The 72,052-nt window shown below is 43.2% G+C and overlaps 1 protein-coding gene and 1 pseudogene across 2 annotated transcripts; one reads left to right on the top strand and one right to left on the bottom strand.

The window, feature by feature from the left end:
• Nucleotides 1–11,747: 11,747 nt before the first annotated feature.
• On the bottom strand, nt 11,748–59,913 carry Itgb1 (integrin subunit beta 1). 2 transcript variants are annotated; one of them, XM_028887862.2, is made up of 17 exons: nt 59,605–59,684; nt 38,959–39,025; nt 36,983–37,068; nt 34,377–34,599; nt 31,094–31,264; nt 30,296–30,534; nt 28,046–28,201; nt 27,039–27,134; nt 26,671–26,760; nt 24,718–24,858; nt 24,139–24,338; nt 22,395–22,633; nt 21,979–22,201; nt 20,040–20,272; nt 18,790–18,956; nt 17,868–17,948; nt 11,748–12,913 (listed from the first exon to the last, which is right to left on the bottom strand). In XM_028887862.2, exons 2-16 carry the CDS (start codon nt 39,023–39,025, stop codon nt 17,874–17,876), a joined length of 2,406 nt encoding a protein of 801 aa, XP_028743695.1. In that variant the 5' UTR covers nt 59,605–59,684; the 3' UTR covers nt 11,748–12,913; nt 17,868–17,873. The 2 variants fall into 2 exon arrangements, with proteins under 2 accessions (XP_028743695.1, XP_028743696.1); XM_028887863.2 differs by lacking the exon at nt 17,868–17,948 and having other exon boundaries at nt 59,605–59,913.
• An 8,073-nt stretch (nt 59,914–67,986) lies between these two features.
• On the top strand, nt 67,987–69,254 carry LOC114705761 (annotated as a pseudogene).
• Nucleotides 69,255–72,052: the final 2,798 nt, after the last annotated feature.

The following is a 72,052-nucleotide window of genomic DNA, read 5'->3' as shown; positions in this document are numbered from 1 at the left end:
TAGGCAAGTTGAACAATGAGCCTCAAGGATCTGCCTATTTCTGCCTCTCTGGTGCTGAAATTACAGAGTACAGGCACACGCCACCATATCCAGCTTTCTTTTCTATGTGAGTTCTGGGGAGCAAACACAAGGCAAGCATTTGACCAGGTGAGCTATCTCCCAGCCCCAAATAACTGATGTCTAGGTGAAGACCACAAGGCGTGCACATAAAGAGGGAGTTGGGGCGGGGGGGGGGGGGCAAATATTCCACTCAAACGAATGAAATTAATCCCTGGAACTCTTCCTCAAAAAAAAAACACAAAACATTGGCATCAACATCACTAGATACTTTAAAACTGCTGCTCAAGCTGGGCAGTGGTGGCACATGCCTTTAATCCCAGCACTTGGGAGGCAGAGGCAGGAGGATCTCCATGAGTTCGAGGCCAGCCTGGGCTACAGAGTGAGTTCCAGAGAAGGTGCAAAGCTACACAGAGAAACCTTGTCTTGAAACCGCCCTCCAAAACAAACAAACAGAACTGCTGCTCAAATATCATCAAAGGCTGGAGCCTAACAACCCATGAAAGCCAGGAAAATGGCCTGGGAGCCAAGTGAGACTAGCAAGGAGAAGAGACAAATTGTGAAAAGAGTGAGATTCTGGAAGATTGAGGAGCAGCAGGCACCACAAATCCTTCTCCCCACTAGAGGGCAGCCGTCCCAGGATGTAATGGAGAAAGCTTGTCACTTCCAGGGCGGCACCGGCAGGAGAAACAGTGACTTCAGCTCTCCCCAACCACCAACCCCCAGCCCAGGGGCAGGAAGCAGTACCTGTGCTTCTGTACAGCCGCACACAACTTAGGGGGCCCAGGAGGCCGGTACGGACCCTGTTCTCCGCTACTGGGGGGTCTATGCCAGGATGACTGCTCGCTGCTTCTGATCTTGTAGGTACGACCTGAAGTTCACCCCTCAGGCTATTTCCCACCACAGAAACAGTCTACACAATCAAAACACAAAACAACCCAAACCAACATCTGCAGCAGGAAGCAGCTGAGGTCACCACTAAGACATTATCAAGTTTCAATGCCATTCTCCAATTAAAAAAAAAATCTAAAGGTTAAAAAGAAATAGGAGGTGAGGAAGGCTTGGCAGATGACTTAGTGGGTAAGTCATAAGGATCTGAGTTCAGATCCTATGTTAAAAAGCTTGGGGTATGGTGGTAGAAGGATTTGCTGGGAGGCTGTACACCAGGCTATCTATAAAAACAATGACCTGTGGCAGACCTTGTCTCGAGGAAATAAGGCCAATATCATCCTCTAGCCTCCTCGTGAGTACCAGTGTGCACACCTGCACACATATGTTCAAAAGCACAACACACACACACAACACACACACACACACACACACACGAAAGGACACATGAGTATGTAGCCCAGTTAAGGGAACAAAGTTAAAAACACACAGCTGGTGAACCTGATAAACACAGAGGTTAGAACAACTGTCTTCAAGGAGTTCAAAAGACCAGAGGAAAATGTGGAGCAGGTCAAGGGAAATGGGAATGGGAAAAGGGGAAAGAGCTGTCAATGAAGGAAAAGAAAATACTTAAACGGAAGCAAAAGAACTAAGCCGGAAAGTGGGACAAGTGAACTGAAAATTCGCTAGACAGTCAGAAGCAGATCGGAACAAGAGAGGAATAAACGTCATCAATAAAGTGCTGAAATCAATCATTCAGGGGAGAAAGGGGCCGTATCAAGTGAGAGAAGATGGGCATTGCAGACATCCCAGGAAGAGATCAGAGGAGAAAGACCAAAGGAACGGTGACTGAAAACATCTCAGACTTCACGAAAGACATAAACTATAAGCCTCGTGAACTATATTCAGGACGAATTTAGAGAAACCCACATCGAAACATAAAAGGCAGACATATTGATGCAAGCCTACAAGGAGACTGAGACAGGAGAACTCCTGGGGCTCGCTGGTCTGCTTATCTATCCCAATTGGTGAGCTAAGATTCAGTGAGTATAATACTGTCTTAAAAAAAAAAAAATGTATAGTCTGGCAAGACAGCTCATTAAGTAAAGCTGCTTGCTTGCCTAGGTTTGATCCCTAGAATCCACATGGTGGAAAGGGAAAACCACCTCCTTCAAGTTGTTCTCTTCCTTCCATATGTGGGCTGTGGTACATGCATGTGTACACACACAATAAATAAATAAAATAAATAAATAAATAAATTCAATCAATAAATGGAGAAGTACTGAAGATTAGTAATGATAATACACATGCACACACAAACACATGTACATACAAAGTGGAAGGGGCAAGAGTTACACAGAGACAGCTAGAGATATCAATACTGCACAACAACGATAGGACTGTAAGGCTTGCAAGTAAGGAAATTCAAGACTGAAACACACACACACACACACACACACACACACACACACACACACACACCAGTGAGATCCAACAGGTAAACACCAGTCACTCCATTGCATTCTCCTTCTCCCTGGGTAGACATGGGAAATCTCAGGGATAGAACATACCTTAGTGTATAAGTTCAGAATCAGCAGATTTTGAAAGGCAGCTAGCATGCACAAATCTTTTCCTGGGATGGCAAGATGGCTTAGCAGATAAAGGCACTCACTATCAAACCCATCAATCTAAACTCAGCCCCCAAGATCTGTATCTTAAAGGAGAGAACCAGTCTCTTAAATACATTATATACATGGATGACAATATCATAATGAGACTTGTTATATATTATATAATTAACATATGACACTCCTAAAACTGAGGGTTCTTGGACAACGCTGACAAACCTTTAGATAGACTTGCAAATTCGTACACTCAGTGGGCATCACCACCAGTTCTACAGAAACAAAAGAGAGTCTTATGAACGTTGTATGTCAACAGATTGGAGAACTTCGATGAACCAATTGCTAGAAATGCAGTTACCAATACTGAATCACAAATACATACTCTTAACAGAACTACAGACCAATGAGGTTGGATCTGTTATCAGAAACCTCCCAACAATAAAAACGCTGATGACCTTATACAGAAATCACACATTCAAGGAAGAACTAACGCCAATCCTTTTCAAACTATTCCAAAAACTTGACTTTTCAAGGAGCATTCTCATGCACGTTCTTAAAGACTTCATTGTCTCAATAACTTGGAATAATGTGTGAGAATCCCAAGCAGTATTGCCGCGGAGTCAACCCAGCTCACACTATAGGTTTCTACATCACGACACAGTAGACTTATGACAAGTACACCTCCGGTATAGCATATTACAATCAATTGATACAGTAGACCACATTAACAGAACTAAGGAAATAAACAGCAGGATTCTCTCAATTGAGGTCAGAAAAGTTTGACAAAATTCAACACCTTCCTACGACGACCAAAACAGCAAAGTTGGAACAAGGGAAACCGCTACAGCATCAGGTCATGTATGAAAAGTCCACAGCTAACAAGCTCATTATGGAAAGAGGAACACTTTCCTCTCATACCAGGACAAGGGAAGGAAAGCCACTCTGTCACATCTACCATGTCTTGCCAGAAGTCCTGGCCACAGGAAGGGGGTTATAAAGAAAGGCCTTCAGTACACTGGGTGCGGCAATAAATAAAAGCACAAAAGGAAAGTCGTAAGTTGGCCTTCAACAAAACTGAAAGTGCCTGTGCATGGAAGAAGGCCAGCAGCACAGTGAGGAGGCAACCCACAGGAAGACCGTAGAAGGAACGGAAATACTCATGGTCCTGTACCTGACAGTACAGTGTAAACACGCCGAAGGCACAGTAACTCCACTTCCATGGGGATCTGGCGCCCTCTCCTGGCTTCTTTGGGTATCAGGCACACTTACATTCAGGGAAAACACTCATACACATAAAATAAAATCTTTTTATTTTTTTTAAGAAAAAAAAAGTTGGCAACAGACTTTAATAGACATTGCTTTGATCCAATGGGGGGATGGTTTAATGTGGCATACTAGACTGGAGAGATCCAATTTTATTTTTTGCATCCTGCTTTTCTCAGCCCCATCTACCGAACGAACATTGCTACCATCGTTTATTAACAGCGAACTTCCCGCGGGCCGTTCTGAGTCTCTGACTGGCTCCTACCTTGACGTCCCATTCCTTTGTTGCTGAGCTGGGAAAAGGCTCCTGAGCTCCACTCCCATTACTGGCCACGCACAAGATTATGCCTCCACCCCGGAAGAGCACCTCCTTATCGGGAGGACATCAGTGCCCACACAGCCTGTGCCTAAGACTCAATGTGTGTTCCTTTCCTGTGGATCCACTGTCCATCAGGAGCCCTAAAGCAAAGGCTCGGCTGCTGGAACCTCAGACTCCACAGCCCGCAGTGGCCTCCTTCCTCCTCCACACAGGTGCCTAGGCAAACTGCTCTGCATGAGCCGCTGGAGGCACAGGCTGACCTTGACGACTCTTGTGCCCTTGAAGCTGCCCTACTGTGTCCTTTCTCTAAGTGTTGTTCCATCCAGTGATCCACTGGCTACTTCAATATGGTGCCAATGTGTACCCCTGAAATCGGTCATCAGTTGGTGGTATTCTGCTCAATGTGTAATGGTACAGTTTGCATTGTGCCTTGTGCCCACGAGGGTGACCCATATCTTGCTTTATTTAAAAGTTAGTGTTAGTTATTTATTATTCTGATAAGAGAATTAATGAACTAAGAGTACTGAGCTGATGATCTAAAGGATCTAGAAATACTAAGTTACACAGAGTGGAACTGGGCCGAAGGAGTGCTGGAGACTGAGTAGTACACTAGCCAGACTTCTTACAAATCGTAAGGAAAGTTTGCTGCTCTAACATAGATTGAAGTTTATGTTTGCTGAGAATATGTTTCTGTAAAGATTCATTCATGTAGACTGTGCTAGTTAGGCCCCACCCCAACATCAAAGAATACCCCTCCATTAAGGGGGAAGAATGGGTAACGGCCACCGTTAAGTCCTGCTTCTCTATCAGGAAGAGCATAACTCTGCCAAGCAGAAAGGATGGCCCTGGGTAACAGCTGTCCCCAAATAACAACATTGCTGGACTTCAAAAGTAATTACGACAATCTCTTTGTGTTGTGAATCGTCCCACTTCTTCGGTCTATTTCAGAGAGAGCTGTGATTGCATCTCTACGGTGTAAATCTCTCATTTGTCCAAAACGACCCAGCTTGCAATTTCTGTCTCTGTAGAACATGCTTAATTGCTCAAGCGGTAGCCTGGGGCTGGGACCCAAAAGGGTTTACAAATGACAGCATACGTGAAATGTTACAGGCCAAGATCGAGATAAACTGCAGATAATTTCTGTGTGAGGACAGTTTCTCTTTGAGCATTAGGCAGAACCTGATGAGTTATTAAAGAGTTTTCCCAAGTGTTTATAGAGTATTCGCATGGGGGGAGAAGGGCTTTACCTACTTCCTCACTTCCACATGAAATCCTTACAGGGGTTACATTAAATTGCTTGACTAACTTGGGAGATAAATGTCACCTTCACTAGTCGTTGCTGTTAGGTTTGAAGGAAGGGGGAAAAGGTGTAAGAGGAAGATACTGAGTTCAACTGTCCTTCCAGCCACAGATGAGTAGCCACAGCCGGCAGTATGGTAGAGGTCTTAAGAAAAGGATTCAGCCCTTCAGATAAGGCAAGGTGTCAACTTGGAAGTTTCTAAGGGAAAGGGGAAGTCTTGCACCATGAGGAAGCAGCCTTGGTTAATAAGTAACTTGTGCTGTGTAACAGGTCAAGGAGAGACACATGTGACTCAGGCTATGTTACATGGTCACTCTTCGGGCATTGGAGTAGAGCTCTGATAGTGTGTTACCTGCAAGATGGAACCATAGGCTGCCTTAGATCCCAGGGGAAGCTGTATGTGTTCTCACGCTGCTTACGGTGGCTAAGGGTGAGGGGAGTGAGCGCTCTAACATCTCCAGCTCTCTTAGGTAAAGACAAGCAGGAATCATTTTATAGAAAGGAGATGGGCCAAGGGATTAGTGAGCATCAAACTCAGCCCCTAGCTGCTTCCTGCAGGGTTGACTGTTCCTGAGTCAGAGGCTCCCTTCCACCATCCACAGTGGGTAGTCTAGTGGTCTTCAAGGCAGAAGACCTGAATCCCTGCACCATTGCCCACTTGCAGAACCACTCTGATTCGGATTTATGGCATTTTGGAAGGATTTGGCTGCATGTGTTTATTGAAAAGAGGGTGTAGAGGGTACTCAGAAACATTAAAGACAGAATAGGTGTCATCAGGAGTGTCTGCAAGACTTTAATTTCATCAACTTCCTGGAGGATATGTTGGACATTAAAACAATTTCTGAGGTAGGCTCCAGGAGGCTGTGGGGAAAGCATCACAGACTTTGTCACAAGGGTGTCCTAAGTGTCATTAAGGCCGATCCCAACTCAGTGATTACGTAGGTTTGGAGTTCCTGCTAGGAAAGCAGACAGGCAGAAATCAGCAGCAGGTTGTTACTCCAGTGGTTTTTGTTGTTTTGACTCGGTACATAACCAGCCAGCCCAGCCTCCAACTCAGCTGTCACCCCCGTGCTGGGATTATAGGTGTGTGCCACCATGCCTAGCAAACAGGCAAGTTTTTAATCTGTGGACCACAGCCCCTTTTATTTTGTATACGAAAGGGAATTTATCTGTGTCCCAGATAAATACGACCTCATAAAATAAGTTCATTGTAGAGGGATAAGTCCTATTTGTAGTCAGTCAGTGAATGGACAATACTTTTTGATACTATCTCCTCTTTTTTTTTTCCAGGCCAATATTTATGGATTGACAGAGAACAACAACAACAACAACAAAACAAAACAAAAAAAAAACTAGCGTTTTGTTTTTCCATAAATAGGTGTTTCTTTTGAAGTTCATTTTTGGATTATGTCTGTCATACTTAGTAGTCCAGCTAAGTAGAAACAGATAACCAGGAAGTATGAGTGGGATTTAAATGAGAAACAGTTTGATTGTCTAGGGCATAATGAGTGGGATTTTTTAATAGCTGTAGTATGAAAAGTAATAGAAGAATTAAAGGAAGATTTTTTTTATTTTCTTCAAAAATTTTTATTTTGTTTTGCCTGCATGCATGTATATGCACTACATGTATGCCTGGTACCCACAGAGGTCAGAAGAGGGCATTGGATCCCCTGGAACTAGTTACTGGTGGTTTTTGTGAGGAACCATGTGGGTGCTGGAAACTGAACCTGGGTCCTCTGGTAGCCATCTCTTAAGCCCCTAAAGGAAGATATTTTAGGATATTTATGAGATTAAAACAGAGGAAGGCTCAGCTCAGGTGAGCACTGACATCCAGAAAATGACCTGAGTTGAAGGAAATCAGTGGGCTTTCATGCACATGCCCAGGAGAAGAAGCATTCTTAGGAAAAAGTATGACCCAAGAGAGCTAGTTGGTTAAGTGAGTAAAGGTGCTTGCCACATAAGCCTGGCACCCTGAGTTCAATCCTCGAACCCAAGAAAGGTAGGAGAGAAACAAGTCCATAAAGTTGTCCTCTGACCTCCACAGGTGTACCATGACACATGTGTGCATGCACACACAGGTCATTATCTACTCATGAACAATAATAAACAAACAAATTGTAAAGGTTTTTTAATATGACGAAGAACCAGAGTCTCAGAGCATCCTGATAAGTACAACCTAGTTTTAGTTTTTCCTTTTCATTTCATCTTTGGTGAGGTATGACTGATGCGGTAGTTTGAGTGGTAGCCAATTGGCTCCCATAAGCTCATAGGGAGTGGCACTATTAGGAGGTGCAGCTTTGTTGGAGTGGGTATGGCACTGTTGGAGGAAGTGTGTTACTATGGAGGTGGGCTTTGTCTCATATATGCTCAAGCCAAGCTCAATGTCTCAGACCATTTCCTGTTGCCTGCAGGATCAAGATGTAGCTCCTTCTCCACTCTCAGCTCCTTCTCCGGCACCGTATCTGCTTGCATGCCACCATGTCCCACCTTGATGATAACCGACTAAACTTCTGAAACTGTAAGGGAGCCACCCAATTAAATGTTTTCCTTTATGAGAGATACCATGGTCATGGTGTCGCTTCACAGCAATAGAAACCCTAACTACATCAATTGGAAAAGAAAAAGTGTACATGGTTAAGGTACGCTACAGGTAGATGATGTCCAGAGACACATTATCTACACACGACTACAATCAAGCTAACAGTCATCCCTCAGTTGACATTTCCTTTCTTGTTTCTAAGAACTGACTTCTGCTGCTGCTGACTAGAGCTGTAATCTAGTGAAGTGCCAGCGCTGCTTAGCCGTTTGCTCACCTGGGATGCTGTTCTGTTCGTTTCTAAGAGCTACGGCAGGCATTTCATCTCTCTTTTCAAGCCTGTCGACTGCTGACGCTTACGTCTGGGGGCTCTGCTGTTTGATGTACGTATTTACCATTGTTAAGTCCTCCTGATAAACTGGCCTATTTTCCCACTGTATGCTGTGCCTCTAGTTTGCCCTCAGAGCCCATTTTATCTAGTGTTAGCACAAGCTAGTCTTGTTTTCTATCCTTTTACTTTCACCTTTAGGTCTCAAGTGAACCTTGGAGAAGCACATACTGGTACAGACGGTGGTTTTAGTTTTATTCATCCTGACAACCTCTGCCTTTTAAGGAGTTACTGACAAAGTAACTACTGATTAGAAAACAATTCTGGCCAGGCGGTGGTGGTGGTGCATGCCTTTAATCCCAGCACTCAGGAGGCAGAGCCAGGCGGATCTCTGTGAGTTCAAAGCCAGCCTAGGCTACCAAGTGAGTTCCAGGACAGGCACAAAGCTACACAGAGAAAACCTGTCCTGAAAAAACAAAAAGAAAAAAGAAAAAGTAAAAGAAAAAGAATTCTGACATTTCCCTACTTTCTACATGCCCCCCCCCCCATGCTTCATCCATTTCTGCCTCTTTTGGTGTTCAGGTGACTTACATATGCTCATGGAAAAATGATGTATGGCTCATCTGCTGTGAACATGAAGGTGCTGACAGGAGTTAAGAGTAAGGCAGCCCTACTCTCTAGGCAGTTTCAGGGTTACAGGCCCAAGTAAAATCAAATGTCTGCCTATCCCGACAGAACCAGCAGGAACCAGCTCAGAGTGAGAAGGCTTTCCAGAAACTCTTAACAGTGAGCTCGGGGACTCTAAAACGCTACTAGAGAACACATTGAGTCCCCTCCTGGCCACAGGGAGCTGCTCCTCTACTTCTCAAGACACTGCACCTGGCTGCCCTTCTGTCCTCCCTCTTCATTCATCATGATCCCGAGACAGACACCTGGTCCAGCTCCAGACACAGGGCACCTGAAGCCTAACTGTGGACTGCCTCAGCCCTCTGCCATCATCACAACTTCTGCATCTGCAACAGCAGTTATTGTGCCAACATGTGAATGCCATTCTTCCAAGAAGAAAAGGCATCCAGCTCTTCACATGTGGAACTCACGGTCTTCTTTCACCTAGTAAAGTCATTTTTATTCCGGCTGCTTCTGTGTTATTGCCACGGATGCAAGCCTCTCCCCACACTTCCACTGGGAGAGCCACGGGGGTGGTGGTGGGGGTGGTGGTGATGCATAAACAGGATACTGCAAGTCACAATAGTGGAGCAGACTGAAGGGTGTCCGGGTAGCTGAGAAGTGATCCCAAGATGGAGCTCACTCCACATGCCACCTTGACATTGGAGGTACAAAGACGGACCAGTGGGTGACATTGGAGGTACAAAGACGGACCAGTGGGTCTGTGCAGTGAAGGAAAAGCAGGACTTGAGTTGAAATGTAACATAAAGGGCAGAGCTAACCAGATTAAACGCTAAGAGGTCAAATAAAGACATCTTCCCACCTGATTTAACACTGGAAAAAAATGAAGACCTTCACGGTGTTCTATTTATTTAATGTGAAGGATATGTGCATGCTGTGTAGAGGTCAGAGGAGAAGTTAAAGCAATCAGTTCTTTCTCCCCACCAAGTGAACCCTGAGGACCAAACTATGTCATCAGGCATGGCAACAAGTACTTTCACCCACTGACACATCTCACCAGCCCGACAAATTTGTGTGTGTACATACATGTTAATGTATGTACATGTGTACATGTGTGGATGTGCACACACATGCTAACAAGAGGTTGATGTCAGATGTCTTCCTGAATCATTCTCTGTAGTAGGACAGGCCCAGAGGGTGGAGGAAATTGGCTCAGAGCAGTAGCCAAGGCATGCACATAACACACTCCTTATGAGCCAATCTGGAGTCTGCCTGAGGGCCTAGCAACAGTTGATGTGATGTCAGAGTTCCTGATCGTGCCCAGTCAATGAGGAATGACCACACAGACTGGGCCCTGGGAGGAGGATACATAAGGCCTTTCCTGTAATTGAATAAATGAGTTTGTTATTTGCTTTCAACAGACTCCCAGTGTCTGAGTCGTTAACAACGCGCCTTCTTAGCCCCTCCCCCGGGGGAGCTGTTAGAATCCAAGCAATAATTTTCCACTTTTGTTTTGGTTCCAAACATCTCTACAGTCAGAAAAGTGGTTTTTGTTTTTCCTATTAGATGTAATACAAAATGTAAAAAGTCACCATCCCATCCTTAAAAAACAACATGTGTGTTGGGGAGGGGTGGGTGCTGTAGAAAACAAACTTCATTCTTATGGTATGAGATTAAGAGCTGCATTCTAGAAATGAAAATGTATAAACCATATACATATGTGCTTATTATATAAAAGTACAAGGAGATTTGCTAGACTAAGCAGGGGCATGAACAGCACAACACAGGATCCACTAAAGTAACACAGGGCAAAACATGAACAAGACCTTTCTCATGGATCTTACAAACTAGCAAGAATGTAAATCCTACCATCAAATTTGTTTTTAGTCAAAACTAGGAATCACATTTAAGAGAAATAAAGAAAAAGAATACCACTCAGCATAAACAGTTAGTGAGTTTGAAGCTTTTTAAAGTTACGTTTATTTATTTATTTGTTGTGTGCCTGGGGATGGGGTGGTGTGTGCATTCATGGATTCTCATGTGTGTGCTTGTGAGCACATACATGAGACAGGGGACAACTTCTAGAGTTCTACTCTCTGCTTCTACCATGTGGGTCCTGGGAATCAAGTTCAGGGCATCAGGCTGGGTAGCAGCATCTCTACCCTAACAACTCAGGGAGCCATGGTGGAAACTTCAAACCATTCCTTCCTCATATATCATCCTGTCAACTGTTGCATATCCAAGGAGGAAATAGATACTTCTATTTAAAGTTTTTAAAATATATTATTATTGTGTGTGCATCTGTGGTGGGAGGCACATGCCACAGCACATGTGTGGAGGTCAGATGGTCAGTCTGTGGGGTTGCTTCTCTGCTTCCCCCTTGCATGGGTTCTAAGGACTGACCTGCAATCACCAGCCTCCACAGCAAGAGCTCTTCCCCACCAAGCCATCTTGCCAACCCAAGTCCTTCTAAACCTTACACAAGTGTTTCTATGGAAATACAGTTTTACATTAAAATAAACTAAAACCAGATGGAAGTAAGACTGATTTCCCTAGTTCTTCCTAAGAACAAAAATCTCACCCCTCTCCTAAATATTAGTTCTCTAGCATCTAAGTTCTGCTTAATGTAAGAATGAAACAGCTCCCAACTCCGGGGGACACGAACTGCGATTTGTTCTACAGACTGCTCCCCATGTCTAAAATGAATCACTGTGCCTTAGTAAGCAGATTGAGATGTTTCCCCTTTTAACACATAAAAACTACACACACAAAACTAACAAAAATAGAGAGCCAAAACAAACCACTTAAGTATTTTAGGCCTTTTTATTTTAATAAATAACTTCAGTTAATAGCATTGTCAAAATTAAAAGGCACTTAAAACAAGATTGTGACTAGTGTGAAACAGAGCAAGCTCAGAAGGGAAGGCGCATTCAGAAGGCGCACAGTGGTTGAATCGCTGCTGAGGGGCCTGCCCAGGTCCTGTGGCCCTGCAAGCAGCAGGACAGCTTAGAGTGTTTGTGAAAAAGGCAAATGTACAGCCAAGTAAATGAAAAGGTAATGATACAAAGTCTTAACCCCAAACTGCAAACAGACACATTAAAAGATGAGAGGAGGTGATAAAGGAGCACCAGGAATTAAACAAAAACAGTGAAGTAAAATAAACTAATCCAAAAGGTTCCCGTTCAGCAAATGCTTTGAAAATTATGGCCTTTATGTGAATAGTGCTACGTCAGGGACTCCTTAGCAGAGAAGTTCCCAGGACTTCTATCCAAGCTTGGATTTATAGAGAAGGCATCAGAGTTACGGGATCAAGTACTCATAATGGCACACAGGTTTTAAAGCTAAGTTTTTCCTTCCACCTCTCTGAATTTTCCCAATGGCCTCTGTAGATCAACTGTGTCAAAATTATTTTAACTGGAAACTGTCAGCATACTTGTCTTTCCGATGCATCATTGGGCATGCCCAGCGGGCAGCCAGCAGGCTGAAGCAGGCCCAAGCTGCCAGCCGGACTGCACTTTGGACTCCGTGGAGCAGCCCTGGCTGAGCTCGGTGGCTGGGTGCAGACACTTGTGAGGCTGCTGCTCCAACTCTGCCCTGCCTTCTCCCCAGCAGTGTCACGGGATGCACTAAGAGCCTGATCCCAAGGATCCGGGAGGAAGGGTTAAAAAGGCACACTGTGACCTCAGCTGACAAGGATAAAGATCCTTTCTCAAGTCTTCTGTCAGTCCCTGGCAAGGATTATAACATTATTTTCAAAATAATAAAAAATTAAAAATTATACATATTGTACATTTTCCAAACCTGCACGTGAATGAGCCCCTGGCCACAGAGCCCCAAAGCTACCCTACGTGACTAAGACGACGCTGCTGTGAGCTCGGTGTGGCAAGCTCGGCCTGAGGAGGACTCATTTTCCCTCATACTTCGGATTCACCACAGTTGTCACGGCGCTCTTGTAAATAGGATTTTCACCCTAAAACAAACAAAAATCACCAGTTACTCTCTAAAAATCAGCGTCCCAAAACAATATTAAAAGCTGCAGTTTTCTTAAGAAGTCACTTCCAATGTCCAGTGTCACTGTGTTTAGGTGGCAGAGATCATGTCTGACAGAGAAGTGAACAGGACACCCTTGCCCCAGGAGTCCTGGGCTATTGGAACATTGTGCTCTGTCTCCAGTCCACTATCCCTGGAGAGCTGCATCACAAACGGCCTCCACAGCTGCCATCAGAGGCTCCTCGGAAGGTCTGGTACCCAACCTGAAGAAGCACTGAGGACCTGACTCCACACCCTAATGCAGAGGAGCACTTGATAATCAAACGGGGGCGGCTGGCTTTGTCCCCAGGGAAGGCGCTGTGCTCCTGGGATCGGCTCCAGACCTGACTGATTCCTGGGCATGTCTGTCATTGTCACCCACTGTGCAAACATATGCTAGAATGTTAACTAATTACCATTCTTCGGGAAATCACTAGTCTTCAACAGCCTAAGGATGCTGCGGATCACAGTTGTCTTGAGTGAGGACCACTACGAATTCAGCAAGTGACTCAAAGCCACAAACATTCCTTAAGATTGAACAACGTACTGACGGTGGTGTCTTAAGCAGAGCAATAGCAATCATAATTACACAATCACAACTCTACCCTGGATGAGAGTATAGTATATGGTGTGTGAAGATATGAAATAAGGTGATCTGACAGTTATGTTATATACATGAGAACAGTACTGGAAAGGGAGATTAACATGAGAAGTTTTGGAATACTTTCACAGAGAAACTGACTACAAATAAAGTATTGAAAAACAAATGGAAATATAAACAAAGCAAAGGTATAGAGCAAAGAATGTCATATCTAGGTAGAGATACATACAGTTCATACAACATACATACAATGTGTTCTGAGGTGCTGGGAATGGAACAGAGACAAGAGAGGAAGGCAGTGTGGACTCAGCCCTGAGGGCAAGGTGAGCACCTACAAGATGGCAGCAGCTCTGTGAATACAGTCAGAACAAGAGCACACAGCTGACACTCACTCCCACTCCTCAAAACCTAACTCTTCCGAGCATGGAGGATCTGCGCTGGGATGCGGGCTAGTTTTTGTCAACTTGGCACCAACTACGGTCTCCTTGGGAGAGGGAACCTTAATTAAGGAACTGTCTCCATCATACTGGCCTGTGGACGTCTTTGGGGCATTTTCTTGATTTCTAATTAGTGTAGGAGAGCCCAGCCCACAGACTGGGGGGTGAGGGTGGGTGTCGCCCCTGGGTAGGTAGGCCTGGGCTATATAAGAAAGATAGCTGAGCAAGCGAGGGAAAGTACGCCAGTGCACAGCAGTAAGAATTCCTCTGGTGGTCTCTGCTTCAGTTCCTGCCTCCAGGTTCCTGCCCTGAGTTCTGCTTTGGCTTCCCTGGATGATGGGCTATAACCGGTAAGCCAAGTAAACCCTGCCGTTTGCTTCTCCAGGGTGCCCAGGGTCACAGTGTTTATCACAGCAACACAACACAAACCAGAATAGATGGTTAATGTCAATGTCAATCTAGTGACATAGAAAATCATGTGGGAGATGGGCCGTGTCTGGGGGAGGATTATACTGATTCAGTTAATGAAGGTGGGATGCCCACTGTGGGTAGATTCATTTCCTGAGCTTGAATACTGTATAAAACAGAAAGTGAGCTGAGCCCCAGCCTTTGTCACTCTGTCTTGTGACTCAGATACAATGTGACCAGCTGCCCCAAGCTCCAACTGTGGCTTCTCCACTGTGCAGACTGCACCCTCTAACTGTGAGCCGGAGTACAGCTTTTCTCCGCTGAGCTGCTCATGGAGTGTATTTTATTAGAGCAACAAAAAGTAAGCAACACAAGACCCTGACACAAACACCCCACACTGACAACTAACGCTCAGACTCTCAGATCCTCAGCTCTCGGGCGGCCAGGCCAAGTGCAGCCCTTCACATAGTCACAGCACTCCCCCTTCAGGAAGAGGCTGCCTTCTTGGAAACCCATCTGGGTGGGATACTAGAACTGCTGTTTTCAAATACAGTAAGGCTTTAAAACTTCCATTTAACTGTCTTTAAGTTTATGCACTTAACATAATCTAATATTTAGTGCTTAAGAATTATAAAGGAACAAAACAAAGCAAAACATAAAAAAAGAGAAGTTCAATATTTATTGCCACAAAGTCTAAGGTAGAATTTATATGGAAAAAAAAACTTACCTTTGGAAAAGTTTGCTTTGCTATACACACAAACATATTTATTATTTCAAAGTCCAATCACACAAAAGTTTAACATGCAAGTTAGAGATAAAATTAAACTCACTATGTGTATTAGGCATCAGTTTAAATGGAGGTAAACTAAAGTAATTCAGATTAGTCGAGTCACTCAGGGCACAGCCCCTGCCCAGGAAGCCAAAGCACATTTGCATCTGAGGTGGAAGCTACCCTCGGCCGTGTGTCCGTTTGTCACTCCGAGCAGCTGACAGTGTGGCTGTAAAATGCTATGTACGTGGTGTTTGAGGTATACAATGCACCTGGGGATTTGTAATCCACAGCAGGGAAGGACAGGCCTGATCATCTTTTCAGTGTCCCCACATGGCAGTATTATATGCTCACATAATTACAGTGTCTCCTGATGGTATAATTAATTGGTGGGAAACCTTGGTCCCATATCACAAAAATGTTTTTGTATGATTTTTTTCTGACCTATTGACTCTCATTAATTTTTATTGTTAATTTCTACTATAATTTTTATTAAGAAAACATCTTAGGCTATATAATCTATAGCCATAAATTTTCCTACATTTCAATAATATGCAAATAAAATTTAAGAAACCCTTGCTTTTTTAATTGTTTGAAATCCTTATTTTAGCTGAAGAAGGTATACTATAGCTAAAAATTAAATCAAGAATATAAACATTAAGTATAAATAGTAACTACTGATTATTTACCCAAAGTGCCATTAAATGTACAGAAAGGGCAAATATTCACCTCAGTAAAACAAGTGCAAATTCTTCTGTGAGAAGTAACTATATGAAATTGTTAATACCTGACTGTTTCCACAAAGGAAAGAAATAAATAAAAACCCTAGTAATTTGACTAGCTAATCAGTTTTCCTACTTCTGTAAAGTGAGACTGAAAGAACCCATCAAGTTCTCAAATACATGTGAGCTTGACAATAACTTTCTACCAACAAGCTAAACCTTTAATAAAACTTTCTTAGCAATAAAAGAGATCCAGCAAGTCATGATTTCTAGTATTATTGCTACTTCCTGTGTCCCTTAAACATACAAAACATGCCCATAATTGGAGTTTCCTGCAAGTCCATTTTTATTAATTGATTGATTCATGACTGAGTAATTATAGGGCTGGGGATGGAACTGCAGGCCTCCCACAACACATCTGCACCCCTCAATTTTGCTTTCCAAGTTCACTAACAGGTAAGTAATCCTAACAGCAGTGCTAAGTTCTGTGTAGGAAAGTGATCCCCCAGGATGCTTGCCCAGCAGCATTGCCCCAAGTCACATCAGAGTCCAAGCGGGCAGCTCTGTGAAGTGCTCTATTCCTTCCTAACCAGGTAACCCTCTCCTAAAGAATGCAGCTGCTAACCTGCTAACAGGTGCAGAGCAGAGGACAGGGAATAAGTACTGGAATCCCACAGTCTGACTTGAATCTCATTTCACTAACCCTCTGTATGAACTTGGCTTCTCTGCCTTACTCTTCTGTTATATAAAATGGGAATAAAGATAGTTCCCACTATTTTATGATTAACAAAGAATACGGGGTACTGAGAAACATTCCTGAAACACAGGAAGACCCTGTAGCTATCACCAACACTATCACTGTCTACAGAAAGTGGAGATGAGAAAACATGAATCCTCCCAGGCTCTATCCAATCTGAGAAAAGAATTTGATACTAATGCAACCCTTTTTACGGGAGAGTTTTTTGTTTTTTAAGATTTATTTATTTATGTGTAAGAGTGCTCTATTTGCATGCATGACTTTATGCCAGAAGAGGGCATCAGACCACACTGTAGATGGCTGTGAGCCACCATGTGGGTGCTGGGAACTAAACTCAGGACCTCTGGAAGAGCAGACAGTGCTCTAACTGCTGAGCCATCTCTCCAGCCCAGGTAGAGTTTTAAGAGAGGCAAAAAGGGGTGTGTCTCTGTGAATTCAAGTCCTGCCTGGTCTACACAGCAAGTTCCAGGCTAACCAGGGCTACAAATAAGGCACTGTCAAGCAAAAATTAAATAAAAAATAAGCGACAAAAATTTTCAGTTTTAAACTTGGAAGTCAGAACCATTTAATAACTAGTAAGAAACATACAGCGGTATTTCGCTTCTCAGTGGAATTCCCACATAATCAAGAACTAAAAACTCTCAGAATCTTTCTAGAATGGGTAATATGAATTGTAACTGTGAACAATACAAACACTACACTATGGTTTTAGCCTTGGTTTTGCAATTTTGATTTCACATTCCATTTCACTATTCAAATCCAAGAGGTGATTCACTATGTAACGACCTTCTAAAATAGGACTGTATCGGAGATTGGGTGGACTGTACTCCAACTGCCTCATATAGCCACCCCATGTGACAGTTAACAGCATTAACCCCCCCCACTCCCCACCCCAAAGATAAGAAGGGCAGCCCCAGCAGGTGACAGAGCTCAGGGCTGCTCTGTTCACTAAGCAGAAGGCCTAGGGCTGAGCAGGCTGCCTGGCTGCAAACGTTCTCTTCTCTCCACCAACATGGAGGCTGCTTCTCTAGCTATATTTTGTAAAGTCCTTCCAAGCACTAAGTTAACACATGAGAGAAGCCACAGACAGCCATACACATGAAGGCAAACACGAGCAGCAGGAATGCTGAGACACACACAAGGTGCAGTAGTGAAGACACAAGTCCACATGCGAGGATAGAAAGTGGAAGGAAATACGAACGGCAACTCAGAGACCAGCTTTACGTCCATAGTTTGGATTCTTGAAATTATTAATAGGACTCTTGTAAATCGGATTTTCTTGCTAAAGTGAAAGAAATAGTTTCTAGTGATTTCATCAGAAAGAAAATTGGTATGTAGTGTGTATAAATACCATAAAATGAAACTCTATTTCTACACTTCTGAAATTTCTAAGTTTTAAAAAAACCTAACCTAACTGTAGTAAAAGGCACATGACTATTTGTACTTGCAATTTAAGAATACTGACTGAAGACATCAACTCTTTCTTGTGTCAAAATGTGAATAGATAAGGGCCAACATTTGGCCAACCACCTGACTCTATTCTGAAAGCACTGAATTAGCACACACCAGTCAAAGCCTGTGTTTCTATTAAGTAAGTTTTACAGACATACAATCGGAACAGAACAAAATATACCTTAAGTTCAGACCAAGTATTTCCAAATGCACAAACACACCTACTATAGAACTCATCCCAAGAAGGGCCCAAGAGGGCCTTCTGGTCACCCTCCCATCATTCTATCCCCAGAACCACTGATTGGTTGTGTTTCCCAGAAGTCATATGAAGAGAATCATGTTGGATGCATGTAGTGGGGATTGGGAGGTTCTTTCTTTAGTTGAGACACTGGTGAAGTCACTTGAGATTCTATTTTACAGTAGACAAATGAGCAGAGTGTATCAGACCTATTAAAGAACTAAAAACACTGGCCACTACATATGTAGAATATATATCCTCATAAATGTTTTACTGCAAGAAGAAGCTTCTAGTTTTCAGCAAATGCAAACTCTCTGAATAATGAACTTTGGGGAATGAAATATTAAAGAGGACTTTAAAGGTCAGTTTCACCGTTAAAGTTACATATACTTCATGAGCCAACCTACTTCTCAGTAGCTGTTTCATAACTTACCGTGTCCCATTTAGCATTCATTTTCTCCTTTTCAAATTTAGCAAATTCTCTTCTGTCATGGATTATCATTAAAAGCTTCCAAATAAGCAGCAAGGCAAGGCCAATGAGAACAATCCCAGCAACCACACCTGCTACAATTGGAATGATGTCAGGACCAGTAGGACAGTCTGCAAATGAAAAGGTTAAAGGTGAGCATACAAGGACTGAGTATACACAAAGTTCTCATGACCACAAAGAGCCTGCTGGGATCTTACAAAATTAATAGTACTAAAAACTCAAGAGACTGCACACTACCCCCAAAACCTATCTAAAAGCTACTAGGTTATAGGACCGGTGTGGTGGCATGTACCTTTAATCTCAAGACACAGGTGGATTTCTATGAGTTTGAGGCCAGCCTGAACTACATAGTGAGACCCTGTCTCAAACAAACAAACTACTAAGGTTCCAACAAGGGAACTTACAAGACAACAGGAAATACAATCATCAAGTCATTTATTTGGGGGTTATAGAATATATTTCCTTCCCTAAAGACTGAAATATTTAAGAATCCTAACAGCATCAAAAATGATGACAAGCTTATATGTAATTAAGAAGATTATGTTCTCTGGGCAGTGGTGGTGCTCACCTTTAATCCCAGCACTCGGGAAGCAGAGCCAGGCGGATCTCTGTGAGTTCGAGGCCAGCCTGATCTACAAAGTGAGTCGTCCCCCGCCCACCCCCCCCACAAGAAATATATTTCTTTTTTTTTTAAACTAAAAAGTTGGACAGTTTTTGTAACATTAAGCAGATGCTTATCATATGCTCTAAAATATGTTCACCCAAAAAAAAAAAAAAAAAAAAACAAAAAACAAAAAACAAAACTATGCACTAATAATAAAGAATGACAAAGAATCTACAAAGGCTACTAGGAAAAAAAAGGTAAAATGTGCTTAATTTGGGGGAAGTTGAACAAATTCAACATCAGTAACATCTTTAAGAAAACCTCTCCCAATACCTAAAGCTGAATTGAACTCAGATTTAAGTAAGTATCACAACATTGTTGTGTCTATGGACAGATTATTGCATTTAGTGTTTAAGTGCTCCACTCAGGAAACTTCAAACTTGATCTCTGTCCTCCTTGGTTGTTATATAATTAGCTAAACTCTACCTTAAGCTTTGAGAGAGAACTTAAATAGTAAGAACCCAGGCTGTCTGTGATGTCAGAGGCCAGCAATAAGCCAGCACAGAAGCAAGGCATCTCCCCACTTCACCTGGAGTCTCCACCACATGCACGATGGCTTCGTTGTTGCCATTCACCGAGTAGGTGAAGTAGAACCAGCAGTCATCCACGTCCTTCTCCTTGCAGTGGGTCACGGGGTAGACCTGCACCGGCTGGGGCAGCTTGTCTCTGCTTTCCACCTTCGTGAGGTTGAAGTGGGAGCACTCCTGCGCACACGTGTCTTTCTTTTCTCCTTTATTGAAGGCTCTGCACTGAACACATTCTCTAAGACAGAAATCGGTACACTTAGCATGTCGTAAGATGTGTTTAGAGTACTTCACAGGCTAAACTAATGGCCACACCGATCTGAGGGCAGCGTAAGCTCAGAGGGAATAGAGGCAATGGGTTCCACAAGAGAGCCCCATTTTCAGCAGCCTCAGCCAAGCTGAGGCCAGCACCATCCTGGGTGGCAAAGCTGCTGTCCAAAAGGAAGGGGCAAATAAGGTGTTCTCCAGACCCACCCTGGACCAAGTCCACTGGCGGCAAAGCACCCAAGAAGCTACAGAGCTGCCTGCAAGCACTTGTCCTCCACTGGCCGAATACAGAACTTCAGTAAAGGCCAGTGCCCATGGGGCCTGGTAACACCAGGCCTTATCAAGGGTTCACCCAACATCTGACCCACAAACCTTACTTCCTATTGGCTACAGACCTGACGTCCACAGCACAGCTGTGGGTGCTGTGCAGATGCCAGGGAGGCCTACACAGTGGATTCCTTTTGTAAAGACACCCACATGTCCATGACAAACCTGTAACAGGTATCCCCAAGACCACCAACTAGCATACTGCAGACCTGGGGGACAGATGTAAAAATCTATCTGAGCCCTTGGTGGTGTGAAGCATGGGTCCCAGCAGTCCAGCATGGGGAGCTGAGGCAGAGGCATCTCAAGTTCAAGGATAGCCCATGCTCAATAGCAAGGTCTCTCATTCTAAACTGTATGTAAATTTTATAAAAAGTATTAACGTGATTCAACACGTTTCAGTGAACAAACCAGCAGTTGAGCTTTATAACAATTATAAGTAAACCGAATCCATTTTCCAAGTCAATGCTAACACTTGGATTTTTCTTACAATAAATTTCCCATTAATAAGTTTAAAAAAAAAAAATGCTAGTCTCCAAAATGATAATTAAATCACAATAAAAAAATAAAGGTGGGGCTGGGAAGATGGTTTAGTTCGTAAGGTGTCTGCCTCACAAGCAGGAGGCCCTGAGTTCAGATCACTAGAACCCACATAAAAGGCCAGGCATGAGGGCACACGTTTGTAATTCCAGGGAGGGAAAAAGAGTAGGTGGATTCTTGTCCTAGCCTACTCGACAAAGCTCCAGGTAAATGAAAAACCCTGTGGTAAACAAAGGTAGAAGCTCCTGAGAAACAACTACCCAAGGTTGTCTGACCTCCATGCACACATACACATGTGTGTATACCCACCTCCATGACATAAAGTACAGGTAACAAAACTGGACCTATGTCATACATTAAATATGTAACATAAAACCACAATAACTTACGCAATATATTATTAGTGTAATAGTTTACTAAGGAGAAAAACCTTCCATTCTGAGACAAAGGTAGCAACTAGGCCAGAGAATGCCTCTGTGATAGAGCTCAGAGCTCTATCCCTGCCACTAAAGCTTAAAAATGAACAATAGTAGTGCCGATTACATAAAGTAACATCACAGACTCATCATATAGTGACTTCAGATTAAAATCAAAAACAAAAACCCAGCACACCTCACATGACACTTCAGTGTTACACAATCCACACTCACTATGAAGAAATTTTAGGACATAAAAACTGGGCTACAGGAAAAGCAGCAAATGTTCTCCTTGAAGTGTAGTGTGCTGGCACTCTCCTTTGGCTCTTGTGATACAACAACAGATGCGGGGTCAGCAAAATGACAGTAACTATGGCAACAGCTAGGCAGTACTTACTTGTGCTCTGCACAGACACCAAGGCACGTCTGACACGTCTCACAGGTTGGCCCTTGAAACTTGGGATCTGTGCACTTACAGGCACCACACTCACAGACGCCCCGGCCATTGCAGATCTGACCATTTGTTGCTACACATGGAGCAGTGTCCAAGGAACAGTCACATGCACTGCCAGTGTAATTGGGATAGCATTCACACACACGACACCTGCAAACACCATTTCCTGCAACAAAAATATCGTTTTTCAAAATTATGATAAAATGTACCATCGCAATTCTCATACCACAGAGAAAGCAAGTCTAATGGAAGGCCTGCCCTGACTGCTGCCCCTTTCTGTGTGTTCACCCGGTGTCTCTGGAGATAGCTGACCTCACCAGAGGACCTGCACTGTATAGCTACTACTGGTGCTTACTCACCCCCACAAATTAAGCCATTGGATCTATCACAGTTGAAGTTATCACACTCGCAGAATTTGCCAGAGTAAATTTCATTTGTATTATCTCTCTTCCTACACACACACTGTCCGCAGACACATTCTCCATTGTTGCTGCAGATTTCTGAGCTGTTCTCTTTCCTGCAGTAAGCATCCATGTCTTCACTGTTTACTTCATCTGTGCTACATTCACAGTGCCTCCCAACACGCCCCTCATTGCACCTGTGGAAAGATCCAAACACAGCCACATAAAGCAAAATGTAACAATCTCCTCACACTAGCAAAGTATCAGGTAAAGACGGCCACCCCACACATGCAGACATGAGAGAAGTGCACTGTGTTTACACACACATACACATGCATACACACAGCAGCAACTCAAGTTCTTATGGAACACAGCCTCGGGGAAATTCATCTTCAGCAAGGAACCATTCTAACCAAAATGAAAACACTCTAGCAACAAACAAGCAAGCAAAACATATGGAAAAGTAAAACAACTCATTTTTCAGGAAATAAGGTTCTTTGTAGACTAGCTGGCTTTGAAACCAAGAGATCTGCCTGCCTCTGCCTCCCCAGTGCTGGGATTAAAAGTGTAACATCACTACGCCCTGCCTAAAAAGACCTTAATTACTCAAATAAGATATATACAACACATAAAAATACAATATTTACATTATTAGTTAATGGGCAACTAAAAATTGATGGTAGCCAGACTATGGTTGCACACACCTTTAATTCCAGCACTGGGGGGGGGGGGGGGGGGAGCAGGCAGATCTCTGTGAATTCAAGGCCAGCCTGGTCTACAAAACAAGTTCCAGGATAGCCCAGGCTGTTACACAGAGAAACCCTATCTTGGGGGGGGGGGGCAACTTAAAACTGATAGCTGTTCATTTTTCTTGGGCCAATAATCAAAACCACAGTGATGTAGGACTGACATTTAGATTTAAATGTTCTATTATTTTAAAGAAAAGGCTGTATTATGAACACAATTTAATTTTTAATTTAAAAAGTAGCCAAGGGGGCTGGTGAGAAGGCTCAGGGGATAAAGGTACTTGCCACCAAATCTGACAACCTGAATTCAATCCCTGGGATTGACATGGTAGATGGACGACCAACTCCCAAAACTGTCTTCACCTCCACAAGCCTGCCATGACATGTGGGTGTGTACACACACACACACACACACACACACACACACACACACACACACACAGACAAATAAATAAATGTACACTTTTTAAATACTGTTTTCTCCTTATCCCAGCAATACAAAATTAATGCAGTACAAGGTAAGCATTGCTTTTCCTTGCTAACTAATTCATAGACAAAACTGTCAGTTACACTAGCAGTATTGGCTTCTGCCTATAACCTAAGTACTAAGACAGTGGAATCATAGGCTTGGGGTCATCCTAGGCTACAAAGCATGATCCTTTCTCAAAGTAAAATAGAATTTAAAAAGAAAGTCGCCCCTACCAGTTTCACCGTTTCTAGGAAACATATTCCTGTCTTTTTTTTTCCCCATGTGTGTTTTGCTGCAGAGAACTGGGGCTGCCATCAGGAAAGCAAAGCCCAAAGGCTGCCCTGAGAACCTGGGACACACGGCTTCCCTAGCTAAAGCTTCACTGTGGAGAACAGAGAGATCCTAGTTTTATGATCTGATTTTCTACAGGCTCCCCAGTCAGGCTGCCTAGAATGTGTGTGTCCTGCTGCAGCAAGGCTGCACTCACCTGCAGGCTCCACACTCAAATGTCCCGTTCCCCTCGTGGCACTTGGGACTTGCTGGGATGCCATGGCTTTGGCAATCGCACTTGCAGATGAACTGAAGAATAACCTCTACTTCTTCGGTGAAGCCCAGAGGCTTAATTTTAATGGTTTCAGACTCCTTATTTGGACATTTATTTGCAGTTATACTTATTTCAAACTGAACCTTAAAGGGGAAAAAATTAGATTAACAAACTTAACAATGAATATAAAAAATATTTCAAAAACTGTTTAATTTTTCTCATATAAAAATTAATTTTTTTAACTTTGTAAGATTAATTTATGTGTATGGTGTTTTGCCTGCATGCGTATCTGGCACCATGTACATACAGTGCCCACAGAGGTCAGAAGAGGGCATCAGATCCCCTGGAACTGGAGTTATAGGTGGCTGTGAGCCACCATGACCATATCGATGCTGGGGATCAAACCCTGGTTTTCTGCAAGAACAACCAATGTTCTTAACCACAGAGCCATCTCTCCAGCCCCAAAATTAAATCTTTTTACACATATCTTTTCTTTTCACAGAAAATGCTTACACAACATACCTCATCTCCAATGGAGATGTTGGAACACTTTCGTCCATTTTCTCCTGTCCCGTTCACCCCATTCTTGCAGTAGGATTTGTAATTTACTGTTACTCCTTCTGGCAACTTGCTGTTTTCCAGAATGACTTCTGAAGAAAGGGACTAAAAGAAAGACTAACCATGAACAGGGAGGTAAAATAAACTATGACTTGAACACACACGAAGAAACCAATGGATGGAATGAGATGTTATAAAAATATTATCGTTTCAATACAGTTCAATCTAACAGGGTGTTAAAAGATCTAAAGTAACTGACTCTTAAAAAGGGTCCAACCTCCAAAATAATGCAGACAATGTAAAAGTGTTTCTTTTTATTATTCAGCTAAAATTCGAATGATGTCAGAGCAAATGGCCTGATTATGAGGAATCCTAAGAACACAGAACACAAACTTGCTGTGTTCATAAGTCTCACACAGCTATCCACAGCTTTCCTCTGGCCTACCCCCTTCCAGCTAACTAGAGACCAGACAACAGAACACACAAGTTTACTCGGGACCACTCTTATCTTGTCACCTGGTACAGCCTCTAGAGCCTGAAGAATTGGAGATTAGCTCCATGCTCATCAATGCCCAGCAGCCCAGGCCCTGGGCTTGGTTCTCAGCACTACAAAGATAAAATCTGGCCACAGCCGACAAGCCAGAGTGCAGCCAGTGCTTCTTTACAAGAGCAGACATCTCAGGACAGTGAGCAGTGAGGAAAACAACCTCTCAAGACAGACAAAGGCTGGAACGGGAGGATGTGAAACAACTAAAATCTTCTGTCTTTGCCAACCCCCTCTGAGTCAAGTCTTTCCAAAATGTCTTGGCACGCTAGGCACGAAAGCCGGGAATGATGGAACACACCTGGGAGGTGGAGGCAGAAACATCACAAGTTCAGATCCTGAGGAGTCATAGCAGCCTGGGCCACATGATACTGTCTCAAAAAATTCTAGGGCTGGCAAGATGGATCAGAGTGTAAAAGGTGGCAAGCTTGCGACCTGAGTTTGATCCCAAATCCACATGGTAGCAGAGAACTAACTCGCACAAGTTATCCTGTGACCTACACACACACACACACACACACACACACACACACACACACACACACATGCATGCATCCTCTCCCCCCTCCCCCCTCCCTCCCTCTATCTATCTAGGTCAAAAAAATTTTTAATCTAAATTTAACCTACCAAAGACTGGAGACCTAGGAAATGTGCATATAGTGCATAACAGTCACCACAAAACTCCAGGTGCCCGTGGGTCATTTTAAATGACCGCTGCTGGTACTTACTGGGAATCATCACAGGCATTCTGACTTAAGCTCCCAAATGGAGAGAATTCTGCTAGTTTGAGTCCCCAAATGGTATGCCTACGTATGTACATACATATAAGAGTGTGTGACTACTACTGAAAAAAGAAAAGCATGTCCTTTAAGTTTGTCTTTTGAAAAAGAAGTAAAAAAAAATCCTTCTCAGGCATCATCCATCAAAAAGGAGAATTCAGCCAGGCACAATGGTACACGTCTTTCATCCCAGCACTTGGGAGGCAGAAGCAGGTGTATCGCTGTGAGTTCAAAATGTGAGTTCAAAGCCAGTTTGGGCTACATAGTGAGTTTCAAGTCAGCCAGGGCTATATACAAAGACCCTATGGGGGGGGGGGGGGGAAGCTGTGTACATCCAAATAGTTGTGTTTTACTCTTGTTCCAACTAGGAGATAAATGGCCTAAACAAGAACTTGGAAATTACCCATAGCCTTTACCTAAATATTAGTGTTTTGTTTAAATTACGCTTTCATAAGACTAAGACAATATCAAGTTTTTTCCTCGAGGCATGGGATTTAAACCATGTTTTGCCCTGCCCCTTCAGCTTGCTGCAGTGTGTATACAGGTGTTTCCTTAGGCACGGTGTGACGCTGCCAGCGTTTAGAGTACACTCACATTGTAGGCATCAATGATCAGCTGGATCACGTTACTGGAGTTTCCAGACAGTGTACCCACTGCTGACTTAGGAATCAAATTCTTCAATTCCTACAATTAAACATAAATATTATCTACTCAACCAAGTAGAATCCACTGAAAAGTAACAATTCTTTTGACACCTTGGGTCTCTATTCATTTCCTAAGCATCTTTCAAAGTCAAATCAAAAAAAGGTAACAATCGTAATAATATGAGATTAAAATGAACATAAACAATGTTTGTCAAATTTAGTCTGGCTACCTGGTAGCATTTTCCTACATTTCAAAGACATAATTCTGCTACTAATAACTAAACAATAGGGAAAATCTAGAACTTTCATTCTTTTTACCTTGTAAACAGGCTGAAACTCTTCAGTAACTGCAAAGATTGTCTGAATGTTATTTTCGCTTAGTTTCTGGACAAGGTGAGCAATTGAGGGGTAATCCTAAGGAATTAAGTAACATAATTTAGTATATAAATACACTGTATAATCAATGACAGCCCAGACTGGATTCCCAACTAAGATTACAGTATTTGAGTTGATATGCATTCATAACCAAATACAACTACTTTTAAGTAAGAATATCAAACATCAAATATCAAATAATTGCTGCGCTGGGTCGCGTGTATATTTAAATTCTTCTCTTTTATGTATGTTTGAGTACTTCCATGTTTTAAGAGATTTTATATAATTTATTTTTATGTTCATTGGTATTTTGCCTGCATGTATGTATGGGGTGGGGGGCAGTCAGAGCCTGCAACTGGAGTTACAGACAAGTGTGAGCTACCATGTAGGTACTAGTAATTGAACCAGGGTCCTCTAAAGAGCGGCCAGTGCACTTAACTGCTGAGCCATCTCTCCAGACCCATTTTAAGAGGTTTTAAATGTGAGACAATCTATGTACATTAAATGTGAGGACGGTGAAGTTAACGAATAAAAAATAAAGGATCCTGTTATCTAGCACTTAAGACCAAGATTCACCAATACTGGATTACTCCTAGACCATGGGTGATTTGTCTGTATTTACTTCCAATGAAAGCCAGAGTGCATATTTTTAAGTGATATCCATAAGATATAGAGGGTAAGCCTACTTAAAATGTACATTTAGAAACATGACCAGGAACTTGACAAATGATGTATGCAAACGAGGAACCAGATGGTTCTCAGCACCCCTGCCACCCAGACAGAACAGCACAATGCCAGAGTTTCACAAACAGCAATGCAGCTCTCCCGGCAGTCAGCAGGGCCCACACTTGCCAAAATAAGAAAGCTGCAAACCCACTGTCCCACACGCTCAGTATTACACACTAAAATCCACCAGAGCCCACTCACTAGGTGAGGGCTTCAGTACTTACATAGTAATGGCTCATTGTATATACGTTATTTTCCAGGTGACACTGGCCATCGTTTGGTAAAACAATACCACCAAGTTTCCCATCTCCAGCAAAGTGAAACCCGGCATCCGTGGAAAACACCAGCAGTCGTGTTACATTCCTCCAGCCAATCAGTGACTAAAACAAGAAGAGGTCAACCGTCAACACTGCTCATAGTAACTCAACCTAAATCCTTTCAGCTGCACTGCACTTTTAACCTAATTCTGTATCACTGTCTTTCTCGTCCATGCTAATGTTGCGATCAGAGCAGAGCCTACACGATCCTCCTCCAGCACTTCATAGCTGCCTCTTGCTGGTCATCCATCATGACATCTCAGTTCAGAGCCTGCCTTTAGGGGGACCTGAGTATGTGATGAATTTACATAGAGAGACAGAGTCCACACCTGCCGGTCCCGTCTCCGCCCACCCTGATGTGCACCCCTGCTGCCTACTACACCATATGATTCCTTTACCGGCCCTCTCCTCTATACTAGGCTTTACTGAAACATGCTTTCATGCAACCCACGCTAGCCTCAAACTTACTACTTAGCTGAGGATGGCCTTGAACTTTCAACCCCCCTACCCCTAACTCTCGAGTGCTGGGGCTGCAGACTTATGCAAACATGCCTACCTTCCTTTTCTTACTGCGGGAAAATCTGTTAAAGAACTTGACTTCATTCTAGCTCATGAAATCAGTTCATTTATGTAATTTCACTAGCTTATTCAACAAATAATGTAAGTAATATGAAAATCCTCTTCTATTATGGGAAAATACACTTTTTTCCTAAATTTAAACTGACTCAACATGTTTGTAAATTCTTTGAAGGTAGAAATTAAGTTTCTTTTTTCTTCCTTCTTTTTCTTAATTGTTGTTTTTTGTTTGTCTGTTCGTTTGTTTGAGACAGGGTTCTCTGTGTAGCCCTGGCTGTCCTGGTCTGTAGACCAGGCTGGCCTCTGACTCACAGAGATCCACCCGCCTCTGTCTCCTGAGTGCCGGGATTAAAGGCCGAAACTTTCCTGACTCTAATCACCTTCCAAAGGCAGGCTACCTGCTCTGTCCCTGAGGTACAACAACTGCAGCAAGAGCAGCAGCCGGAGTGGGAGTGGCGTGAGCATTAGTTTCATCCTGTTAGTTAAAGCAGAGGCAGCCCAGAAAATGTTACCAACAAAGAAAGCTTTTTAGAGAGGATATGTGGAATACTACTTCTTTAAACTACAAGCACTCCACAGACAAGTCCAAAGTAAAGACAGTGGTCAGTTACGTGCTGAGTGTCTCTGTGGACTTCACCCAGATCACTGCAATGGTATCTTACCACTGTCCTATGAGCTGTTGTGATCCTTTCCAGAAGACACAGCTCCAATGACACCAAGTCACTGTCTGGGAGCAGGAAGGACAGAAAAATCCTCCCTCCACACTCCCACAGTGCTTTACTTACTATCTGGGATACCCACACTCCCCCTTTACTACAGTAAGTACTCCAGACTAGCTTTCTTGACATAACAATGTTTCCTACTCTTGGTCTCAGTTCTCATTAAGAGATCACTGAGGGTCTGGGGTGGTAGAGCACACCTGTAATCCCAGGACTCAGGCAGCAGAGACAAATACATCTCTACAAGTTCAAGGGTAGCCTGGGTTACACAGCAAGACATGTCTCAAAAAAACAAAACAAAATCAATCAAAAATACCCATGGATGATAAATAGTGGTCCCTAGTCCAATAGAAAATAGGCTTACTAACCCTGAAAACCTTACAAGTAAACCACAAACATTTCATTTCTCCTTTTATTACAAGCATACGCTGTCATATAGCTCAATCAGGCCTTTGAAAGTTCTTTCCTTTTATTATTAAGACAAAAGAGGAAGATGTCTCAAAGGCAAAAGCAGAGCACAAAACTGCCCTGAGGAACATGGTGTGATGCACTATTCCACACAGCATGTTCAGTGCCTAGTGCCACCCCAGGCATATCAGTGACATCTCCAGTACGGAGCCACCAAGTTAGGACACCTCAGCCTCTTCCAAAAATCCAAATCAGCTAAAGTCTATGCTCCAGTTTTGAATGAATAAAACGGAGAAAGCAGCAGCGGAGGGGAACTTAAAAGACTGACAGCAGTACCCCAGAGCGATCGTGTAACAGCAGCTTAAGGTCGTTTTGTTCTAACTTTTTACCACTGGTGAAAACACACTTAAATCCCGGCAGAGAATGCCAACAGTCCCCTGTAGAAACCACTTACCCCACACACTGCAACCTGCATGATTGCATCAAAACCACCTTCTGGAGAGTCCAAGTTTCCAGATATGCGCTGCTGACCGACCAGTTTATTGAAATACTCTCCTCTGTCAGTAAGACTGAGCACATTCTTGTAGCTAAATGGGCTGGTGCAGTTCTGTTCACTCGTGCAAGGGTTTCTGAGCTTTGCTGGGGTTGTACTAATATACGGCATCACAGTTTTCTCCACAAATGAGCCAAAGCCTAGAGAAAAGAATGCACTTGGATAGGTGAAATGGGCAGATAAACTCACAACACTTTTAATTGATGTTTATTTATTTATTTAAGGGGAGGGCGCGCACACAAAGCCCACAATGCACGTCTGGAGGTTAGAGGACAACTTGCAGGTGTTAGTTTAGAGACTGAACTCAGTCACCAGGCTTGGAGGCAGGGCCTTTAACCACTGAGCCATTTCACCAAGTCTAAACACACATCTTTTTCTAAAGCCCGGGATGGAGGCTGCAAAGACTGCGCCGTGGGCAGGAGCTCGTGCTGAACCAGCACGAGGATGAAATCAGATCCAGCACCCAGCAAAATGCCAGGTGCAGTCACACACACCTGCACCCCAGCACTGCTGCAGAAGAGGTAGGAAGATTACAGGCCACCAACCTAACTTAGCAGTGATAAACCATGTCTCATAGACATGAGACAGACGGTGATAGAGCAAGATACTCAACATCCTGCTCCGTATACATGCAGAAGCCTACACACACACACACACACACACACACACACAGGCAAACTATGTTCCAAACATTCCTACCAATTCGGAAGTCTGAAGTAATCCTCCTCATTTCATTCATCAGATCTGTCCCAAGACTCTTTACATTCTCCAGATCATCTTTCATAGAGTAGGAGAGATCCATAAGGTAGTAGAGATCAATGGGGTAGTCTTCAGCCCTCTTGAATTTTAGTGTAAACTTCTGTGGTTCTCCTAATTAAACAGATTCAAAATTGAGATTAGGTAGCCAGTAATCAAAATCAATTAGAAAAATAGAAAGTCCAATTTACATGTTCAGAACTAGTCCCTAAGAATTCTGTTAGAGCCTCAACAGGCACACACTTGATTTCATTTAACAAACTACATAAAACACCAAGACTTGGGGGGAAAAATGAATGCAACACCCCCTACCAGTAACCCCTAAGACACTAATAATTCTGCTACAGTTTGGATCTGCCCATGTGTTGGCACCAACAGGAGGAGGTTCGAAGTTTGAGAGGTGGGGACCAGCAGGAAGTTTGGGTTACAGTGATGTGCGCTGGAGTCTATAAGACCTCCTCGCTGTAGTATCACCTGCCAGATGCCTCACCACAACATATCTATCACCTCAACACAAGCTTAGCACCAGGCCACTCCCCTAGATGGAAACTTCCAAAACTATGGGCCCAAACAAGCTTTTTCTTCTTACAAGTTATTTCAAGTAGTTGTTACTGTAATCACAAGCTGATCCAAACACAAATTTATGAGGAAAACAGAACACCATAAACATTGGCAGAATGAAAGCAAAGCACACTATAGAGTCCAATGGACAAATAGAAATTAAAATTAGGAGGGGGTGTTCTCTGTATAAAAAGACACTGCTAATGTTAGGTGAATAACAATCTAATTTTTAAAAAGACACTGCTAATGTTAGGTGAATAACAATTAGTTTTTTCTTTTCTTTTTTTTTGGGGGGGGGGCTTCAAGACAGGATTTCTCTGTGTAGTTTTGGTGCCTGTTCTGGATCATCACTCTGTGGACCAGGCCTGCCTCTGCCTCCCAAGTGCTGGGATTAAAGGCGTGCAGCCCCCGATGCTCAGCTCACAATCTAGTTTGACTTAAGAGTTATAAAAATAAGTTACAGGGGCCAGGTGGTAGTAGCCCATGCCTTTAGTCCCAGCACTCAGAAGGCAGAGCCAGGTGGATCTCTGTGAGTTCAAGGTCAGTCTAGTCTACAAAGCAAACCAAAACTACACAGAGAAACCCTGTCAGAAAGAAAGAGAGAAAGAGAGAGAGAGAAATAAGTGACGGTAAAGAGGTTAGTTAGAAACTACAGGAAGGTCAACTGCAGGAGACGAAGGATGAACTGAAAAGTAGGAAGGTGGGAGGTAAAAGACGTTCCATGTTCCTCACTCACAAGCACAGAGCTGAGGCAGTTAGTGGGGGAGCATCTGTCCAGCACCTGAGAGGCCCCAAGCTCTCTCTCCAGCACACAAACAAAACACAACCATGGGAGAAAATGAAGGCTTGGGTGCAGAGATCAGTCTGTCTGGGTGAAAATCTACTAGTCTTTTCTCCACGGTCTGCTGGCAGGCAGCTGGAGGGGGGTGCAGAGCTGAGCTGAAAAGTCTGTGTTGTTGCAGACTATGAATGAGTTTCAAGGACTTGAGAGGAAAACCAACTCTTAAGTGAAATGCAGAGGGATGAAGGGGAAAAAAACACAAAAAGGAATCTGGAAGCCATGGAAGGAACTGAGAAAAACAAGGAGCGACACCATGAGCTCCTGAGGTCCAAGCACAGAGCCTCTTTCAAGTACCCCATAGTGTAGAAAGGTTTGAAAGTAATAATGATGTGGGGGGAGCTGAAGAGATGGCTCAGAGGTTAAGAAGCACTGACTGTTCTTCCAGAGGTCCTGAGTTCAATTCCCAGCACCACATGATGGCTCACAATCATCTGTAGTGAGATGTGGTGCCTTCTTCTGGCCTGCAAAGATACTTGCAGGCAGAACACTGTATACATAATAAATAAATCTTAAAAAAAAAAAAAAAATGATGATGTGGGGCTGGAGATGGTTCAGAAGTTCAGAGTACTTGCTGCTCTTGCAGAGGACTCAGGTTTGTTCCCCAGCACCCATATGGTGGCTCACAACCACCCCTAACTCCAGTTCCAGGGGACCTGATGACTTCTTCCTACCTCCACAGGCACCAGGCACACACATGGTACACATATATATTTTCATATACAGGCAAAAACAAACATCTAAAAAACGTTTTAAAGTAATAACGATGGCCGGGCGGTGGTGGCGCACACCTTTAATCCCAGCACTCAGGAGGCTGAGGCAGGTGGGTCTCTGTGAGTTCGAGGCCAGCCTGGTCTACAGAGCGAGATCCAGGAAAGGCACCAAAACACACAAGAGAAACCCTGTCTCGAAAAACAAAAAAACAAAAAAACAAACAAAAAAAAGTAATAATGATGAAAATGAAATGGCAATTTAGGCAAGCACATAATGACTGTCCTAACAAGGGTCCTGCAGGTCTGCAGCTCCAAGGTGACGGGTGCTCCTTGCTATGACATAACGCTGACACAGCAACTGAAGAGGAGGATTTGTTGTTGCTCACTTTCAGGGAGGCCACAGGAGCTGGGACAGGTCTGTCAATAGCAGGACCAAGAGGAAGCAGCTCTCCTCAGCAAATCAGGAAGAAAAAAGCCCCACCCCCAGAGACCCGCTCTGCCATCCAAGACCCACCAACTGAAGGTTCCACAACCTTCCAAAACAGCACTGAGCCAGGAACTAATGTTCTCATACATTAGCCTGGATGGGACATTTCCCATTCAAACTATCAGAGTGTCTACTGCCTAGGCTGAAGTTTAGTCAGGCAGCAGTAACAGGATGGAAGGGCGACGGGCAGAAAGAGGGTTTGCTGCTGTCTATTTCAGACATGGGACAGCCATGGGTCTTATAAAGACGTTAGTATTTAAATAGTACTAAACATATGCATGCATTAAAACTTTGCTTTTACATTATGAAATCACAGTAACAAATGGATGCTAATATTTTTAAAACTCGGAGTTTGCCAGCAGTGGTGGCACATGTCTTTAATTCCAGCACTCAGAAGGCAGAGGCAGAGGGATCTCTGTGAGTCTGAGGCCAGCCTGGTCTACAGAACAAGTTCCAGGACAGCCAGGGTTACACAGAGAAACCCTGACTCAAAAATCAGAAACAAAAACAAACAAACAAGCAAACAAAAAGGGTATGTCTGCTAAAACTTTAACTTGTATCATCTCTTAGACTGGAGGAAAGGCTTGTATGAAGTTGCTATGGAGACTCAAGTGGGGATGGAGGTACCTGAGCGCAACTTCAGAAGTAGCTGCTGTGGTTGGATCTGAGTTATGTCCTCTGGCCGGAGCTTCTCTGCCATTCCTTTGCTGCGGTTGGTGACATTCTTATTTTTCTTTATCGTTTGGGAGCCTCTTGGGTTTTCTATGTCACTTGGCTGGCAGCCCTTCTTTTTTAAAGCTTCTAAATCATCACAACGTGCAGAAGTAGGCATCCCTTCTTGTAAAAATGTCTAAATGACATGTAAAATACCAACATCAGCAAAAAGTAACAACCATTTTGATATAATTATTATTGCATGTAAACAAATTACAAAAATTGTTCATTTCTAGCTTTTTAACAAGATTTTCCCTTTATCCACATCATAGTGCTTTTATACAAAACCAAGTAAAATCAACTCTGAGAAAGTACTATCTTTCCCCAGACTAAGTCCCCCCTTTCAAGTTCAGAGTGTGTCATCACTAACCAACTATACCCTTCAGTTCTCAGGCTCAGCTTCGCAGGCCCTCTTTTGGATGTGCCCAGACACGAGGCAGACTCTTTTCTAAAACTTTCTCTTAGAAAAGTCTTCAGAAGGTCTTTCGTATTATGCAATACCTTCTCAGTAGAGCATTAAACAACTAGATATTTAGGAAAAGCACATTAGCCTAAATATACCCCTATCAATAATGGGTGTGTGTGTGTGTGTGTGTGTGTGTGTGTGTGTGTGTGTGTAGAAAATATAGCACAAATTTTCCTGACTGAATTTTTTTTTTATTTTTTTATTTTTTTATTTATTTATTTATTTTTTTTTTAGGAGATGGGGTTTCTCCTGTAGTTTGTCCTAGAACTCACTCTATAGACCAGGCTGTCCTGGAACTCAGAGACCCGCCTCCCCCTGCCTCCCAAGTGCTAGTATTAAAGGTGTGCCACCACTGCCTGGCTGAACATTTTTTAACTGCTGGCTATTAAATGGGCTTTTTTATTGCTTTTCTTAACTTTTATTTTACTCGTAAAGGAGTTTTGCCTGCCTGTGCATCTCTGCATTGTAGTGCCCACATAGGCCAGAAGAAGGTGTCACATCTGCTGGTGCTGAAGTTACACATGGACTGTAAACCACCATGTGAATGCTGAGAATAGTCTGTCTTCTGGAAGAGCAGATAGCGCTCTTCTCCAGGGCTCTCTCCAGACTTTTATGTTTGACCTTGAACTCATTTAAATTAAAGGTCCTATACTCTATGACTGAATACACAAAACCTACGGTGGGGACTAGGGGGGTGGCTTAGTGGGAAAAGAGCTTGCTCTGCAAACATGAGGACCTGAGTTCTGACCCCAGCACCCACACAAGAGCTGCACAAGGCAGTGGACACCTGTGACCCCGGCTCCCAACAGTGGAGCACAGAACAGTGGGTTCTCTGACCCACTGTCTGGGACCCCGTGTTCAGCCAGTCTAGCTCCAACAGCAAGCTCCGGGTTCAGAAAGAGATCTCGTCACTAAAAAATAAGCTGGAAAGGGGAAGACACCCTGCTATGTGACACAAGACAAATGTAACATAGCAAGAGCATTTATACAAATATAGAGACACCTGGAAGGGCATGACCAGGGCCAAGGAGTCAAAACTGAAATACATTATTTACTATCAAACCTCAAAATCCAACACAGTACAAGCTCCTAGGGAATTCTTCATTTCCAAGTATTTAGCCAATCCAGGGAGCCTCATAAAACCCAAATAAAATTCCACTGAACACTTTCCACGGGAACCTTAATAATTGAGAAGTTATGCCCCAGATTTCAGAAACAAAAGTATGCAACTTTGGTTAGGTAAGTTTCAACTACAGATAAACTTGGGCCCATAAAATGGATGCTGATGGTGTCAGTAGCTGCCCAATCAAGAGAAACTTAACGTGAACCTGTCTCTTTTGATCCTCCATTTCTAACCACAACAATTGGTAAAGCATGAGTTATGTTCCTCATTTTCTGGAGAAGGAAGGCAAGAGCTTCCGTTAGCCTTTCCTAAATGTTCCCAACTTCACCCCCAGCATACCATTCTGAAATAAAACAAAAACTTCTCGTTTTATCTTTCACTTTGTCACATCATCATGTCATATCTGACATCTGATCAGTTAGGCCTTTTGGGTCCAAACACCGGCGTGAAGACATACACAATGACCCTAGCATAACCTAAAACTGACTCACTGTAGGTTTAGTAAGCTTTCTTTAAGGGATCACATCAAGCAAAGTACAAAAATCTTTAAAGGAAATAAATGCAAATCCGAAAATCCTGGACTCAGATTTGCATTTATTTCCTTTCACTGAGGCTACGTCATTCCCAGTCAGCTCTCTCTGCCTCATACTATGGATCAAGATGTGAACTCTCAGCCACCGCTCTAGTGCCTTCGAGCCCCAAGTTAAATGTTTGTTTTATAAGTTGCCTTGATCGTGGCGTTTTGTCACAGCAATAGACAATTAGCAGTGTCTAGTGCGTATTGTGTCAAACAGCACAGTTCTGACCACTACACACTACTCAATAAATGTTGTTTCAAATGTTTATCTTATCAGGTACTTCCCAAGGATAAGGCTCTGAATGTGAGACTCAAAAATCAGAGAAGAAATCAAACAGTATCAGAAACCTTACCGTATTTGTACACCACCCACAATTTGGCCCTGCTTGTATACATTCTCCACAAGATTTGGCATTTGCTTTTAAACATCTATTTTTATCTGTAAAAAAAAAAAAAGGCAACTTTAACATTTCAAATAAAAAAATGAATGAATAGATCACAATGAAAGACAGACAGACAGACAATATGCAGATAAATATATGTGTTAAATATGAACACTCCAGTCTAGTTACTAAGCTATAGTAGCCTAGTCCAAAGAAAACCTAATGGTCTGGGATTCCCTTGACACTGAAAGTCACAAAAAGGCTGTCACTTTGTCTTTTGTATGACAGACTAGGAATCATTAGCCTAGCTGTACACCAGTGGATCATTCCGTTGAATTTCAGCATCTATCATTCTGAATAGCTATAGATGTCCTGGTATTCTTATACCTAGGTCAGATTTCATCTATTCCTACTACTTACAATCCCACACCCTTAAGTATCTTCTGGGCTTCCACTCTACTTTTAGCATGTAAATAACTCAGAGTCCATATTTATCCAATACAAAACCTGCTGTGGGATATCTTTCTGTATGCTGTGAATATGTGTGGCTCCCATTGGATAATAAATAAAGCTATTTTGGCCTATGGCAAGAAAGTCTACAGCCAGGCAGGAAATCCAAGCAAAGACACAGAGAGAAGGGCGGAGCTGGGAGAGACTCGAGCCACCGCCCTAACTAAGAGATGCTAGCAGACTGGTACTGCCACGGCCACATGGCAAAACATAGATTAATAGGAATGGGTTGAATGAAGTTATAAGAGCTAATTAATAATAAGCCTAAGCCATAGGCCATACGATTTGTAATTAATATAAGCCTCTGACTGATTATTTTATAAGTGGCTGTGAGACCACGGGGCCAGGTGGGACTGGAGAAACTCCAGCTACAAATCTCCTTGAGTTTGCATTTCTTTGATTCAATCTAGACTGGCACACCTTTCTTGTAGTAAACACTAGTAGGACTGTCTCCAGTTTATCTTTTCTGATTAGAATACAAACTATGCTTGAATTAAAAACAAATTTAGAGATCTCCCACAATCAACTCACTAAAAGAAAATTCCTCTAATAATTTTGGGTGATTGTAGATTTTCTGTATCCAATGTATCAAGTTTCCTATTCAGTATCTTTCATCATTTTCACATGTCCATCCTGATGTCAGACCATTCTAATTATTCTATTTACTATGCTTTTTTGAGATTTAGACAGTAGAACCAAGCATCCATCATTCCAGATGTAGATGGTCATGATTGCCAGAGAAATGCAAAATGTCTTCAGCTTGCTCCCTGCTCTTATAGATATGCTAACACTATTCAAGACTTCTTGATCACAGAACAAGAGTATCTTCTAGAAAGTAAACTGCTCCTAGGTTTTCTTTTCTTTTTTTCTGCCTGCTCAGAACCTAGAGCTTTGACTGAACTATATCCCCAACCCTGTGAGGGGGAGTGGCTGTGTCTGGCCCAGGTTAGCCTAAAACTCATGATCCTCCTGACGGTCTCTGCTTCCCAAGTGCTGGGATTATAGGCATATGCCCCTATGCCCCATCTAGTTTCAGTGTTTAAGATGCCAATGGACACTCACTTCGTAATCTACCACTGTCCATGTTTATCTTATTTGCTAATGAATATATTACATGCCTCTGCCTTCATTCTGGCCCCCTCAGCACTCTCACGTTCTCCCAAGTGTTGTTGTGTGTATGACATGCTGTCATCTGGGATCTCACTATCCTCACAGTGAAGTGAGGGGTGATTAAGTGATGGTGAAAACCCCTTCAGGCCCCTTGGAAACCTCTGCCCCTCACTCACAGTGACACAGCCTGCTACACAACTTCAGGAGTAGTGTGATCTAATGGAGGGTTGTTTTCCCACCCCACTCCCCCAGGAATCTAACTGACCAAAGACTACTGATACAAGATGCTGAAATAAAAATATAAGAAGAAAAACAAAATTTTTTACCTGTTTGGCCAAATACAGAACAAATCAAGCTGATGAATCCAATCCAGAAGGCCAGTTGCAAATTCATCTATAACAGAAAAGTGTGCATCATACTGAGAGAAAATATCAGATCTATTACGTCAACCTTCCCTTCTTTCTCCTCTCCAAAGTTCTCTACACTGTCATCTGCCTTTCTTCCCTAAGTGCTTACCACACCTTTCACCCACATCATCCAACACTTCACACGCTTGCAGAATGCGTTCCTGTCTTCTCTAAGTGAAATATCTTAGCATTCAATTAAATATCACAAAATTATACATCAAGCCAGGCAGTGGTGGCGCACGCCTTTAATCTCAGCACTTGGGGAGCAGAGGCAGGTGGATCTCTGAGTTCGAGGCTAGTCTGGTCTACAGAGCTGGTTCCAGGACAGCCAAGGCTACAAAAAAGAAACCTTGTCTCAAAGGAAATAATAATGATAATGATAATAATAATAATAATAATAATAATAATAATAATAATAATGTGTATGTCCTAAAGGAACCAAGTTAGTATTCCTAAAAGCAGAAAGCTACAGCAGATTATCCTATAGATTGTCCATCCTCACACTCTCCTGGGGCTCTTAGCCCAACAGGCATATCCAGAGACCCAGTCACCTCAGAACTGATGTGATGGTACTTTCCAGAACTGAATTAGTCATCTCCATACTGACATATCCTCTATAGTTCTTATTTCTCCTCAAGCTAAAACACATCACATGCAAGACTCTGACTCAACTGTTTAGTTTGCTTTCTTGTTATTTTTTTCTTTTACAAGAAAATCAACTATGCATGGAATTGGTAAAATATTAAACTTGATCCCCTCAACTTTCCACAACAACGAAAGGCCTCATTATAGACCCAGAGTCTGTAGTGTCCTTCAGAATCTCTATGGGGGGCGGGGGGAATGACACAACACTCAGGTATTAGTCTGTATGCTAACCAGGCAACTTCTAATCATTACCTATACTTCTTTTGTTTAAGATTTATTTATTATATACAGTCCTCTGTCTGCATGTATGCCTGCAGGCCATAAGAGGGCACCAGATCTCATTACAAACGGCTGTGAGCCACCATGTGGTTGCTGGGAATTGAACTCAGGACCTCTGGAAGAACAGCCAGTGCTCTTAACTGCTGAGCTAACTCTCCAGCCCATTACCTATACTTCTATTCGACCAATGTTTTCAGTTCCAAGATTCATTCCTAATCAAATATACTCACAGATGGCTGAGATCAGAGACTAGTCAGCTAACACTTTAACTGTCTACACCTCATGGACACCTCTAGTTTAGTATACATGTATATGCATCTGCCTCACCCAAAGAATGAAAAGGGAGCAAGGAATGTTGGCATAGTCCCAAAATGTAAGAGGCAGAGACAGGAGGATTACATGAGTTCAAGGCCAGTATGGTCTACATGGCAAAATCACAGTCTTGAGAAACAGAAAAAGAGAGAACACCGGGAAGGTGGAGGTAGGAGGATCAGAAGTACAAGGTCATCATCCTTCCCTACATAGCAAGTTCAAGACCTTGTCTAAAAAAGAAAAGTTCTTTAAATTCCATGTTAATACTGAGTATTTCTTTTAAAAGCTCTTCACCTTTAAGCCCTTATATCTCGAACAGCTCTTCCCAAAGCACAGAAAACTTTCTGTTCTGGTCATAGGCCTCTTTCATGTGAAGAGTAAAGACAGGTATATTACTGTGCCATGAGACCTAGTCCTAATCCTGGGTTGAACACTTGTGCTCCTCTGCTCATGCAGACTTCCCAGAGACATGAGAGGGGTAGCTCTAGGAGCCATCCACCTGCAATCAGGCTTATTCCAAGAAATGAGTTCTTCTTGGAGCTGACAGGTTGCTGCAGATGGCTTGGGACTGCATCCAAGTGGTGACTAAAACCTGAGTGTCACAAAAGCATGATGTTCTAAGGTTTGTCTAAGATCAGTGTAATTCTCAACAGTTCAAATACTGCCACTAGAGACTAAGAAGAGAGAACATGCCACTCCTGCGGAAGCAGATGATCAGTATCTGCATGAGGATAAATACATTCCTTCAGGCTACTTTGATACTTGCTGACCAGCCTGGAGAAATCTTTCAAAATACCATACAAGGCAGAGAGACACACTATGATCCAATGAAAATGGTGCTTCCCAATATACTGCACTTTAAGCCATTACTGTGAGCTGATAGGTCAAAGAACCTACTAAGGCCCTCTGGAAGTGTGCCAAGCCCAGAGGCAGACAAAACCAAGTTCCAGTGCTCAAGAACAGCTGAGAGAACACGGGCAGCTCTGGACACAGCTTGGAGCCAGCCATCAACTCTCCTGTAAAGGTCTGTAAGCTGGCCGAGGCGCTGTTGGTGCTTGGCATCCGTGAATGCTGGGTTTTAGGGACAGGAAGTAGTTAAGACTCCAACAGGCTCTAAGGACAATGGCAGTAACTAGAATGAGCACATGCTAGGAGCACGAGGCTGGGACCACACTTGAGAGTGACCCTGAGGGAGGCAGCATGACTGGCTTCTGCATGAGGCGGAGTGGGGGAGGCTTGAGAAAGGCAGTCTCAGTTCACCTCGGTGTCCTTCCCAAGCCTAAAGCCATAACCGTGGGGTAGCAAGGCCTGTTCAGCAGGGGACCCTTATGCTGAGAAAAGGGGGGGGGGGATTAAAGGTACCCTATCAATGGCATCTCACTGAAGACAAATCATCATCAGAGGGGACAAGAGAAAATGCCATGAGACGTGGTCCTAATCCTTGGTCTGCTTTTCTTAGACAAAGGTTATTAAGTGGTCTGATCTGCATTTCATCTCCTGAAACTGCTACAGCTGACAGATACTCCTTACCACACATGAACTAATCCAGAAAAAGACATCTTCTCAGGCCTTATCTTAGAGTCTACAGCCGTTCACTTATAAACTTGACTATAAAGTACACCCTTCCCCAGACTGCTTTTAGTCAGTGTTTTAGCTCAACAACAGAAAAAGGTAAACAGGACAATCCTTTCCAGGCTTCCCTGCCAACACCTCTTCTCCCTGGACTCTACTGGCTCGTTCTCTTACTGTCTGAAGGTCCTTCTTCAGATGGTCACATCAGGCTTTGAGTCATCTCCAAAATACAAATCCTCAAGAACAACAGTTCACAGACAAAAATGCAAACAATTACAATACAGTACGATCACCTCTGTGAAGAGGATGAGTATGGATAAAGTCTCCAGACAGTGCTGCATTTCAAAATGAACCCTCTGCAATGCTGATTAGAACTTTAACAACTGTGGAGGGTTTGGAATGTTGCAAGTTCAGAGCCAAATTATCTTGAGCCAAGTTTTTTCCTCGTAATAGTCATTTATTGCCCGATATTCTACTTAGCTTTCTATTGCTGTGTAAAGACCATGACCAAAGCCGGGTGGTGATGGCTCACCCCTTTAATCCCAGCACTCCGGAGGCAGAGGCAGGTGGATCTCTGTGAGTTCAAGGCCAGTTTGGTCTACAGAGTGAGTTCCAGGACAGACTCCAGAGCTACACAGAGAAACCCTGTCTTGAAAAACCAAAATAAATAAATAAAAAGACCATGACCAAAAGCAACTTAAGAAGAAAAGGGTTTATTTAGCTTACAGGTTACAGTCCATCATCAAGAACTCGACAGGAACTGAAGCAGAAACCATGGAAGATTGCTGTTCACTGGCTTGCTCTTTGTAGCTTGCTCAGCCTGGTTTCTTATACACCCCATGACCACCTGCCCAGGGGTGGCACCCCACACACAGTGGACTATACCTACCCACATTAATCTCTAATCCAGGAAATGCCCGCAGGTGGGGCACCAATCTGATGGGAACATTCATTCCATTGAGATTCCTTCTTCCTAGGTATGTCTAGGTTTGTGTCAAACTGACAAAAAGCAACCAGAACACCTTCCTCTATCCATGACCTATCAGTTTTGTGACCATTAGGTAAATCCTTCCCAATGGAGAAAGAGGGCACTATTATCTCTTAGAATGTATTTACTTAGCAGACTACTTCAACAAGCCCCAAAACTAAGTGTCACCGTGTATCCGTTACTTTTCTACTGTTGTAATACAATACCATGACCAAGGCAACTTTATTTGGGGCTTAGGATTGCAGAGGGTTATAGTTCATGATGGCAAAGCAGAAGTTATAATTCTTCCTATCAGATAACTGTCCTCCTTTGCAATGCTCAACTCTTTACTCAAAGGATTAAGAGGGTGATTTATATTTATCTGTGTACTTTAGATTTAAAGTGTGTATGTGTATACACATAATATTGTAAGCATACACATACAAACATTAAGGGTATTTTTTACCAGCACTTCCTCTCAATAACAACAAAAAGGTTTTTCAAGGTCTCTATCATAGCCTATGTAAGATACAACTCTGAACCTTCAAAGAAAAAAAATGGTCATTTGCTAAGAGATGCTGGAGTACACCTTTAATCCCAGCACTTGGGAGACAGAAGCAGGAAGATCTCTACAGATCGAGTTCCAGGTCTACAGATCGAGTTCCAGGTCTACAGATCGAGTTCCAGGACGGCCAAGACTACACAGAGAAACACTGTCTTAAAGAAAGAAAAGTTTGAACTTTTGCTGGGTGTGGTGATGGTGCATACCTTTAATCCCAACACTTGGGAGGCAGAAGCAGGCAGACCTCTGAGTTCCAGGCCAACCTGGTGTACAGAGCAGGATCCAGGAAAGCCAGGGCTCACAGAAAAACCCTGTCTTTTGGCCTGGGGGGTGGGGGGGCTGTCAGATCTGGATCGTAATGGCTAGTAGATTTTGATGATATAATTAATCTAGATTTTTTTTTTCTTAATGGCTTTTACCAGGTGTCTGATTTGCTTTCTGTTGCTGTGATAAAACACTGACCAAAACCAACCTGGGGAGGAAAGGTTGGCTTACATTTCCAGGTCCAACACTGGAGGAAATCAGCACAGGAGCTCACTCATATGGGAACCTGGAGGTAGGAACTGAAGTAGAACCATAGCTGAGCTGCTTCCTCTGGCTTGCTCAGCTAACTTTCTTTTGTTGCCCAGGTTTACTAACCTAAGGATAGCACAGTAGACAGTGGGCTGGACCCAACTACATCAGTTAGCAATCAAGAAAATGCCCTGAAACACACCCAGAAGCTAATCCAATGGAGGATATTCCTCCATTGAAGTTCCCTCTTTCCAGATGACTCTAGGTTTATGTCAAGTTGGCAGCTGAAGCTATGACACCAACCATTTCTCTCCCCTGAAGAGTGCTCACCTGCCTACTAATCAACTTGATCTACATCAGATTCTATCAAGCCTTTCCTCAAGATGGAAAATGTGAATAATATCTAATAAATAAAATGTGGCTACCACATATACAAAATGTGATGCCTGCCCAAGAAGAGGAACTGTAAGTTAAAGTCTCCAAAAGAAACTGCATTTCAAACTGAATCATCTGTGAGGCTGATTAACTGATTAGAACTTCAGTGACTATGGAGAGTCTGGGATGCTTCAAGTTCAGAGCCAAATTATCTTGTACCATCTTTAGCCCTCTTAATAGCATCTATTGCCCTTATGGTGGTTTGCTTTAAAAATGCCCCCCCTCAAGCTCAGGACACTTGGTCCCCTATGGTGGTATTTTAATTGTATGTTAATAAATAAAGTTGCCCGGGGGTCAGAGCTATTAGAGCCATAGCAAGAGCATGGCGGTGGTGGCGCACGGCTTTAATCCCAGCGCTTGGTAGACAGAGCTAGGTAGATCTCTGTGTGTTCAGGGATACAGCCAGCATTGGAAACATACGCCTTTAAGACCTGGAGGGCTGTACTTACGACGCAGTCATGTGTTTAGGTTTACAACCAATGAGAAGGCAGAACAGAAAGACTATATTAAAGACAAACACACAGAAAGTAGCTCTTTTTCAGAGAAGTAGGAGCACCACAGGAGGAAGGGTAAGATTTTAGCTCGGAGCTCTGACCTCTTGGCCTTCTCTTTTACATTGGTTCTGTGTTTCTTATTTAATAAGACAGTTGGTTACATCTACAGTCCCCATATGGTGGAACTGTTAAGGAACTTTTAGTCTTGCTGGAGAAAATGCATCACTGAGGGAGGGCTTTGAGACTGAAAGACTTCCACCACTTCTGGTTCGCTCTCAACTTCGTGTTCGTGGTTGAGGATATAAGTCCTCAGCTTTTCTATTCAAACTACCATGCCTACTATTTACTGCCATGCACTCTGGCTTGGTGACTCTTACTCTCCTGAAACTATGAGCCAAAACAAACTCTTCCTTAACTTATATTGGTCATGGCATTTTATCACAGTAACAGCAAAGTAACCACTACAGTTCTCCAAAGTTATCTTTTAGAATGTATTGACTTAGCTGATGACTAGCTTCCACCAACTCAAAAGCTAGAAGAATCACCAGCTAGCATCTGAGGCCAGCTGAGATTCCCCTGCTTTGCTATAACCCATCTCTCTAATGTTTAAACCACTGTACTTTGAAACTACCTTGATTTACAGTTTTCTTTGTTCTGTTACATAAAACTATTATCACACTGGAACATGGAATCCAGAATAACCTAAAATCTGTGTTCCCAGGTCATGGTCACCTGTATTTGATTCTAGAATACACTATCCTTTTTGAGGTGAAAGTTGTGTTTTACATCAACATAGGACATGGTGCACAGAGCACAGGTAACTGTCTAACTACATGGAGATGGCAGGGTTTCAGCCAGAATGCAAGGCTAAGGGAGATGTGCAGAAGACGAATGGCGAGGAGACATTTCAGCAAGCCTGCACATGCAATGCTGGGAGGCCTGGGGAAAATCCATATAATCTCTTCCTAATCCTGGGTCTAAGCATGTATGTGGGGATGTCTCCCTTACACTGGAACTGTCACTTTTTCTCCAGTATTTATGGTTTTGTTGTTACATGTTGTTGGTGAAATTATTTTTTTATTTTTTTATTTTTTTTTTCCGGAGCTGAGGACCGAACTTGTGCTTGCTAGGCAAGCGCTCTACCACTGAGCTAAATCCCCAACCTCACAATTATTTTATTTTATTTTTAAAAGTTGTCTTAGGGTTTCTATTGCTGTGAAGAGACACTATGACCGCAGAAACTCCTATAAAAGAAGGAATTTAATTTGGACTTGCTTACAGGTTCAGGGGTTTAGTCCATTTTCATCATGGTGAGATTGGTGGTACACAGACAGACATGGCGCTGGAGAGGTAGCAGAGTTCCACATCTGGATCAGCAGGCAGCAGGAAGAGAGTGACACTGGGCCTGGCTTGAGCTCGAGCTCATGAAACCTCAAAGCCCACCCCCAATGACACACTTCCTCCAACAAGGCCACACCTACTGCAACAAGGCCACACCTCCTAACTGTGCCACTCCCTATAAGCCTATGAGGGGCCATTTTCATTCAAACCACCACAAGTCTTTACCATAAACATACATTGTATTTTAAAATCTTAAAGTACTTCTGAGAGTTGAATTATGAGCTAACAATAGCAGGAACTGAGTAAGAGCAACCATGCAGGCAGGAGCCAGATTACAAGAGGTTAAATTCTGTTTACTGTCATAGCAGACAAACAGAAAAACCTGGGATAAGATAGAACATGATTATATAAACACAGCAAGAAATTAGTCAGGACCAGGATGGGGGGCAATATAGATGCCTCACAGACAGGCAGAGTTGACTACACAGTACAGGTATGTGGTGACTCATGCCTATAATCCCAACACTCAGAAAAATTGAGGCAAGAAGAATGCAAATCAAAGGCCAGTGCATAATATATGGAAGTCTGTATGTTAAAAAGTACAATATGTCCAAATATACACAATAACAACAGAGGAAACACAAGCAAGTCTACAACTGAGTGGTTATTTACAGGCTCTGATATTTGCTTAGTTAAGGAAAGTGAGAGAAAGAAGAGTTCACTTCTGAAGCAACTGGGTCAACAATGGGAACAGAGCTGGGGGAGGAAGTGATACACTTGTTTTAGAAATGTAGAATGTAAAAGGTCTGGATGACCTAGGAAAGCCACCTCTAGGGAGGAAAGACACAGACACGGATCTCAGGAGATAAGTTGTGTTGTGGAATATTACTTTAACTAGGCAAAGATGTGTTACATTTGTTTATGCTGCATTTAATTATGTAAAGATGTTTTGCATTTGTTTATGCTGCATTTAATTATGTAAAGATGTGTTGTATTTGTTTATGCTGCATTTAATTATGTAAAGATGTGTTGCTGTTTCCCCTTGCCTGCCTAAGGCACCTGATGGTCTAATAAAAAGCTGAAGGGCCAATAGCTTGGCAGTAGAGGGATAGGCAGGGCTGGTGGGCAGAGAGAATAAGTAGGAGAAGAAATCTAGGCTGGAGACCAAGAGAGAATGAGGAAGAAAGAGAGGGAGAAGCCCGGGGTCAGACAGCCACCAGCCATACCCAAGAGGCAGTGAAAGTGGGGCACACAGAAAGAGAAGTAAAAGGTCCCAAGGCAAAACACAGATGAAGAGAAACAGGTTAATTTAAGTTACAGGAGCTAGTGGGACAAGTCTAAGTTAGGGCCGAGCATTCACAGTTAATAGTAAGTCTCCTTGTCATGATTTGGGAGCTGGTTGGAGGCCGAAAGAAAGCCTGCTACAAGGTTGGGGTTAGAGATAGTCACACTAGAGATCTTCATCCAGGTGGGAACTGAAATTATGATGAAATGAAACCCAGGAAAAATGGGGGGGGGGGCCTGAGGGCAGACTTAAAGGAGCAAAGACATGGAAAGGGAAGAGACAGAAGATAAAGCAGGCCTCCCTGCAGCAGAGCAGTCACCCAGACTATTACGAATGGACCACCCTGAATATGGGCACTAGTCTTTGCCACAGCAGAGCCACTGCTCCATCAATTCCTTCTCAAGTTGGAAACCAAGACAACCGAGGACACAGGAAATGGGCAATTGCATTATGGAGCAGAGCTGTGGGCCCAGCAGCCACTGTACACCCTAATTTATAAAGGCACATTCTAACATCTTGCTCATCTGTAACTACTTTAATCCCTGGATCTTCCCCGATGATCTGGGGCCCCAAGAGAACAAGAACTTAGGGTCTTATCCAGATACAACACCAGAAGTACTTGGCTCAAAGATAATGCTCAGCCTGAATGTCCCCACCCTGAGGACTACCTTTCATGGTACCAAAAGGCACCATGCAAGCTTCCAAAAGAGGGAGGCAACAAACAGTCCTACCCAGCTATGGTGCCTAAGAAACACAACAACAACAACCAGCATGGCACAGTAACTCCAGTGCAGTAGTGGCATGCATACCTTGGCAGTAACCAGCAGCTCTCTAGTTGAACTTAACACTTCAACAAGAGGGAAACCATGCCTAGTACTGGAAACCTAGCAAACTACTCAGTCCTAGTGAAGTAATTCACCAGCACAGAGTTATTGGAGGAGAACTTACAACTTCTAATTTACTAAACCTACATAACTCCTACGAACAATCTATAAACATCTGTTCTTACACCCACAGATAAGTGTAGTCTTCACCCCTCACCAAGGAAACTTCCCTTTGCAACAGAGACCACTACAGAAAACAAACCAAAATATAGAGTTGCAGAGCCCAGTCTAAATGGACACATCTACAAAACACTCACACGTCAAGTTCAAGGACCATGGAGGAAGAAGAGGCAGCAGAAAGAGAGTAAGAACCAGATTATCAGAGTTGCTGTCAGACTGTTTCCTAGTAACATCAGAAGCTACATACATGAAGCCTCTCCAACATGCATGCTCAAGCATGAGCTAAACAAGGATGACACCAATGGACATGCCAAACTGGATGGAGAAAATCCCAACTACAGGCAACTGGAAGCACGAGAGGTGGTCTTCCCCAGGGAAGGGCACATCCATTGGCTGTTCAGTGCCAAATAATCAGTCCTGAATATACATACATGTAACATTATACAGGTTGGACAGATTATAATTAGGAATACACATACACACATATGTATGTAATAATAATCAATAAAAAGAAGCTATGAATTGGAAGGAGAGCGAGAAGGGGTATATGGGAGGGTTTGAAGGGAGGAAAGGGAAGGGGGAAATGCTGTAATTATAATATTGAAAAAAAAGATAATGCTCAAAATGTTTTCTGGGACTATATCAAATTATATGACCTTGTTCTCTGACATTACTCATGAACTCAGAAGGAAATGAGACCATCTCCGTTTTACAGCTGAGGAATCCAAACCCCAGAGAGGTTAAGTAACTGCACAGATGGAACTGTCACCTGGACTTGGAAGCTATGACCTGACTCTGTGCTTCATGAAGTATAATCTTTGAAGACCTACTTAGCTACTATTTTAAAAGAATGAACATCCATCTAGAGTTAGAACTGATTCAGAGCACACAAATGGAAAAAGCTTATGATGTTGTTCTATGAGTTTATTTATTAAACATTAAAAGTGGATGGAGGCCAACATGTTATTTTCATCTCCAAACAGATAGCAGGTTTTGTATCCTGTTCCCACAAAAACATCTCAAGCTTAGATTTTTTTAACCATATTCAATTTTATCTAAGGTGGCATAATTCATTCCTGAGCAAAACATTAAGGATAGCTTACAAATAATCCATTTAGTAAGAATCAGCCCACATTTATGCAACTGTTTTATTCTTCGGAGTACACTTCTCTTTATTCAAAATTAAACCTTTCTGAACCTTTAAACACTATTTACTAAATTTTTAATAAAATGTAAATAACTCAGTTGGTTATTACTTTTTTTTAAAGACAGGGTCTCACTATGCAGCCTGGAATTCTCTGTGTAGATCAGGCTGGCCTCAGACTCATAGAGATCTGCTTTCTTCTGCCTCCCAAGGTCTGGGGTTAAAGATGTACACTCCTTTTATATTTACAAATGAAATCTGTTTAAGCTTGACATATACAGATTGAGTACCCCTTATTCAAACTGCATGGGGTCCAAAAGTGTTAGCCTTTTTTCAGACGGTGAAATAGCTGCATAGTGAAATATCTTAGAAAGATCCTGTAGCTTGCTTTGTAGGGGCTAAACATAAAACCCCTTATGATTAACATGTGCCTTACACACATGCCTGACAGTAGTTCTGTTGAGTAGTAAGTGTACCTGCATACCACTGACCCCTTAAGGGACACTAGGTGCAGAACTTTCCATTTGTGCCATGTTGACATTCAGAGATTTACATCTTGGACCATTAAAGATGTTCAGATAAAGGATGCTCAACCTATACTACCTTTGTAGAAATTCATTATTCTTTTGGGAGAAATTATTTTAAAAATAAGGAAATATCTCAGTCAGCAAAGTTACTTGCTGTGTGTATGAGGACCTCAATTCAAATTCCTGGAGCCCATGTAAAAAGCTGCCTATCAAGTGTGTGCCCATAATCCTAACATGGGGAGTGGGCAGGCAGAGACAAGGGGATCCCAGAGGGTTGCTGTTTAGGCAACACAGCCAAACCTGAGCTCCAAGTTCAGTGAGAGATCCTGTCTCTACAGAATAAGGTAGAGAACAATTGAGGAAAATACCCTCTGTCAACCTGTGGCCTCCACAGGTATGGGTAAACCAAGTCAAACAAAATGAAGTTCCCAACAGCTAGAGATGAAATTCAGTGATAAAGCACTAGCTTGGCATGCACAAGACCTTGTGTTCAATCCCCACTATAACAAACAAGTATCCACCAGATTATTTCTTACAAGAATATATTTGTGTAATATGGACACATCTGCACTGTTTCCAATGAATTAACCAAGTGAGAAAATAGTGCATACCTAGTATATGCTAGGCTCATAAATAAAAAGGCCCAAATAAGAAAACCTCAGGCCAAATCCCAAAGCCCAAGCAAGGTCTTAACAAAATTAGATTTCCAATTTGAAAGGCTAAAGATTTACATCATTCTAATACTTCCTTTGTTATATCATAGCACTTTTAAACATTTTTACCTTAATAGTAGAAAATATGCTACTTATATTTAGGTATATCATAAATATGTCCTAAATGCTTTATCACCATTCCCTGTATCTGCTTTTTCTTTTTTTTTTTTTTTTTTGGGGGGGGGGGGCGTTCAAGACAGGGTTTCTCTGTAGCTTTGGAGCCTGTCCTGGACTAGCTCTGTAGACCAGGCTGACCTCGAACTCACAGAGATCCACCTGCCTCTGCCTCCCGAGTGCTGGGATTACAGGCGTACGCCACCACCGCCCAGCTGTATCTGCTTTTTAAAGAGGGCAAAAGAGCTGGGCATCTTTAACCCCAGTGTCGGAAGGCAGAGGCACATGAATCTCTGAGTTTGAGGGCAACCTGGACTACATAAGGAGTTCCAGACCGGCTAGAGCTACATAGTGAGGCACTCTCTCTCCAAAATAAACAAATAAATGATGGATGGATGGATGGATGGATGGATGGATGGATGGATGGATGGATGGATGGATAAATGGGGAGGGAAATAAATAGGTCAATAAGAGATTTTAATACATAAAAATCAGCATTCAAGAAAAATAACACAGGAACCTAAAAGACTCTAGGAATTAATAAATGACTCCTTCTACTGTCACTCATGAGCAATAATAAAACAGAAAGACCTTGAAAAGAAGAAACTAGCCTTTTGAGCTCTGCATCATCTGAGGGTGAGATATGGAGATGAAGTCAGATCCTGGCAAGATCACCTTTCTCTTACAGGAAGAACAATTAATACTCAACTTTTTCTGTCTAACAGGAAGAGGTGTGGTGATGACTAGGGAGTCAGTCATTGGCCCAAACATTAATAACAAGAACAAATTAAATATTAACAAAATTTAGCAAAAAGAGCCAGGTGTGGTGGCACACACCTTTAATGCCAGCACTCAGGAGGCCGAGGCAAGTGGATCTCTGTGAGTTTGAGACCAGCCTGTTCTACAAAACAAGCGCCAAGACAGCCAGAACTAAGAGAGAAACCCATTCCCAAACAAGCAAACAAAAAAATTATCAAAAAGCACACAGAAGAAGAAAACAAGAATAGAAAAGGGGGGCTAAGTAATCCAAAATGGGAATATTGGTAGCACCTCACTGCAGCCTACTGCCCTACAAGTACACAATAGTCTCATTAGACAGCCTCCTAAAAACCAGCCACAACTCTAGCCTGACTGCAGAAAAAAGACTTCTGAAGAACTCAATGAAAACCCTTTCTAACCAATAAAACATTTGTCTGGGCCTAATAAACTCTAACAATGAAGGCTGCTGTTTGCGGCTGAGCACAGTGGTTCACGCTTGTAATCCCAGTTCTGTGAGGCTGAGGTAAGGGGATTTCTGTAGTTTGAGGCTAGTTTGTTCTATACAGTGGTTCCAGGTTGGTTACACTACAATATAATAATAATAATGAGAATAGTAATAATGATAATAGTAAGTGTTTGATCCAAAGCTCACAAAGGAATCTGAAAACAGTTCACTCACAACACAAACAGATGCCTTAAGAACAAGTACAAGCTGACACAGCAAGTCTGTAATACACAGCTAGTGATGATTCCACCAACCCAAGGAAAATCAGAGTATGGACGTCCACTTCTGAAACCATCAATTCCAGGAATATGATCAACACAACAAGATCAAATCTGAGATGTCACACCAAACACAAGCCAGCAAAGGAAAGGAAGAGCAAACGCGACCGTGTGCTGACTCAACAGACAATTGACACCTCCCCACCACCCTCACCCAAAAGGGCAGCCCCATGTTGGAAAGCTCAGTTCAAATCAGACACTAAAAAGTAAACCCACTGACTGCCAAAGGATGGATTTTGAAAATAAAACATTTTAAGCAGAGCTATTAAGCCAAAATATGAACAGCCAGTCCACAGGAAGAGAAAGACTGCCTTCCTTCCCAGCACCATCTGCCATCAAGACTATTACCTAGCAAATGAGACTTTCCAAACTAACCTAGTAAGCTGTCCTTTATACTTTCTATATATGCACATTTTCCTTCTTTCTGCTTTGTTGTTGTTTTGTTTTTCCCTATGAATTAGGAAAACATGAATTATCAAATGTTTCAGTTGGCAAAATTTATTTTTGTTCCCAAACATAAGTGTGAAGAGATCTTGGCAAAAGTTAACTACCTGAGGGTTGGAGAGAAAGGCTCAGTGCTTAAGAGCACTTGTTGCTCTTGCAGAGAACTCAGGTCCTGTTCCCAGCATCCCAGCATCCACACCTGGTAGCTTAAGACCATTTATAATTCCAGGACCAGATCGCAACACCCTCTTCTAGCCTCTGCTGGCAGCAACATACACGTGGTACACATGCATACATGCAGGCCCATACACATAAAAATAAATAAAGTTAACTACCTGTTAGTGGTAACAACAGCATTTTCATTCTATATGTAATTCAATTAGAAGGAATTTCAATTCAATACATTTCTACATTGTATAATCTATCTACTGGTTTAAACAGATTATTCCAAAATGTTTTCTTGATCAAATTCATTCTGACCACCACCTTTTATCCTATCTTCTTTCTCTCTCCCTGCAGTGGATGGAGCAAGCACAACTGAGGTATATTCTATGCAGCAAGTGTTCAAAACCAAATTACAGAAATCACTTCATTTCTCACATTACTCAAGAGCAGGCTGGGAATGAGTAACGCCTATTTCAGAATTTTGGAAAGGATAAAACATGACCCTGAAGGAAAAGTTTTAGCAACAAGTATCTTTGTACTGATTTTCTTACTGCTGGCAAGTATTTAGTGATCACAGGAGAAAAAAAAAAACTGAAGCTGGGTGGTAGTGGACACGCCTTTAATCCCAGCACTTGGAAGGCAGAGCCAGGTTGATCTCTGTGAGTTCGAGGCCAGCCTGGGCTACAGAGTGAGTTCCAGGCTCCAAAGCTACACAGAGAAACCCTGTCTCTAAAAACTAAAAAAAGATTGGAAAAAAAAAAAAAACATTTTCACCCCTCCACTGAAACTACATTCCTTAAGCAAATGCAATGCGAATTTTCTTCTACCATTATGACTTTTACTTATTTTTTGTTTTGTTTTATTTTATTTGGGCCATTAATCTTCAACAGCCACAATAAACAGAATGTATTCTTTAAAAAACTTAATCTTAATGTTGCCTAGCACAGAAAAAAAAATGGACAACTTCCAGTGACACTCAATAATGTGTTGTTACTTTTACTATATTTTAACTGATTGCATTCATGCATGTGTCATACCTTGAAAAGAACTCAGGCCTTTGTTTTACGTTTCCATGATATACAGTCACATACAAGTAACATTTGTCAAATTAGACAGGACTCTGCCTCCCAGCTACACTGTCTTTTGGTCTCTTTTAAACACATCATTCATGTCATCCATACCTTAGCTCAGCCCATTCCTCATTTAAACCTCATCTTCTCCACCAAACCTTCCAAAACCACCCAAGCCACGGCTGACCTTTTAGTCAAAAACCCGGAGTATCATCTGGCATGGTACACTGACTGCATAAACAACTCTTCAGTTTTGTCATATTTTCCTTAGTGGAACAGAATTGTCCCAACTATGGAATTCACTCAAAGTCAAAGACATGCGGACCTCTTGGTTTTCACTCACTGAGTACAATGCTCTCAGTCTCAGGACCCTAACATGCACAAGTAGAGGCGCCCAGACAAACGGCTGCTCGCAACAGGTTTGACCACTCAGCCCTGGCAGATCCCCCAGGGTCACCTGCACCACAGTCACACCACTTATGGTTGCCCAGGGCTGGAGATGGCTCAACAGTCGAGATCACTGCTGCTCTTCCAGACAACCCAAGTTCAGTTCCCAGTTCGTATCAGATGGCTCACAACCACCTGTAACTCCAGCTCCAGGGAATCTAAAGCCTCTGGCCTCTGAAGGAGCTCACACTCATGTGTACAAATTCATATGCAGACACACACATCTACATATAATTAAAAACAATTTTTAAAAAATTTAAAGGAAATGGTTTCTCATGAAAGAACAAAAAACTGTATCCTGCAGTGCTTAGATCAGGCAGCCACTATCTCTCATCTCAGAGTGAGAGCAGAGTGCAGATGTGAAACCAAAGCCTCGGGAGTGCTGCACCAACGTCACAGAAATCCAGGGCAGAGACTTCTCTGACACCACGTTTCCCAGGGAGAAGCCTCTCCTAAGTCAAACTGGGGCTCTGACCACTGCTCTGGGGAAGGAATGTAAAAATAGGATAGTCTTTCATTTAAACACACTAATTGTTGGAACACCCCACAAATCCCTACATACTCTCTAAAATGGCTGGCAAAGGAAGCAAATGTTCAGAGAAGAAACTGGGAGAGTGAACTGCTTTCCCTATTCCTCTTCCCCCAGCCACCCCGGAAGAGTCCCCTGATTCTCCCTCAGGGGCCCCCTTCCTACTCTACACTCGGGTGCTTTTATCTGCAGCCTACACTGTCAACCAGTATTGGCGATGAACAGTTCCCAATCCCACACTACACACCTCTACCTATGCCCTGGGGTCACCTTTAAAAAGCTCAGCATTGCAGAGCCTACCCTCTTGTGGTCCACTGCCTCCCTGGGTAAATGCACCCCTAGCTGTCAACATGAACCCATCTCACCAATTCTCCTTCCTAAACAGTGTCATTCTTGTTTCCCCACCCGCTACCACTTGGGATCTCTTAAGTTTTTCAATCTTACCTTTGTCACCAAAAAATTTAGGAGTATCCACATGCCCGTTATTTTTTTATAAATTAAAATACACCTATTTCTATAGCAATACAATAATACAATCATAATGAACACTTTGAACTTTTAGAAGCTTTAAACAGATTGTCTAAAATGTTCTTCCTTACAGTCCAATGAGTCATTTTGCATATCCCTGGGGTTAAAAAACCTGTATTTTGAAGCGTTGGTATATGAGACTGCTCCTGTAAGTAAGAAATGTATGTATACATATCCATATATTCTTATATTTATAAAAATTCTTACAATATATAATATGTACATGCATGTATATCATACAGATATGCATGCGTGTATGTCTGTGTACTGGCTGGTTTTGTGTCAAGTTGACACAAGCTAGAGTCAGAGACGAAGGGAGCCTCAGTTGAGCAAAGGCCTCCAAGAGATCTAGCTGTAAGGCATTTTCTCAATTAGTGATCAATGAGGGAGGCCCCAGCCCATGGTGGGTGGTATCATCCCTGGGCTGATGGTCCTGGGTTCTGTAAGAAAGCAGGCTGAGTAAGCCATGGGAAGCAAGCTAGTAAGCAGCACCCCTTCATGGTTTCTCTATCAGCTCCAGCCTCCAGCTTCCTGCCCTGTTTGAGTTCCTGTCCTGACTTCCATAATGAGCAGCAATATGGAAGTGTAAGCCAAATAAACCCTTTCCTCCCCACTTGCTTTTTGGTCATGGTGTTTAGTCACAGCAACTGAAACTCCATCAAAGACAGTCTGCTGACGTGTAAATGTAAATTTCAAAGAGCCTCTTTTCTCATGTACACATTTCATGATGATATGCATTGGTAAAGATAATTATTATCTTCTAAAGCCACACACAAAAGTAAAGTTTTCGAACTGTGAGAAATTTACAAAGTACTACAGCTTTGTTCTTTTTCATGCAGCTCCTGAAAGTGAGGTACACTGCTCTCACCTCCCTACTGCAGTCTCTAACCTGTCAGTATTCTGTGGACTGTCCCTTAACCTCCGCGCTTTCTGAGACTGGATATTGCTACCACTCCAGAGCTGATCCAGAAAACTCACTTATTCTTTCCTCCCCTTACCCTCACATCCTTGACTATCACCTAATTGACACACGATAAACAAACTCTGAAAACATATAACTAACATCAGGATAAACAGTAATATAACAGAAAACACGAATATAATCATTCTTAAACTCACTAATGTGCAGATAAATGGTAAAAGCTTATTTTTAACATATTCACAGAATACAATCGTGGGTCCCACCCACAACGAATATCCAAATGAGCCGGGCTTCTTACACATTAAGAATTTTACATTTAAATCATGAGGGGAAAAAAATCCTCTGAAACTCACACCAGTCACAACATGTTTATCTCATCACTCTGGCAGCGCAGTTAAGAGCAGGACATTCACAGAACACTAGTCAAAGTATTTTCTTAAGACAACATGCTGTGTTATACACCTCCCTCTCCGCCCGTAAGCCAGGGCTGGTTTTATTAGCAAAAAGCCAAATAGTAAAGGAATTACATTAGGCAGCAAGCATTCTGGACAAACTTATTAATTTTCAAGATAATCTGTCAAACCAATTAATTTTCCTTATAATAAATAGTGATGAGAGGTGATCAGCTTAATCAACACAGAACTACATTTTCATTTCAGTGATGTTGATTAAGGACAGATTCAAATTAGGCTGCTCAGAAAATTAAAAAGACAGTTGGCAGTTGGTGTTAAAAGCACTAAATCGGGGGCCCAGTGGTGGTGGTGAATGCCTCTGATCCCAGCACTAGGGAGGCAGAGGCAGGTGGATCTCTTGAGACTTGTTCAAGGCCAGCCTGGTCTACAGAGCAAGTTCCAGGATAGCCAAGTCTACACAAAGAAACCTTCTTGAAAACCAAAAAGAAAAAAGAAAAAAAAAAGTCCTAAATCTGTGCTTTTTCAACTTTGTTAATTCTGTACTTGTACTCTGCATGTACAGAATTCTGAAGATTAAAGTGGAGGGGGCTGGAAAAATATGCTCAGTGGTTAAGAGCACTCACTAGCTGCTCTTCCAGAGGACCTGGTTCTGTTCCTAGTGCCCACATGGTGACTGGGAACCATCTGTGGTCCGGGTCCAGGGGATCTGACTCCCTCTCCTGTCTTCCACAGGTGCTGCAACGCCCACCCGCAGAAAAATGAAAACTTTTAAAAAGGTAACAACCCGGGCCAATGAGATGGCTCAGGACATGAAACGTTTTCCGGAGCCAGGCAACCTGAATTCAATCCCTGGAATCCATGTTTGGTGGACAAGAACAAATCTCACAAATGTATCCTCTGACCTCCACGCGTGAGTGTCCCTACACCCACACACAAAAATAATTATAAATTAAAGAAACCATCTCAGTGCACAACTTCACATCCTTTTAAAAAGACTTCCACAATGCAGATTCTTCTACGGCAGTCCTGTGAACTCAACACAGATAAGCTAGAATTTGCTTTCTACTCACATAAGAAACTATCGTTCCAGTGTGTTCTACTCTCCCCAAGTGCTTACATACCAGTGTTTCATCTGTTTTATATTTGTCATTCTATCACCTTCAGTCATTCATCCTTGATGAATCACAATCACTCATAAACATGAATATCATACTGAGATTAAGTCATATAATCACTCATGAATATAAATATATGTTCTATATAAATATGAATATATAATATATAAATACGAATAACATAATCGCTCATAAATATGAATATCATACTGAAATTCTTCCCCTCTGGTCTTAATGTACACAGATGTGTCATAGTTAACTTTCAACTCAAAGTTAGCCTTTTCTACAGGTTATCTAGGATATGACCTATTGCAATGGCTGTGAGTTAAAAAAGAACTCTAGCCGAAATTCATCTAACATTTATTTCTGTGCTATGCGAGCACCAACAACAAAAATAAAAAAATAAAAATAAACTTAGTCATACTACCCTCTTCATATCCACGTGGAATAGCAGAGCCAGGAAACCTTCCTAGTTACCAAAACATTCTAAGAGGTTTGTAGACCTTTTCAATGTACCCAGGAACAACGAAAAGGTACCAATACACACGGAGCATTATTGTCTAAGCTTGAGGCTTTACATTTTACTTACTGTGTCTTATATTTTTTTTTTTTTAAGTCCACCCTGGGACTGCGCTGGAATCCTTTTGTCCTATGCCATGCCTAGTTTATTTTACATTAGGTGAGGTTACTTCAAGTTCAAGCATGGGCTCTGGAGGTGAGCCCATGAACTCGCCAAACTACTTAAAACTCCTGCACGCACCTCAGTGTCTGCATTTGCAAAAGGAGATAAGCAGCCCGGATACCACCACGGATCGGGGTCCCTGCAGTGAGGTCAGTACATGGAAGCTGGCTCTGACCCTGTCACTCGTATCACCATTATTACTATCATTAGTGCAGGAGCTCCTTCTCTTTTTCACAGATGAGGAAACGGAAACAGTACAATTTATTACTCATTTTTACCACCGAGTGCTAGGTTTCAAATTAAAAGTTCAAATTCACGGTGGCGTTCGGGATCAGGGCGGTCATGAGCCCAGCCTGTCACTAGGAGGCATGAGAAAGGGTAGGCAGCCACACGACACGAGGCTCCGGGCGGGCACCGCCTCGCGGACCTCGGACGCCGCGGCCTGGTTCCCGGGGTCCCGCGCCGCGCTCGCTCGGGAAAGGCGCCCGCTGGGGGACCGGCGGGCAGAGCCCCGCAGGGGGTCCCTGGGCACCGCCACCCCGGTCCTAGCCCCCCGTGTCCCGCCACGCCCCGGGGTGACAGGCGGGGCTCGCGACCCTCCCTGCGAGAGACCCTCCCTTAGGCAAGGCCGGGCGGGGGCGGAGAGCTGCAGCCGGACGTGGCGGCCTCGGCCGAGTCCCCGGGACCGGACTCCGCCCGGCCCAGGCCGCGATGAGACACGCCGGGCCAGCCCTGGCTGCCCGGAGCCCACGCCCGCACGTCCGTCCGCCTGCCCGCCCGCCCGCCCGCCCGCGGCCTTACCTTTCCGCAGCGTCCGCCCGGCACGCGCGCGGCCGGGGCTCCGCCGCGTTCCGCCTCTCGGGAGGGTCTCGGGCGGGTGTCGGCGGGCCTCGGCCCTTCGGAGGGTCTCGGGCCGGTGTCGGAGGGGCTCGGCTTCTCGGCTGGTCTCGGGCGGTGTCGGCGGGGCTCGGCCGCTCCGGCGGGGCTCCGCGGCTCTTCAGCGCGTGGGCGGAGACTCGGGCCGCCGACTCCCTCAGGAAGCCGGGCCGGCCCCGCCCCCGCCGCGGAGATCCTTCTCCCAGGCCGGCCGCCAGGCCTTTCTCTCCCTCCGGAAACGCATTCCTCCGCGCCGCGTCAGCCGCGCCCGAAGGAGGGGGAGGCGGCAGGAAGAAGGGAGGTGGGGCTGGGTGCAGACAAAGGAGCCCCGGCCGTCGGGCCCTCTCTGCAGAGGGCTTGGCGATGCCGCAGCGAAGGCGCCGGCTGCCCGGCGGGATGGGCCAGCCGAAGCCGGTGTCCCGTCGCCAGGGACCCCGGGCCTGACCTGTCCGTGGGCTGAGGGCCGAGGAGGATGGAGTGGTAGCGCTCTGCAGGCAGCAGCTCTCGAGCCTCCCGGGCACCCTGCGGGTGCAGCCTCCCTCCCGCTCCACCCCTGCTCCGCCACCCTGCCCGCCTGGGAGCTGCTTGTGCATTTGTATGAAAAAGGAAAAATGTTTGTGTTTACGGATTTATTTTCCCTTCTCTGGGGAAAAAAAAAAAATAGAATTGAGAAGGAGCCGGCCAGTCTCAGAATCTAAATGAGAAGCTTGAAATTTGGGTCTTGCCACATCATACCGAAAGCCGTGTGGCAGGCAGGCAGGTGCCAGCAGCTTACCCGAACAGCGTGAGCTGCCAGGAGCAGGGCGCCCTGCCGCAGACACAGCTCTCCTTGCCAGGTTTATGAACCGGAGAAGTAGTGTTTCTGTTCTGGAAGAGTAAAAAAAAAATGAGCTGCCCAAATAAATACAATAGAAAATGATCACTATGAAAAAGTTACATATTGCCCACCAGCCAATCAAATGTCTTGTTGAACTAAACTCTCAAGAAATGAGCATCATTTTTCCTAATTAGTAAATGACGGAGCTTAGAGGCTACTTCTGCATCATCAGCCCAGTGGTAAAGCTCCATGCCCTTGCCTTTAAAGGTATTGATTTTAACCACTTCAGAGTTAAACCATTCGCCCGGTCTCTGCACAGGAAACTACTATATAAACATATTTCATCCATGCTTGGCCTGCACTGCGTGGGTGTTTGATTTGGGGAGGCGGTAACAATCTACCACAAGATCCTAAGCAGGCTTCACAGGCAGCTCTAAAACTCAGTTCCTCAAGAACAGCTATCAACAGCTACTTAGGAGACACCAAAGTAAATGGTGCGCTTGTTCTGCTCCCCCGGGGGTCAGCCTAAGCTGAAGGAGTCCAATTTCCATTGCCGAAGTCGTGAGCTTTGAAGAAGGGAGAAACTGATCAATGCAACAATTGCTCAGAAATGTCGCTGTGCTTGAATTCATACAGATGTTAAGAAGCGGACAGTTACTTAGCTATCGAAAACGCACGAGCATTGTTCTAGTTTCTTGTCTTTTATTGGGACAATACCTGACAAAAGCTATTCAGTGGAAGAGTATTTTAGCTCACAGTTCCAGGGCACAGTCCACCTTTGGCAAGGAAACTGTGGGTTGTAGTGGCAGAAGCTTGAGGTCATATTACACCCACAGCCATTTACCCTGTGCCTGGGGGGGTTGAAGCTACCTGGGCAGGGATACAAACGGCCTCTGGCCTTCTCAAGGCCTTTCCCCCACTAGAGCATTACTGCGGTGTTGGTTATTCTCAGCAATAGCTGTACAAGAAACAGCCATCAAAAGTTCATGTCCTACAATTTCAAAATATATTGTATTATTATTATTATTATTTAAAGAACAATCCCAGCCAGGCATTGGTGGCACCCGCCTTTAATCCCAGCACTCAGGAGGCAGAGTCAGGGGGATCTCTGTGAGTTCAAGGCCAGCCTGGTCTACAGAGAGAGATCCAGGACAGGCACCAAAACAACACGGAGAAATCCTGTCTTGAAAAAAACCTAAATAAATAAAAGAACAGTCCCTGCCCTGCCCAGCATCCTTCATTGGTTGCATTTCTCTCGGTGCTAGAGTCCTCTCTTCCAAGTCATCAGGATTTCTACTGGCAGGCACAGGCCCAGCCTTGGGCTAGGAGCGAGGTGAGCGAGTCCAAGCTTGGACACGTTCTCACCCTGCAAAGGTTTGAAGTCATCGCTCAGTCGTGTTTTGCTGCCCCTGAACATCTTTGCCGTCCTTCTATCTAGCTCATGGACTGTGGTGTCTGAGCAGTGGTGGGATTTGGAATTATCAGACAGTTTCTATTTGAGGTGGTCGCAGATGAGACGTGCCAGTATTTTCCAAACCACAGGTTCCCTTTCTTGTTGAATTCCAGTCAGAAACAATCCACATTTTTCAGATAAGGGATAGTCCTTCTTTAGTCACTGTACCCACCATTCCTGTACTGGGGCCCAGTGTGATCTCTGGCACCAGAATCTCCCATGCAAGCAGCATGGTAGACTAATGTCTACCATGTCCCGAAAACCAGGGTACAGGGGAACTGCAAAAGTCATCTTGCTTGTATGCACAGGGTGTCTCCATGTCTCCATCTCTATTAAGATGAAGAACACTCTTTATTTTCTTGTAAAGAAGACAAAATTACTCTTTGGTCACCTCTGGATGTGCGTACAAATTTGCAAAATGAAAACAGGTTGCTCTGTCCTAAATATGGCACTTTTTTCTTTATTAAAAAAATTGTACGTGCATGGCTCTTTTGCCTGCATGTGTGTCTGTGTACCACATGCATGCCTGGTGCCTGGGGTCTCCACAAGGTATCAGATCTTCTGGAAACTGGAGTTATAGTGAGTGCCACTGGGTGCTGGGACTCAAACCCAGGTCCTCTGGAAGAGCAACAAGTGCTCTTAACCGCTGGACCATCTCTCCAGCCCCCGCCACCACTTTCTTGTTTTTGAGTCAAGGTCTCATGTAGTCCAGGTTGGCCCTGAACTCATTATGCAGGCATGGCTGGCCTTAAACTCCTAATCTTCCTGTCTCCAGAGTACAATCCCTTTTTTAAAACTGTGAGAGTCGAGCATAGCTCTATAGAATACCACCATGGGATCCATTTCCAGCACTGAGGGGGAAAAAATGAAAACACAACTATGAAGCCACGCACACTGTGAAAAAAAACAGCCCTGGGAATTACTGACATTTCACAAAACTAAAAAAGGTGAAACAGTCCTCTCAGTTCCTGCTTTTTCTGTCTCCAAATAAGTAAATAACATACAAAAAGTCCTATAATGCACAGAAACTGGAAGTTTCTTGATTTGGCAAGTTTTTGACTTGGGCTTGAAGGTCTCCTCCATTGAGTGATGGAGACAGTCAACAAGAGAAACTGTGGATCGTCTGCGGTACAACCACCTGTGGGGCATACATCCTATGTGTCAGGGTACTTGGCTAACTTTTTAACTTTCCGTTTATTTATGTGGTGGTGATGGTGTTTGTTTCATTTTGTTTTTGTTTGTTTTCCATCGTGGAGATAGAGCCCAAGGCTTTGCTCATACCTTAAGGCATTAGGCAGCCCTTCATTTCTCTGCATACCGAAGAGCATGCTGGGAAGTGGCAGACGCCTGCTCCAATCCTTGCAGCTTCAGCAAGCCAGTAAGTCTTCCCCTTTTCCAGGTAAGTTAGTGTGCCTGACTCAAGGCTTTGTATATGGGTGGCATATGAGTAAGGCTGTCAGCTCTGGCCCTGCTTCCTGGACTCCATATATAGCATCCCTGCTTTTCCTTGGCTCGGGCCACAGAGTTTTGTTTCCACTGGGTGTGAGCATTCCTTGCCAGCACTCAGATGCTGAACATTTTTAAGGGCCTAGAGGGAGCAGTGTTTGGGGGCAGCTCTCTGCAAACACTGAGTTTGTCCAGCTGTAGAAGGGAATGTGCCTTCCTAAATAAGAAGGAATATGCCAAACATGAGCACTTGAACAGCACTGAAGTTATTTTGGGAGCCAGGGTCACTCATTACAGGAAATGAGGACTGTAGAGAGAGCTACTGACTGCGAGACAACGTCCTTTCTTCCTTCTTTTAACTTAACATTATCTGGGAGAAATGGAGCAGTTACAATCCTGAATTAGAAACGGCTTCTTTTTAGGATAGATTCAGTGAGAAGTAGGAAGGCTTGCTTTTCCTAAAGAAAAAAGATTTGTGCCGGGCGTGGTGGCGCACGCCTTTAATCCCAGCACTCGGGAGGCAGAGGCAGGCGGATCTCTGTGAGTTCGAGGCCAGCCTGGGCTACCAAGTGAGCTCCAGGAAAGGCGCAAAGCTACACAGCGAAACCCTGTCTCGAAAAAAAAAAAAAAAAAGAAAGAAAAAAGATTTGTTAGGAACATCTCCCTGCATTCACTGCCCCCAAATTAATCCTCACATCTTATATTAGTGAGAATTCTTGTCCCACCAAGTCCTTGTTTCAGACCAATAAATAAAATACCATTGAGGCCTCAAAATTTGTAAGCAGAATTTCATATATACATCCATATCTTCATTATTTTGATTTCAGCTACATGTTAGCTTCAAAATATTAAGAAACATTATTTTAAGCGCAAATATAAATAGTCCCTTCTATAAATAAGGTTCTTAAATAAACATCTTTGCTACTTGCCCTGGGACTTTGAGCTATATATATATATTTATTAATGGTACCTGAAAAAAGTTTCAACACATTAGCGAGGTCTCCCAAATACTTCTTTATAATAAGAGTTTCATTGCATATTATTTATATGTAGAAATTGAACTGACCTCTGATCAAACTACATAACTGAGGAGCTGTTTATACTTTTTTTTTCCAAAGTTAAAAAAGAAAAAAAAAACTTCAAAAGGAAACTAGAGCTTTTTATTTCAGATTTTCAGTTTAAGGGCCATGGGTGTGGCTCAATGGTAGAGCAACTTCTTAGTATGCACAAGGTCCAGGGTTCAGTCTCCGGCACTGAAAAGAAAGTCGTCATTTTAGACAGTAGAAGTGAAATGCCTTCAACAAATTGTATCTAAAAATGATCCAGATTGAGGGCTGCAGTGCATGGCTCAGTAGAGCACTTGCCTAGCAAGTGAGAGGCCCCAAGCTCCAGTCCCAGCACCACCAAAAGAGAAGTAAAAAATAAAAAAGATTAAGAACTGGAGAGCTGGCTCGGTCGGCAAGGGCACTTGCTATCCAAGCATAAGGTCCCAAGTTCAGATCCCACCACCCAAATAAAATACTGGGCCTGCCATGCCCACTAGCCTGTCACCCTAAGACTGTGGAGGATGGAGACATGAAGATAACTGTGGATTGCTAGCCTAGCTCCAGGCTCAGTGAAAGGGTCTGTCTCAAAGGCACAAGGTGAAGACTTGATAGAGCAGGGCCCCAAAATCCTACATATATGAACAGGTATGTGCACGCACACACACAACACATGGATACAAAAAGTTAAAATAAAAAAAGAGCAGAAGTCGCTTATTAGACTTTTAAGGATAAATGGAAATTCCATGCCCTGGTATTTTCACCCCGTCCTTGGCACCACAGGCTCTGAGACATTCTGCTTTAAGATTGCTGTGCCTAGTGGCTGATGTCACCAGCCTCTCCCTCTTCATTCACTAGCCTGCCCTGGTTAGCACTGCTGCACAGACAGCTGGGGAGGGGGGGGGGCGTGTTAAATGGAGAGAATATGGCTCTCTGTGTGTGTGGTTTTCCTGAGCTAGGATGAGATGGTCTCAGCCTAAAATTCTTGATAGTCCTGTTCAACTCTTGACTATCTTCATATATCTGACTCGCCCTTGTTTAACTGCATTTATACTAAAATCCTCTATCACTATTCTCCATTTATAATAAAAGATAAACCTTCCATTGTCTATAATTACCCGGTGTGACTGAAATATCAATTTAAACTGGTTTTTTTCTCTTTACTTTGGAGTTTGGCTACTGAAATAAAAACTCTTTAATCGAAATTTCATGCTGATGTACAATACCCACTTCATAGAATTGAAAGAACTAAAGTTTATACTTTTTTAAACTTTGTATATTATTGTGTGTGATATGGGAATGGTAGACACCATCAGTGTCATGGTGCCTAGGTGGAACAGAGGACAACCTTATGGAATCAGTTTTCTTCTACATTTACATGGGCCCCAGGAATCAAACTCAGGTCTTCAGGCTTGCATAGCAAGTGCCTTTACCTGTTAGGCTATCTCGACAGCCCTGAACCATATATATAAGTTATTTATTATTTTTACTTATGTATATGGATGTATGCCTGTTTTGTGTGTGTGTGTGTGTGTGTGTGTGTGTGTGTGTGTGTGTGTGTGTGTGTGTGTGTGTTGCCCTTGGAGGCCAGAAGAGGGCATAGATCCCTTGAGGTTGAAGCTGCAAGTTGTTGCGAGCCTCCAATCGAGTGCTGAGAACTGAACCCAGATCCTCTGGAAGAGCAGCAAGTGCTCCTAACTGTTGAGCCATCTCTCTACCCTGATCTTCTATTTTTAAAACATGCTCTTGTGATTGATTGAATGGATTCAATAACTTGAATAATTAACTACTTTTTTTGTTGTTTTATTTGACACAGGGTCTCATGTAATGTAGCCTGGTGTCAAAGTTGCTATGTAGCTGAGGATGACCTTGAGCTCCTGATCCTAGTATACCACATGTCCATCTTCTGAGGTGTTAGGGATCAAACTCAGGCATCATGCAGGCTAGTCAAGCACTATATAACTGAGTACATCCTCAGCTTGTTTTTTGTTTTGTTTTATATGGAGAAGCCCAAGTTAGCTTGGAACTTACAGTCTTCTTGCCTCAGCCTCCTATGGGCTGGGATTTCAAACATACCATCATGCTGGGCCAACTGTCTCAAATTCAAAAATGAAATTATTAAAGTGTAACAAGATAGAGAAAATGCCCTGCAGTGATATAGGACTAGTGATATATGACCTGTATTTTATCAGCCAGGAAAAAAGAGACAAGAGAGCAATACTAAGTTACTGAAATCAGAACCCAGACAGCCTGACTCCAGAGTTCACATGCTTATCAAGGGCACTTACCTCCCCTGATCCTCTGGATAACTTTGCAGAAACAATGTCTGCTCTGCTCCAGCACCACTGTGGAGGCCAGCCTGGCCATTCTCCAGGAAGGAAGAATGAAAAGACACTTTATCAGTATGAGTAAGCCCAGTTTCCAGGATCAGCATTTGCAGTAAAAATGATGTAATATCCCCATCTGTAACATGAATTTTAAAGATCTTATAATAAAATACTCAGAGCCAGATATTGGGGTGAAAGCTGAAAGATCAGAGAAACAGAACAGCCAGCCACAAGTTCTTACCTCTATGAAATCCTCAGTCTCAAGAGAGCGAGTTCCTGTTTCCTCACACCTTACCCTTCTCAGTATTTCTCTGAAGAACTGAGGACATGAGCATGCTGCTAGGACATGGACCCTAAAAACATGTAAAGGACAATGTTATAATTGTTACATAGCACTGTAAAAGGACATACAACCATCACGAAGATTATCCAGCCTAATCATTCCAGATTTTGTACTTACATACATTTTTTAGAGACCTTATACGTACCAACTTTCTTAAGGGCAGTGACCATCCCTTATGTGTCTAACATAATTTTATGCCTACAATTACATTAGTTCTCTCTACACTTACTATAAAGTCACAAGCTCTTTCCCATTAAGATTAGTGTTACTAGGACAAAACAAACCCCCAGAACACAGCAAGCAGGATAAAGATGCAAGGACACTGGGATCATTGTATGGTTGGTGGCCACAAAGACAGGGCAACTGCTATGAAAAACAGTTGTTCCTCGAATAATTGAGAATAGAAATAGGACCCACAGGTTCCACTCTGGATATACTCTGAAGAGAACTTTGTCTATCTGTCTATCCATCTACCTGTCTGAGACAGGGTCTCATGTAGCCCAAGCTAGCTTCCAAGTTCCTGTGTATCTGGGGCTGGGATTACAGATGTGTGCCACCCTTCTTCATAGCAGCATTACGTGCCATGCCTGTGGAAGCAGCCTGTGTACCCACAATAGATGAAAACAAAAAGAAAATGTGGTCCATGGCAAATTCAACTGAATAATATTCCATCCTGATGGGAAAAGAGATCTTGACACATGCCACAACATGAATGAATGTGAAGATACCATGCGTTGTAAGTAAACATTAAAAAGCTAGTTATAAATAAAACAAATTAAGCTAGTTACAAAACACATAAATACTGTGCAATGGGACCTGCAGTAGGAAACTCACAGAGACAGACAGTAGCAGCTGATGTGGACTGAAGTCTGTAGGGGATGGGCAGTGGGAAGCCATTGCTTTTTATGGGCGGAGAATTAGCTTTGTAGAAGAAAAGCATTCTGAAGACTGGCCACACAACAGTGAGAAAATCCTTAACACTTTTGACCCATCCTCTGAAATGCGTTAAGATGGTGAATTTTATGTTACACTTTACTATATTCTTTAAAAACCATATTCCCTAGTTTGGAGTACTAAAAACACTTAGAAATAATGATATGCACTGTAGTGTTAAAACCATGGCCAAGTAGAAAGAAACCTCACCCTTTGCCAACCAGAGGCTGATTCCAACCTCAAATAGGAAACACACAAGACGGGTTGAAGTGAAATGAGATTGGTGTATGCCAGAAAACAAGGAGACAACCTAGGTTCTATTAATTATTGTGAAAAGGACATGGAGACTCCTTAAAAAGTGAATGTCCTTTTCAGCGGCAGCCAAAAGGACAAACACAAAGGGAGAGAAGAGGTGCGCTCACTATGTTCTCTGGGCCTTTTAGGAAACATGGCCTTGTTCCTTTGGCCACTTACATGCGACTCTACAAGAAGAGTGATATTGTAGACATCAAGGGTATGGGCACTGTTCAAAAGGGAATGTCCCATAAGCGTTACCGTGGCAAAACCAGAGTAGTCTACCATGTCACCCAGCATGCTGTAGGCATCACTGTAAACTAAGGGCAAGTCTCTCGCCGAGAGGATTACTGTGCGGATTGAGCACGTCAAGCACTGTAAGAGCTGAGGCAGCTTCCTCAAACGGGTGAAGGAGAATGATCAGAAGAAAAAAGGAAGCCGAAGAGAAGGGCACCTGGCTTCAGCTGAAGAGCCAGGCTGCTCCACCCGTAGACACACACACCGTGAGAACCAAAGGGAAGGAGCCTGAGCTGCTGGAGCCCATTCTGTACAAACTCACGGCCTAATGTGCAGAAAGAAACAAGGGACCTAAACTGTAAAGGGTTTTCCTAAAAGGAAAAAAAAAAGTGAATGTGAGGAGTATTTTCATAAAATGTATTGCCACCAACGGGCACTAGTGTTCCTTCAAGAGTAAAACAAAAAGGAGGACCCTTCAAAGTACTCCTTTGCATTTTTTTCCTGTGTCATGTTCTTCCAAGCTCCCACCGATCGTGACCCTACCTGCCCAGAACAGCGTCAGTTACACTGCGTACATACCACCGTGAGGACGCTGGAGAAGGCTGTTCTTCCTCACTGCTGAACCACTTAGTAAACTCGAAGCTGAAGTCTAAGAAACGTGATAAATGGTTTCTCATCTCTCCTTGGAGTTTTTTGTTTTGGAATGACAGATGTTCTCTTCCTTTGGTTATTAAAGAGAAATGTTTGAGCTGGTGCTCCACTGGCAGAGAGGACAAAGCTGGTGCCAGACATCACAAGAAAAACAAGGATATCGTTGACATAAAATCGATACCCAAAGCCAGTTTTTCTTTCTTTCTTTCTTTTTTTTTTTAACCAGAACGACTGATCCAAGACAGGTTTGCCATGTAAATCAGAGTCACCAACTCAAGCACATGAAAAATCTTGCAGCTGGGCAGTCAGGGTGTTATGCAAAAAAAGTGGAAGGAAGCAGTTTCTAACTAACTATTCTGTTTTCGTGCGATGGGATGTTGCCAGTGTCCTGTTGAATGCCTATTCTCACCTTTTGAAAATCTGAACTTTCTACAGGTCGTTCAAAGTCATTTAGTTTCTTCTTCTTTTTTTTTTGTTTTTTTTTTTCTGTAAATCTAAGTTTTGTGTTACTTCTAAAACAAGAAATATTGCCACTGTTTCGAGTCAATTTTCAGTTTAGCTTTGAGCTTTCTATACTGATGGGGAGTTTTAGCAGACTGCTTTGGGGAAGGGGCAGGGTCTCAAGCAGCCTAGGTTAGCCTCTAACTTGCTTCGTAGCTGAGAATGACTTTGAACTAACTGATCCTCCTGGCCTCTGTTTCCCAAATGCTAGAATTCTAGAGATGCTCAACCACACCCAGCTAAAAGTTTCTTCTCCTTTCGATGTGGTCCCGGGGACCAACCCACACCCTTGCTTGCACATGCTTGCCAAGTGCTGGACAACCTAGCTACATCCCCAGCCACAGCAATGGGCTTCTCAAGAGCCTCCTAGACTCAAGGTCTGAAGCTGTGACTTCAGAACTATTCAAGCATTTAAACGTCACAGCTGAGAGAGATAACTGGATCAGTTTCAGATCAGAAACAAATATCACACGTTAACACACATATACACACTGAGGAATAATTTGCAATTATTTAATATGCCCTTGATGATGTATTCATGCCCCTAAGAAAGAGCACTAGGAGCTGGAGAAATAGTTTATCGGGGAAGAGTGCTTACTGCTGTTGTGAAGGCCTCAGGTCCAATCTCCCGCACTCACAATGGGCGGCTCACAACCTCCAGTAATTTCAGTTCCAGGGGATCCAGTGCCTTCTTTTTGGCCTCTTTGGACAACTGCATGAACATGGTGCACACAAACTCACACAGGTGTACACACACAAAAAAAAAATAAATAAATCTTTTTTTAAAAAAAGAAATCACTATAAATAAAAGCATTAAAATAAAGCCTGGGTATGTGGTTCAGTTGGTAGAGATCCTTCCCAGCATGCACAAGCCTCTGGGGTACATCCCAGCACTGAAAAATCAGGCTTGGTGACTCACATGTGTGATTCTGACACTTGGAAGGTGGCAGTCAGAGGACCAGAAGTTCAATGTTATTTTCAGTTATATAGCAAGTTTGAGAACAAGCTGGACTTCACAAGACCTTGTCTTTAAAAAGGTGGTAGTACATTCTGTTTTGCTTTATTTAATCTTCGGAAATTAAGTATAACTTTTAACCAAAAACACTGAAACAGTAATTCATGTAGACCCATGCAATGATAGTGTTGTGGAAGTTAGACGTGGCTAACTCAGTCCACCGCTGAACACCCTGACATCAATCCATGTCACCTGAATATCTGCCGTCAAATCTGTCGCATGACATTACACTCAGTAGAAGAAAACCAGGAGGCCTCATTACTTTGATGCCTGTTAAGGAACACAACACAGCGCTAAGGGGACACAGTCTGGGTACTCTGATGTTATCCCATAGCTCCTCCGTACATTCCAGATCCTCACAGGCAGCATAAGCTACTCCTCCCCTTCCAAATTCTTGCAGAGAATACCTAGAATAGCACAGAGGTCCCTCCTTATCCTTAGACTGTGTCTTTGGTCCCTCTCCTCCATCCATAGCAGGAAAAAAATTAAAAAGATCCTTGAACTTGGAACTGGGAGAAGATTCAGAGTAAATAAATCCTGTTGATCTTCTAGAGAACCCAGGTTTGGTTCCCACACCAGGCGGCTCACAGCTGGCTGTGAGTCTCTCCTGGCCTTCATAGACACCTGTACACACACATCAATGAAAATAAATATTGAAAAAAAAAAAGGTGATGGTGCATGGCTTTAATCCCAGCATCCATCAGGTAGATCTCTGTGAGTTCAAGGCCAGCCTGGCCTACAAAGCTAGCTCTAAGCCAGCCAGAACTACAAAGTGAGACCCTGTCTCAAGAAATAGAAAGAAAGGGGGGGGGGGGGAGTGGCACTTGGTTTTGAATAAGAATGGCTCCCAAGCATGCTTTATCTATTTGGTGAACTGTTAAACTGTTTTGAGAGGATTAGGAGATGTGGCCTTGTTGGAGTAGATGTAGCCTTGCTGGAGGAGGTGTGTCATGTGTTGCTAGGGGTGGACTTTGAGGTTTCTAAAGCACATGGCAGGCCCAGCATCATCTCTCTCCCTGCTGCCTGTGGATCAGGATGCAAAGCCCTTAGCTGCTGCTCCAGCATCATGCTTGTCTGCTTCCTGCCAGGATGATCACGAACTGACCCTCTGAAATGTAAGCAAACCCCCAATTAAATGCTTTCTTTCATAAGAGTTGGCTTGGTCATGGTGTCACTTTATAGCAATGGCACACTAAAACAGAAAGAAAGATTTAAAATAAAAGCATTAGGGGCTGGGAAAGTATGTTAACGGTAGAACACTTGCTTAGCGTATGTGAAGTCCTGAGTTTGGTCCACAGTACTGGAAAAACAAA

The sequence above is a fragment of the Peromyscus leucopus genome, chromosome 5 (genome assembly GCF_004664715.2).
Source record: "Peromyscus leucopus breed LL Stock chromosome 5, UCI_PerLeu_2.1, whole genome shotgun sequence".
NCBI classification, from domain to species: Eukaryota; Metazoa; Chordata; class Mammalia; order Rodentia; family Cricetidae; genus Peromyscus; species Peromyscus leucopus.
The sequence above is the reverse complement of the archived record's forward strand: the minus strand, read 5'-3'. Positions and strand labels throughout refer to the sequence as shown.

What these genes read in the sequence shown, in the direction of transcription:
- Itgb1 (XM_028887862.2), bottom strand. Translation starts at nt 39,025, where the DNA reads ATGAATTTGCAACTGGCCTTCTGGATTGGATTCATCAGCTTGATTTGT. An exon ending in TGATCATTGATGCCTACAAT is followed by an intron (nt 24,859 to 26,670) that starts GTGAGTGTACTC and finishes TCTTTCTTTTAG; the next exon opens with TCCCTTTCTTCAGAAGTCAT. An exon ending in TGAATGCTAAATGGGACACG is followed by an intron (nt 17,949 to 18,789) that starts GTAAGTTATGAA and finishes CTTTCACTTTAG; the next exon opens with CAAGAAAATCCGATTTACAA.